Genomic DNA, 50,701 nt, shown 5'->3' on the forward strand with positions numbered 1-50,701 from the left:
AATTCAGCATTACCAATTTCTTCTAAAGCAAGATCAAGAACTATAAAAAATCATAAAAAGTTTAAACAACTTCTATACCTACTTGAAAAGGTACAGTTCTGTATAAATAAAATGGAAAAAAAATATATATGAAGTCAGCATTTTTCTATGTGGTATAGAAAGTTAGAAAATAGAAACCATGAATCTATCTTCAGATCTTACCCGAATACCCCATGATGGCATGATATAACAAATTAAGCTCCAAACCAATGGATGACATGCCTAAAATTAAACTACTAGTTGCATTCAGTTATTCACAACCAACTGAACATTAGCAAATCAACATAGAAACTTCACAGAAAAAACCTGAAGACTTTGAAGGCTACAGAAATCCTGCTCAGAGGGGAATAAAGGACTGAACTACAATCAATAAAAGCAGAGAATTTTTTAGGCACAAACAGCAATCAAATGATATGACAGCAGAATCAATGTGCACAAACCTGAAGACTTTGAAGGCTACAGTCAACAGGTTTTAACAGGGAGAAAATTAAGTTTAATCTTCAATCCCTTATAGAATAAAAGATCATTAATTTATCAATGCAGCGTAGCAAAGCTTTTTTATTATAATGCCATTGCAGCATACCAGTATAAGTAAAGTGTACAGGATATACAAAGGTCATATTTCAGGTTCTAGGTAAATCTTTCAACAAAAAACAGCCTCAAAGAATGGAAAAGCAAGAAAATATATCTAATCCTGGATATACAAAGGTAACTTTTAAGTACTACTGTTTTACGTACATCTTCCGGGGAAAAAAAAAGAAAAAGAAAAAACAGTATCAAAGAATGGAAATGCAATAAAATAATATCTATTCCCAACAGTAAAACCTGTAAATTCCATGAAGCTGGAAACAGAATTCCTTTGGTGACCTCATCAATAACAAGCTACTCGCAATGCATATCCCAAATGATAGCTCGAGTACACAATAGTATGTTATGCCCCAGGCTATCTGCTCCTTTCAATAAAAATCAAATTAAGATTTCCGATCATACCAGCAATCAGTATACCAAGAATGTTGTGCACAAATCAAGGAATGTACGTTCAAGACCAGTGTGGCAAGACATTCAGCATGTGACATGATTGGAACCATAGCTAATAGCTTGAAGGCTTGTGTCTGACATATTTGTCAGCCACTTTCTTGGACCACCAAAGTCCCCCATTATATTGTAGGCATATGAAGGCCATCTTATGCTGTTATTACAAGAACTTGAAACTCCCATACGGATCATCTTCTGTGTCCTCTCAAGTGCTATGAGACTAGAGAAAGTAGAAAAGCTGTTCCCCACAAAAACATCTGCTCTTAAGCATACTTCATAGTCGATTGCTGACTTGATAAGATATGGGTATTTGTCATAAATCTGACTAACACCGAGCTTCTTTTTCTCGAAAGGAAGCAAGCCTTCTTGCCAGCCATTCAATATTGTCTTGTCTTCCAAAAGACTATCTGCAACAGCTAGGTAAACAACTGTTGGTGTGCTCAGCTCCTTAATGTTCCCTACTCGTTCAATAATTTCTTCCTTGCTGCTACAAATTTCATTGATATTGGCTCTTTGCTCTAGCTTCTTACAATGAATCATCCAGTCTTTCTCTATCCTCATATGAACAGCCATATAAGGCATAGGCTGCAACTTGGATCTGTCCCTATTAGCACCCTGACCTAGCTCAGGCGCCAATTGATTGCCTATTGCTTCTGCCCCTACAGCTCTAATCTTAGAAACAACTTGATCTGCTTCTTTTGCAAACTCGTCAACTAAAGCTAAGCACTCAAAAACCTTAGCATAGTCCTTCACAGACCAATGATCATGCCAGAGAAATGGGTTCTTCCCTATGATGCGTATGACTTCATACTGATCATACGGGTCTCTGCTGAATTCCTTTAATTGATCAAAGTCTCTCACCAATGTCCACTTTCTTCCACTCCCTTTCTGCAGCTCCAGAACTTCAGTTTGATTCAACAGCTCTGAGTACCGGCCCAACCGAACAAACCCATTGCAGAGAGAATTAAACTTCCTAAATTGGAACACCTTATCAAATGAAATGGGCTGCAACTGATCTATTTCCTTATAGAACAATGAAGCACTCAGACTCGGCATCAGAAGGGTCCGGTTTAGCATTCGGGCAGTGAGGCACGCCCTAGCAAATGCTATCTTCTGATTGTTTAACCCCCAAACAATCTGTGGAACCTCCACATACTTGCCTCGACGAATCCCATAATCCGAATCCTTTTCTAATGGCCGGGCATGAATATCACTCACAACCAGCTTCCCTCTCACATCAACCCCAGAAAAATTGGGGAACAGAACAGCTCTAAACACCAAAGCAGCAACAACCAAAGCAAGACACTTACAAATCAAGGAATTAAAAGGTGAATGAGATAATTTCCAAACCTTGAAATTCCACAAACTCATGAGGTCAGGCAAAAAATTCCAAATTTCTCCTCAAAAGCATCAACTAAAGACAAAACCCAGGTCTCAAAATAACCCAAACATCAAACATTATTGGGATTCTTCAAAACCCCCAAAACACATGCATATGATCTCCAAGTTTTTTTCATCTAAACCACAAAAACCCCAGAAAATTCTATAAACAACAATAACAAAAATCAACTTTCCAGCAAATAATAATCAAGAAACCCACTTCAATCTTGCTTTCAATTGACCAATTTAGCAACAATCAACCAATACCCAGATCTCAAAAGACCCCAAATTGAACTCAGATAGAAAGATTAACGAAGAAAATTGCCAAAAGATTGGGGCTTGGAATTAAAAAAAAGACTGACCTCAAATGGGAAAATATTAGTCAAGTGTATTAACCTTGAATTAGAAGTAAGATGGAGTGCAAATATTCTTTTTGAAAAAGCAAACCAAAATTCAGATCTCCGGCTTCTCGTGATGTTTCCTGGTCGTGGCCAGAAGAGCATTCACGTGCACTTTTCACTAATTTTAACGACACTTCCTTTTCCTGGCGTTCTGGTTGGGATGTTGGAATGTTTGAATTATGGGGTCCAGATTTATGGCCTTCTTAGTTTGTAAACCTAACTTCTGTTTAGACTGTGATTGTTATGGTTTATGAGCAAGTTAATTCGACTCGTAGAAAGGGTCATATGATCTATTCGTGGTTGATTATCATATGGCTCACTTGCTCTTAATGAATGACAATGTTGTACTCGAATGTGGGTCGATGGATGTTTAGAAATGAAGTAATGAACCTTGTATCAGATTTACATTTGGATTTCATTTCTATTGAGGAATTGATTGGCAGATATGTTACAGTGGCATTAGTTTGGTGGACAATGTAATTATTTTTTGAACAAATTCTTTTACCTTTGACAAAATTACTAATCGTTCAATTAGTTCATTGAGTTCATTCTATCAGACTCGATGTATTCAAAGAAAGTGGATATTGATAATCTAAACGCTCTCATCTTTACTCCTAATCAATGAGTATTTGCCACAAGAAACAACATACAAGAATAGTAAAAGTTGGGAGTCTGATTCTGTGTCGATTTTAGAAACAGAGTATTTTCATTACGGTAAATAGTCAGATTTTTCAATAAACAAGACATTCTTTTATAAGCACCAAAAGAATCTGTGATATGTATGATACTCGTATTATGTAAGAGCAGTAAACTCAACATTGGAAAAAAATATTCAATGTATCAATGCTTCGTGGTTCTTTTTTTATAACCTGCAAGAATAATGCACAGTATAAACATGAATAAAAGCCCTCGCCTGTCAAAACACATACTCTTGAGAGTGAGGGGAAGAAAAGGGATCCACCCCAAGAGCCACGGGTGGGAGTCAACCCCGTGACCTGGGTCACAAAGCCAATCTCTTACCACTAGACCGAACATACTTGATCAGTAAAAATTCTCATAGATGCAGGGTCTGAGGACATTAAAATGTTGAGATATATGTCAAGTTACCATTGTAAAAGATGAATTGGTTATAAAAGGTATAGCAGAAATGAATGATGCATTTCGTTGTACTGCCAATTTGCTTCAAATGTTTCCCCAAAACAATCAAAAATGACATTGGAAATTGCTGTGTAATTTTCCACCTAAGTATCTCAATGAGGCCTATTTCAAACTATAAATCATTCACACACCATAACTACCCCTCCTCTTTACCATGTTGCGGATTTACAGGAGTTGGGCAGCTCCATATTTGATTCCACAGTACATAACTACAAGTACATGCGATAACTGACAGACAGTACAGTTGCAGAATAGGCTCCGAGTACTGCCCAAAATTCACACGTAACCCAGGTAGACAGCTCAGCTCCTTCAAAAAGCCGAATCATTGTTTCATTCGCTTCGTATGTACCAGCTTCACAACCACAATTAAATAATCGCTGATTGACCAGAGTATACCATGACCTGCAACATCTTTAGAGAAAGTAATCCGGTGCAGGCTTTTTAGCAGGAGTTCCTCTAGCTTCCTGTATCAAAGCACAAAACAGTGAGATACACTTCATATCATTTCTTCAAAAGGATGTTAAAGATCGCATATTTTTAAAGCTTATTTTATTGGGACTAACAAGGCTACATTTATCAGGTATTCAGGCACTCCTAAACAGTACTACAAGGCACAGTAAGAGGGGCAATTTATTTTGTTACAGCAGTTTAAGTGAGAGATTACTTAGTACCAAAAGGTGTTGAGGCTTAGCACCCAAGGGAAGCTTGCTAAACTAGTCCTTGGTGAGCATACAAATGTAAAAAAGTACGTAAGACACTCACTTTGACTAGAAGATATTTAGTTTCCTGTTTCAATCAGAACAATTTACTCTATTTAATTTACAGAAGATCTTTTGGGTGAGATCACAAGTGTATCTCATTGACTCTTGCTTATCACAGTATGCACCCATTCATCATTTTGACCAACAACCCATATTCCCTATCGACTTTTTCTCATTTGGTGACTTCAGGTGTGATTGTTAAATGGCTTTTGCATCTAAAATATATTTAAATTACTGTCCAATACACCCAACATTTTCACTTGGCCAAAATCTTGTTAATGTCTAATCAATCCAGCCATCCATACAGGCTACACAGAGCCTAGAACTGTACCTAGCATCCTCATAATTTGAAGCATCCAAGTGTATAACTCTACTTTGATAAGGTCATGAGGAAGTAGTTTCAGAAACTAAAGGGCCAAGACATCATAACATGGTTGCAGCTTTCAAGGTTAAGTTTTCTAATAGCTTAAACCTTAACCAGCAAAGGTTCATCAAATTCATCAGTACGTCTTTCTGCTCAGCTGATTACCATATACGAAGTATTAAAGAACAAACTCCCAACAAGAAGCTCAGCAAGTTCTGCACTATGTTTGATACAAAAATTAAGCTAACATTTAACTTTTCTAGCATCGACATTAATGAAAATGAAACATGAGAAGTTAGCTTAAAGGTCTGCAAGCCATCTTCTCATGATTAGTTTCAACCGGTGCTCTTCCCCGTGAGAACCAGAATATATAGCTCTTTTGTGCTGAAGCTAAAGTTCAAAACACGGCCTAAAAGTCAAACACAAGTCACTGGCTTCCGGCCAGGAGTGAACAGTAGCAACTACCGTCACCAAACAGCCTACAGTATACACTGAACAAGAAACAGCAGGATCAGATATTCAGATGTACAAACCTGTGGAGCAGCTTGAAAAACTCGGAATTCTTTATTAAGATTCTCATCAAGCTCAAGTATTGCAGCAACATTACCACATCTAGAATGTCCCCGCCAAAGAACAAAGTGTTAGTTATCTATATCATGGCCTGAATGGCAATTAATGAATGGGAACATGATTATAAATCTCAAAATTACCTATAACAATAATTTGGAGCAGACCAAACTGTAACAATCTGATGGTTAAACATCCATTTGAAACCTTCCATTACCAATTGATGGGCACGACATATATAATCAATGTTATTAGTGTGGTTGAATGAGGTAACCACACTGCCACCAAAAAGGTAACCAGCCCCACGAGGACTCATTCCCCAACCATCAACTGCATCTTCAGGGTCAGACCACAGGAGGTCGCACATGGCACCATCATGTGGTACCTCTTGCTTTCTGTCAATTGTCCGTATCTGAACAATACATCAATGAGAAGATCCAGCAGGAGCCAAAATAAATGAAAAATAATATGAATATATTTTCTAACCTGGTCTAACGTTGTTATGGATGGAGATAGACCACCATGAACACCAAAGATCTTATTCTCAATGAGAGCTGATAGACTGTCATAGAATAAAGTTACTCAGAAGTCAGAAGTACAAGTGGATGCCAAAACCACGGCTACAAGAAAGACAGGCGGAAATAAAATAATAAACAACACTTTGACTCTTGACAATAACATCAATACATCATTGCACATTCTCAATTGACTCAGAAATCATTGTGCAATCTTAATTTACATATAAATTTAACAAAGAAGTCAAACCTTAAATAATCGAATATATCAGTGCAATATCTCCAAACGTTCACAGAGCCATATTTACGGAGGCACTCATCGTAGAAACCATAAACCTGGGAAGCAAAGGATAATCAGTCACCAAACAGCACTTCTGAAATGAGCCAGAAATAAGGTGTGACACAAAAAACAACCTGAGTAATTTGACGACTTTCATGGTTCCCTCTAATAAGAGTGATCCGATCTGGATATCTCACCTATAATTACACAAACGATTAGTTTCCAAACTAATCAGTAAGAAAATGATAGAAGAAACCTTACTTCATAAACAATTAATTTTATATGATGAAATTTAGACACACAATAGAAATATAAGCACATTCCTGTTTTCCTGGCTTCCACTAAATAACTATAATCCTCCAAACAAGTTTATAATGATTGACATTAAAAGATAAGAGGATCCTATACTCTTCAGTGAAGAAGCCTTATTTCTCCCCTAAAAGCACATCTTTATTGAGTCTCCTTTGGTGTTTATATTCCACGTTCTATTCAATATACTTTCGTCATTAGACAATTATTTTGATTCAAGTCAAAGTCCTGCTTCTAGCAATCTCAAGTTTCAAACGAAGAAAGAAATTGCCGTATTGGCCAAATATTAGTTAACATAACTATTACTCTGTGGCCTCTAAAGGTAGGGAAAGGACCCTTATCTGATGCAGAATACATAACAGCTGTGTTGCTATTTTATAACAAGAAGCTTAAGCATTTTTTAATAACCTGTTTTAATTTAGTACACTGAACCAGAGATGGTGAATCTTTGGTTCCCCTGAATATAGACGCTGACATAGTATCAACAATTTTTTCCAAGTCCTTGTTTCTATGGGCCAAATCACTCGCCTATGAGGGCTATGACTATGAAGTCATATTCTTGACTGAAGAATTTAATTATTGAGCAAAACAAAACATCATTTTCTGTTACATCATAATAAAATAATCTAAAAAAAAAGATGGGAATAGGATTTTGATATAACAGTCAGGAATGAAGTTGAAAGAAACTTCCATTAAGAAGATGTTACAGTTGCATGAAAGACACATAGTCAACTCAAACTCAGGTTGCAGGTCTAGGCAGGAGAAGAGGTTTGTATTTTGGGACATAACACAGTTCAGAGGTATGATCTAATAGGATTCTGAAGCCTAAGACAACAATCTTAACATGAACCCCTAAAATCATTTGATCGATAATTATTTTTTGTAGCAGACAGCTTCATCTAATCCTACAGGACATTTTTCCAAGGCTTTTCAATTACAACATACAAAGTGCTTCATATCTAGCTTGGTTTGGTCAAGGATGGATAACAGGCTATCACGACACCATAGAAAATTCTGAATCTTTAAAAGAATCTCACAATCTGACTTGAATCTCAACCAAGACATTAGTTTCTTGCTCATCAAACAAATGCATAGAAAGCAGCTTCTTCTTGGATGCTTGTGCTTCCTTATATGGATTTTTCTCAGCCACATGACCCATAAAGAAAACACTCATTCATTTTCATCATGTATTGCATTGAGCAGTTCTTCAAAGGCTTTATATATAAATGATGCTAACTACATACAAATAAAGAGAACCCAGAGCATGGCTATAAAATCAAGCCAGTTATCACACAAAAATAGATGACATACTGCAGAAGTAGTTTGTTTTTAATTGTTCCTGCAGACCTATCACTCGTATTAGTGGCCATGTAGCTTTTTCTTGAGGAGACGTAAGAACAATGAGTGAAAAGAAAGTATCCAGCATCACACCCTGTTCCCTTTGCTTTCTAGGAGTGCAAATCATCCAGAAGAACTGACCAATGGCTTACATTGGAGAATAACCATTTTTACTCACAACATCAATGCTAACATAAAAAGGGTCACACCTAAGGCCAGGTCTCAACAGATTCAAGAATTACCACCTCCGCAATCGCATATACAGATGAGATATACATGGTTGTACCTTTGATCATTGTTGGAAGAGCATCAGAATATCAGATTGGTCAGCACTGTAATTTTAGTCTTAGTACATAATTAAACAGGAGTGCCAAAACTCCCTATGGCAGGTGGGGGACCAAGGTGACCAGCCTGGATTTATTTTAATATATTATGAATAAAATATTACCCTATAAAACATAAGAGAAAACAAGTAATCATGGTAAATCTAACTTTTTCAAAATCAAGAGGTCATGCGCTCAAAATCACACTCACACACACCCCAAAATAAAATTAATAATTTATTTTCCCCAGTTCTGCCATTGCATAGGAGGGATCAAATCCTGTCTAACTGTTTTCTAATAACATTTAAGTAATTTGTAAAATCACAGCACCTGTTGTTGCTGGGTTATAACCATCTTGAATTGGCTCACTAACAGCAAGAAACTAAACTTACATCATGATGTAAGAAGCAACTGAAGTATGTGTACTTTTCCCCGGGGCATTTGTTAAACTGGACTATTTGGAATGTTGATTTGCAATATACTATGAAAAAAAAAAATCAATGGGTATCAGCTCATCATCACCATCATGTACATTCACAAAAAGAGCTAGCATCTCGCACATTTTAGCTAAGCAATAATACTCATCTGACTACTAAGCTAGCAAAAAAAACTAAGGCCAAAAAAACAAGGTTATAACATACCTTAAGGGCAAGAAGGAGTAGAAAAGTCTCCACGGAGTAAAATCCTCTGTCCACAAAATCTCCAAGAAATAAGTAGTTTGTCTTTGGACAATCACCACCCACCTTGAACAGTTCTTTCATATCATAAAACTGTCCATGAATGTCACCACATATCTGTGAAAGCATTGAAAGAGACATCACCAATTATTCTAAAGTACATCCCATGCTAACAAATCATATAAAAAATGAAGAACCATTATAACAGATGCAAGAAAGAACAAATATTGAATGCAAAATTAACAAGAAAAACAGACACATTTTACGTGGTTCACCAACAATGCATTGGCTACGTCCATAGGCAGGCGAGAGCAATAGTTTTATTGATTTAGGAGTTACAGATTCAGAACAGATTTGAGACCAATCACCAAAAGCAGATTGATTGTCTCTCGGATTTCTAATGTTATCTCTCTCGAATTTCACAGATGAGAAATACACAAAAGACTCTCACATCATGCGACTACGAATAACCCTAGGGAAGTATATATATAGGCTAGCACTCCGGAATAAGATAGATAGACGAGCAGAAAAACGCTGACCGCCTCAGCATTAAATTGTCGCACGCAACTCTGAGAGTTGCATTGACCCTCGTTGCGCAACTTCCAGACTTCTTGTGTTGTGCGCGACCGAGCTTTCGCTAGCTGTTGAGTGAGCTCTCGCTAGTCCCAGCCATACCTAAATAGCTCCGCAAGCTATAGCTCGCTCGCCTAGGAGCTATAGCTTCACTTTCGTCGCAACTTCACAATTGCCTACGAACTACTAAGCTACCTTGCGAGCTATCGCTGACGCTCACCACTCCAAGACCCGAAATCATATTCAAGGCATATTTCTTACACAAATACAGGCTGCTAACCAATGAATGAGAAGAATATATATACTAGAAAACTTATTTCAAACAACACACCCCTACAAATTACTTGGTATAGAACAACAGCATAGACACTTTTTGTAGTCCAAAAAAAGCCTCATTAACCTCAGTTAGCTCATTTGAGCTCTTCTCATAAATTAAGATGAGAACAAGCTACACTAATCAAATATTAGGACATTACAGCTTTGATTCTAATTCCTATAGAGCTACTCAATTGATATCAAGTCAAAGAATATTTTCCAGGTTGATGAAGTGTCCAACACACCAACTAATGGATTTTCCAGAATTCCAGGTAGCACTGACCTAGAGCTGAATAAATCAGCCTCCAGCCTCCCAATTATGCTGCCCTTAGCAAATTGGACGATGGGTGACTAGTTTCTATCACTGGACAGCTTGTTTGCCAGTTGTTCACAAAATGCATTCTTGACAGAAGAGCTATATCGTTGGTATTTAGGCTTTGGATTTGAGCACAAGATCTATGCAAGCTTTATTTGCACAAACAATGGCTTGTACTTGAAGTAACGAAGCATAGATGCCAGAAAGGCATAACTTTAATCTTCTTGTAGCAAAGCATCACACGCATCAGACTTTGCATACAGCATACATGTGTGAGCTTGTCAGCGAGAACACTAAATAGCCTCGCCATCGTGAGCTTGACATGAATCAATGCCCCTACTCAGCTTAGCTTGTTTTGACACTAGCCATGAACTACACTAATGATGGTATTGGCCAATATGGCCATAGGGCCATCCAAAGTTTGTTACTACATTCTAGGCATGCTACACAATGTTGACCTCAATGCTAACCATAGACTAACTACTTAATGTTTGCAAGCGACCTGCACTAAATGCTGACTTGCTTTGGGCCACTTCATGATTTTTGGGCGCCGGGTTCAACGTCCCAATTCCAAATTTTCAACCAGTTGGGCTACCTCCAAATGTTATGGAGGAAATTCAGATTCTTTGAATAAAAGGATTTTTTCAAGTAATTGACCCCTAAGATGGTATCTACAAAACATCATCTTCCTAATTAGGGCTTATATGCAGGACTTGTGAATTTTTGTTACAAACATCAACTGAAGTTTCATTTATCTTGTCACAAAGCTATTAAGAAAAAAGATAGAAGCTTTTGTAGATGTCTATACATACTTCTCTACCCTAAAGCTATAGGATGTGTGCCGCCAATCTATCATAGACACAAATAACATTTGACAAACAAAAAAAAACTATCATCATCCCGAGAGCTTAATGTACCCAAACCTCATCTAAATTACCAAGCCAAGATCTTATTGGACCAAAATCCATCCTACTAAGATCCCTGAGAGATACTTATAGGAACATTAACTACTCCAAATCAACTTCTCAACTTCTAACAAAATCCAGCTCAAACTTCTATACAATTAAAGAGCATCAGGATTTGTTTATTTTTCTTCTTTCTGCCTTTCCCATCATGTTCAAGTACTAAACCTCAGCTTCGAATTCAATATACTATTACTCTCTATCTCCTACATACCCCTAACTCTAACTTTTGCTGTAGAAAGCAAATGACACTATATACATTAGCTTTGTATGATCTTTATCACAACCCCGCAATCCAAGCTGGAAGAGGGAAACAAAAAACAGGCCAAGAGTCAAACCAAAATATTCAGTCCCCAATCAACTATTAATACTTCACTATGTTATCAGTCGCAAGACTCTCAACCATCAAAATTTGTCACTTTAAATTTGCCCATCATGAACATATCAACTCAAACAAGAAACTAAGCTTAACCCCAATGAAAACCATTAATATAGACTGCAAAATCAGCTTTTTTCTCTCATATTTCCCCTAATTAATCATTAAATAAGGTTTCCACTTAAAATTGCAACCATGCTTGTACAATTCCAATCATATAAAAATTCACCCAATATGAGCTAAAATAAACAAATCCCAGAAAAATTTAGTGGCAAAACAACTAGAATTACAACAATAAATATACAAATCCAATAATCAAACAAAAAACACCAGAAATCCACCCCAGAAAAGATGAGCAAAAAACAAACAAAACCCAGAAAAATTGAAGCTTTAAAATAGAAATTGAAAAGAGGAGAGAGACTAACAGTGACAGGAGCATCAACCCTTTGAACATTACTTTCTTCGACTAAAATTTCCATGGCTTTAAGGCAAAGTGCTTTCACTTCAGATTCTTTCAAGGGTTCGCACCTTTTTAGCTGCTCAATTTGCCTGTCAAGGTCTGACATCTTCCCATCCACCTCTTCACTTTCTCTCTCTAAATACGCTCTATTTTCTCTCTCCTCTGTGTAACAATGGAGGAGAGGAGGAGCAGATTTGGGAAGAGTAGAAGGAGGAGAGAGAAAATACGCTCTTTTTTAGTGAAACAAGCACTCTCTTTTTTTATTTTTATTTTTCTTGATTCTTTTATTATGTTTTTTGTTTTCTTTTTCTTGGATTTGTTTCTTCTTCTTCTTCCTTTTTATATTTTCAAGGGATTTAATTTAGATCTCTTTAGCATCACTAATTCAATTGATCATCATTCTCACTCATCACTTTTTGACATTTCATTATTTTTTTGACATGAGCTTAATCAAAGTAAATTACAAGACGACATTATTATTAAATTAGGTCAAATTATTAAATAACTACTCCATATAAAAAAATTAATAATTAAGGTATTTTGTAATTAAGGGCATGTTCATATTTACTTAACTGAACTGAACTGAACTAAATTGAATTGAGCTGAAATGAATATTTTATGAGAGGGGGAAAGTAGGAGCTAAACTGAACTGATTAAAGCTGAATTGAATTGAACTAATTGGAGCTGAACTGAACTGAACTGAAATTAAGTAAATGTAAACAGGTCATAAGTTGTCTACGAAAAAATATAATACTCCGTATGTAGTATAAGATGTGGATCAAACAAATTGTATGATTTATGTTCAATAAAAAGAGAATTAAACAATTAGAAAAAAAAAATTAAGAAAAAAAATCCAACCAAATCTTCTATGCCTGTCCAATTTCACAAAATTAATGTGCTTTGTTGTTTTCAAGTTAGGACATGTCATCCGGTGTGTGGTTTAATCTAGGGGTGAGCGTAGCAGGGTACCCTGTAAAAATATCGATACCCGGAACCGGAACCTGTTGCAACAGGTTCTTAAAAATAGGAACCGGAACCGGAACCTGTTGCAACAGGTTCCTAAGAATTGGGAACCGGAACCGGAACCTGAAGGTTCCGGTTCCTAAACAGGGTACCCTGTCTTTCAAAGTAAGCTTAATAGTTACTTGATAAATTGTGACAAATCTATATTTTTAAAAATGGATGTTCACAATAAAAGTTTACAACTTTAGTAAACTACTTCAAATATAACAAACCAACACTAATTGTCTAGAATATTTAATATCATATAGGTTCCGGTTTCATATACCCTATAGGGAACATGTACTAACAGGGTACCCTACAGGTTCTAGGTCCAAAATTTTATTACCCGGAACCGGAACCTGTTGCAACAGGTTCCTAATTTTATTACCCGGAACCGGAACCTGATCAACAGGTTCCGGGTTTGGAACCTGCGGTTCCGAACAGGTTCCGGTTCCATATCAGGGTACCCTGAATTTTTGCTCACCCCTAGTTTAATCGTGTTTCTTCCAATAAAGACACCCCATGACTTAGCAAGCATAGTAACATAACTTCTTGTGTTTTTTCATGCTGGGTTATGTTGTGTCTTGTTACACTTCTTGATATAGTATAAAATCTACTTAACATTTGGGTTGAATTGGTCCTTTCATTTGATATCAAACTAACGCCAGCGTGATAAAAAGACCTCTCCTTTCAATGTGGCATCTTACTCGTTTGATAAGGTGGAACCCTGTCATATGAGGATGTGTGAATAAAACCTATTATCGAGTCTCAACATACGTTACTTTTAAACTTTTGATTAAGATGGTCTATTATTTCTTGTCCAAATTAAGTCAATGCACAGCTCATCACGCATAATAATAACATTTTATACCATGCTTTTTCGTCCAAGCTTGGTTATGTTTTGCCTAGTGCCATCTTTACTGAGATTGATATTTAAGGTCATGATTTTATCAGGTAAAACTACTACATTAAGTAGCATTATCACCTAAAATTCAATCATTTCTAATTAAATTAATATATTAAACGGTTGTTTCTTTACTTAAACCATTGAAGTATTGAGTATTGACCAAATGGAGAATAAAACTTGGAAACACATATATAAGAGACCTGTTAGACTGTTATGTTTTAATTCCAATTAAAATTGCTACTTTGAAATACAAGTTTTACTTGCATTAACCAATACTTAAGATTGATAGAATTGCTATCTATCTTAAGTAGCAATTTTCCCAAGCAAAAAAGATGTAGTATATTGTTTGAAAAGCATTTCTTAATAAGCTTATATACTCTTTATTTGAAACATGTTATTTTATATTGAATTGAACATAATTATTGATCCATGTTATATTGTATTGAATTGAACATTTTTTTAGATTAAATTGTATCATTGGTATGTCATATGAATTGTATATTATGCAATATGCATCATACTCTTAAATTTCCGGCCTCTTGGTGGAAATATTTCTTGGGGTTGTCTCTTCTGCTAACACTCCAGTGTTTTTATTGGGAATTACTTCACAATGTTCTGCCTCTCTTTAGGAATATGCAGCTTCGGGGGATTCGATAGTTCAACAACTTATATGTATAGTTACCAGGAACGTGAAACGTCAGACCACTTCCATGATTTTTCTTTCTCTTCTCAGCTTTGGGCTTGTGCTCCGGTTGCATTCTCTTCTCTTCATTTGCAAGAAAAACCTTTTGCTGATTGGTTCGCAGACAAATTCTCTATCTCTTTAAGTTTCGTTCCTCTTGGAATTGGGACGGTTTGGTCTCCTTCTGTTAGGCAGTCGCGTAACCACAAGTTTTTTAGACCGGTAGTGTTGTCTCATTATCTTGGTTATCTATTTAGTGTAGGAATGGATCTCTAGAAGTGTTTCGGCGCAATCCCTCGTCCGCTCGTTAGGGAAACCTTCTCCCCATATTTCGACAGCTTCTGATTTTTGCTATTTGCAGGGTGACTCCTCCTCTGCTTTTGACATCTGCCTTCTTTTTTATGAGGCTTGGAGTGGTCAGGATCTTAGCGCAGGAGCATGTTGGATTTTTAGGGAATTTTTTTTCCAGATTCTGTGTTGGGTGGTTGCTCGAGAGCATGTCACTCCTCTTTGGCCCTTCAGTCTGAGTTGAGTTACAGGCGTGTTGTTGGGCTTTTCGGGTTGCTGGTCATCAAGGCTTTCGTCGTCTTCTTATCTACTCTAACCATTCGAATCTTTTTTCTTTTATGAGGGATGGTGGCAACGACGATATTTCTTGCCTCTGGTTGCTTCATGATATTGGCTTTTTCTCTTGCAAATCTTTGTCTACAAACTTCACAAGGTTCGTTGTTAGTGGGTTGCCCCGGGTCACTGATTGGCTGTTTAGGCTCGTCGTTGACAATTGCTTTGTTGGTTTTTTAGTTTTTGTGTGTGTTTGCTTCTTGTCAACAAAAACAAATCTAAGCTTTGACAACATCCGTTGACCTTATGTGACTATTTTCCAATTTTTTTTATAAATAATTTGAAAAAAAAACCCATAAAACGACGTCGTTTAAGGCAGCGAAGAGCCACTAAACTCGTATGATTAGACTAAATTAAAGAAAACTGTGCTCAAAGCGGTGGCGAGTCACGACGTGCCTCGCTTTCCCCTTCACCCCACCATCCCTTCTCTCTCCTCCAAACTTCTTTCATCATCATTTTCATCTTCTTCTTCGAAGACGCTGTCTCCACTTTTTCTCTCTTCAATTAATCACTCAATTTCCCAAATTCAATCTATAAGAAGGTAAACCCCTTTTTAAAAATTCCAACTTTTTAATTTTTGTTAATTCTGTTGTTACTCTGTTGTTGTTTGATCCCAGTTCATTTTTACATTTGATTGTTGTAATTTGATTGTTTTGTATCAATTTAGCTTCTATAAGTTCGATTTTGTTAGCTCAATTCAACTTGCATTGTTCAAGATTTCATTTTTATTTTATTATGATCATTTTATTTTTTCTGGGTTGATTTGAATTATTGATTAGTACTGCTGGAAAACTCTTTTTGGATTATGGATATGATTGTAAAGTTGAATTCATGATGATTTGATTTTTTTTTTTAAAAAATTATTTTATTTGTCATAATATTGCATAAATAAAACTGTCTAAGTTGGTGGACATTCTGAAATATATCAAGATTTCACGATTGTATACTTAACTACAACTGTACAAATATAACATGAACTTTATGTAGACGGTATGATAAATTATCCCCTTTATATTAAGGAGATCAACCGGGAGTTTCTTGTCGATGTTAACCGACTCCAAACCAATTTGGGACTAAGACTTTGTTGTTGTTGTTTAGATTAGTTTTATCTATAGGTTGATAACATTTTTCTTGAGGTAATTTCGGCAAAATTTGATGTTGTTTTGTTAAGAATATTAATTCACTTTGTTGGTCATGACATGATTTTGTTTATGAATGCATATATGATATATCCTTGTCTTGGAGTAGGACACAATTTTTAACTTGTATTTTATTTTTTGAGGAAATTTTTATTAATTACTCGAAATGTTTAAGTTGGTTTTCATGTTTTCGTATCTTGTGTTTTGTGTGTGTGTGGGGGTGGGGGGGTGTTGAGGCTGTTTTGTTGGAAGAGTAGTTAATGCCATTCTTATTACAATATACTCAATAAAATTTTGTTTTCTTATAAGGTTTGATGGCTTCGACATCCGGGGACTCTTGGATGAAGGAGTACAATGAAGCGACCAAATTAGCTGATGATATTAATGGCATGATATCAGAGAAAACAGCAATGTCAGGTTCAGGACCAGATTCACAGCGTCATTTTTCATCTTTACGGCGAAAGATCACAATCCTTGGGACTAGACTTGATAGTTTAGAATCCCTGTTATCTAAGCTTCCTAGTAAGAAGACTATGTGAGTCTTTATCTCAGGATCTTTATCATCAACTTATTTTAAAGCTTAAATTAGTGCTTTAGCTTAAATTAATACGTCTAACATCTGTGGCATGTGGCTCATTTAATGTCCTTTTTATTTTCTCTGTATCTGATCTGTTTCGGTTCATCTAGAGTCTCTGTCATTTTCAAGTTGATAAGTTATGGATTTATTGTCATTTTTTGCTGTAGGAGATAGAGATTAGCTTTTGTTATGGAATATTTCGTCTTAACTTTTAGGTTTTATCTGAAGGGATGAAAATATACCGTTTTGGTGAAGGCCTTCCCCCACCCCCCCCCCCCCCCCCGGTGGGCGGTGTATGTGTTAATATATGATGATGTTTTTTTGCCCTTACCTTCTATCAATCTCTGTTACCACTTATTAGCTATCAACTTGTATTTTATTGTATCCTTTTGTGTTGTTAACTATCATTGAGCTCGAACTTAAGCTGACATCTCTCCTTTTAAGATATTGGCTTCTTCAAATGTCATACAATGATACAATATAGTGTTATTGGTGGAGGGAGAATGGCACTCTGGCTCCTGTAAGTCTTGTGGCTATGTTTTAATAGGGAGTAGGGTCTGACAGGAAGTGTGATTTAACCGATATAAACAACAGTTGAGAGAGTTTGCGAGGAACAAAATTAATACCATGCAGATCTTCAGTCAATACATGTGGACATATGGCTTAGGACCTTGTAAATTTGAGTCACGAATAAGGTTTGTTGGTGCCTTGGTGCATTCCTCCTATAATGTGCTGTTTTTCCCTGTGACAGACCTGACAGTGAGAGGCATTATGATATAAATGCTGGAATTATTTGATTCGTGCCTCTCAGCGCTTATGGTCCCTGTAGGCTGTAGGTGGAGCTGTTGTATTTTAAAATATGACAAATTGCATGGTGGGTGACTGGGTTCTGCTTTACACATTGATATTCAAGAGATTTTCTCATGGAGATTGTGCTTTCTTGTGACATTGCAGAACAGAGAAAGAGTTGAATCGCCGCAAGGACATGCTTTCAAACTTGAGAACGAAGACGAATCAAATGGCAACCACTTTGAACATGTCAAATTTTGCCAACAGAGACAGCTTACTTGGGCCGGAGACAAAGTCTGTTGATGCCGTGACTAGAGCTTCTGAGATGGATAATCAAGGCATTGTTAGTCTTCAAAGGCAAATCATGAAGGGTGAGTTGCTTAATCTTGTTCAACTGGGAACTTGTTTTAGTTATTATTTTTTTTCCTGCTTCCATTGGTTCCAGGGACACGTTTTGTTACTGTGTGTTATTTATTTATTTTAATTTTTATGTTGAATTTGCATTTGGACAGAGCAAGATGAAGGGCTTGAACAGTTGGAGGAGACTGTTATGAGTACAAAACATATTGCACTCGCTGTGAATGAAGAACTTGAGCTACACACAAGACTCATTGTACAGTTTCTACCTTTGAGTTAGATTGTTGTAGAACTCCTATTTAATGTTTCTTGAACTCCAAGTGTTCAACTATGGACTATGGAGTAATTACTAATGCTAGCATAATTTGATTATTTATGTGATTGTCATCCTGGCAGGATAACCTGGATCAACATGTTGAATTTACAGGCTCTCGAATGCAGGTAGTGATCTCCCCTTAATTTAAATTCCTGTTCCCTTTTCTGATTTGAACGATGTTTAGCATCAAATTAATGTGGTGCTACCGAGTTGTGTTTAAGGATTCAGGCAGTGTTGTCCTTGGTCATTCATTGACACATTTTTGATATCTTCTGCCCCCATGTAGGACATCCATAATATGCTTGTTCTGAACATTGTAAACTTAGAATTGTTTCTCCTAACCAATTGTTGTAAAGCTTTCGGTTCTCTTTCCAGCTTAGCTATTGTGATTTTCTATAGATTAGATCCATTCCATGTGCCCTAGTGCATAGGTATAATTATTTATGTGTCTGAACTCTCAGTACAGTTTTACCTTGTCTTACATACAGATTAATAATATATGGTGGAAACTTTCTTATATTTAGATAATGTCTGTTTTTTATTCATTTGTTTTGACAAAATTTTTCAAGTGTGAAATTAATTCTTGTGGAGAGGACTTACAACTCATTAGGTTACTTGTAGTTTTCTGGGTCACCATTGTGTGTTAACTGAGACTACATTAGTATTCCCTTTATAGCATTTTTCTTGCCCAATCCATTTTATTCACGGAGACACAAGAGTTTGTATCTGTATCTTATAGCAATGTTGGGAAAACCCATGTTACATCTCACTGTCTCGGGCTCGTTCTGCCAATTTTTTTATGGCAAATTGGATTACTTAATGCTCCTTTGGTTTGGAAGGTTGTAACATTATCTCAATACCTTGTAAATAAACCTGCCTCAAATTTTCTAAAGACCCTTTATCATAGGTATATAATCGGCAGATTTAATCTTAAGATATTTGTGAAAGCCAATGACAAACTATTACTACACTAAAAACACTTACAATTTGCTCTAGGCATCCAAAAATAGTAAATGTGACTATTATTTTGGATGAATGGAGTAATTAGATTTAAGTGTTTGGATAAGAAAGGAAGAGGTGTTAGTTTTCATGACTATATCTCTTTAATTTTGCAATGAACATGATGGCAGTCTTCTATGAATGTTTTAAATTATTTGGTTTCATTGCTAGCTACTAACTCCAGTGAACCTCTGTATTGTTGTGATGGTTTGTTATCACGGAAACAGCGTATATCGAGGAGTCTTGCAATTCTGAGCAAGAAAACCAAGGGTAGTTGTTCCTGCTTGTGCCTACTGCTGTCAGTTGCTGGGATTATAGTTTTAATCCTTGCTATCTTTGTGTTGATAAAGTATTTATGATAGTATGTATTAAGTGTGTGTGTGTGTGTATAATGTAATGTTGTGAGAATTCTTCTATTTTCTTCTTTTTGTTTTTCCTTTTTGTTGCCTGCTTCTTGTGAAGTCAAGTCATGGATTGGTTTGCCCTGCTGTATGCGATGCTTAAACTGCACGATTAAAGCAATATGAGTGTTCGAAAAGCTTACAAGAATGCAAGGGATTTTTGATCAAAACAAGATATGTGGGGAGAAAATATTACATTCAAGTTCCCATTAATAGTGGACTAAGGTGATTCAGTTTCTGGGTAAGAAAATGTCAATAATCTATTTTTAGTCATACAATTTGACACGAGAGGCTACAGCAGAGAGCCAACATAAGTGTTGCCTTTCCTTGGTCATGTAATGATAACATGAATTAGGATCACTACATTCTTATGGTCTTTACCTATTGGAAGAAAGATCGAAGGCAGGACATGAAATCAGTAGAGAGCCAACGTTACTCATACTATTGAAGGGCTAGTACACGAAAGATACCAATTTTGTAGTCTACAAGCGTGCCATTTAATAGTGAACGTTGTTCGTAATGTGGATTCAAAGTGACTAAGTGAGATGATTTCATGCCATTGTGTGTAGTGAGGTTTGTTGTGAATGCAATGTATACACCATACCGCTGCCTAGCAAGCACTCGTAACAAAAGAGGTGCTTGTTACTTGAGTAGTTAGTTTTAGGTCTTATATTTTGGCTTGGTGTGATACTATGGTCTTTGAGGACAAGGCTACATAAGATGTAGTTATACTTAATAGGGAAACATGTTTAACACCATTGTACAAGGACAATAATTGGGGATTTACAGACTCGTGGCATTGCTACTTGCTAGGTCAGAAGGAGCCGGAGGCTCCCAATATTTATTAGGCAAGGGAAAGACTAACAATTGAAGTACATGTACTTCATAACAAATCACATATATTAGTAATTAGTAAATTTATACTTAATGACATGAATTATGACCCAACTACAACCATTGACATGAACTTGTCTTTACAATCAAATTAACATTAAATAACCTAATTATAACCGTTGACAAAACTTAACTATACAATCAAATTACGAAGTAACATTAAAGACTAAGACGCACAATAACATGAGCTAATGAGCTACAATGTGTCATGAAAAGTGTAAACCATTATGATGATGTTTTTAGCTTTACTTAATAAGTTCATGTCAATTTACTTAACAGCAAGAGCAAGAGCAAGTATAACATTTCAAGATTTACAACACTTTAAAAGTTCAAAGAGTTCAATCCTTGGTAGGTTGGTATAAATTACTCCGTATAACTTCTTCGTCTTCTCTAACACCCAAAATCTTGTTAATTCCCGCTAACAAGTCAAGCTTCAATCTTTAGTTCTTTCATTCTTTACTTATGCTGACGAACTTAAATTCAAAAAATCCTGCATAATTAATTTCCATCTTTCTCTTTCCTCAATTGCTGAAACACCCACCCAAAAATTAGAGAAAATTGAGGTTTTTGGGGCAAATTTGAAGTGGGGTTTTGTGATACAAGTAAATTAATCCTAAATTGATTATACCCATTATTTTTTTTTCCCTTTAATTTCTGTACAATCACCCAAAAATTCTTTCTTTCGATTGATTCAAATAAGGGATGAGCATAATTCAAAAGGAGACGATTGAGGTGATAGCTCAAAGCATTGGCATCAATAATTTATCCCCAGATGTTGCTCTTGCTCTTGCCCCTGATGTTGAATATCGCGTTCGAGAAATTATGCAGGTAATTGTTAATTAAACCCTTTAATTATTTTTGTTTGTGTTTTATTTTATTATTAAATTGTATGCAAAGTAAACCCTATTGGGAATTTTGGAGTACTGTTGATTTTGAAGAAAAATTAGGAAGTTCTTTGGATAGTTTGTGAGCAATGTTTATTTTTTAGGCACGAGATTCGATCCGAGGTCTTGGATTTTACACCAAGATTTTAAAGAACTAAGCTAGTTGGCCTCCAATGTCAGCAATGTTTAGCTTGTCAGGGTGTATTGTGGGTTATACTGTGTGAATGAGTTGAATTTGAGGAGCTTTTATTTGGGGTTTTGTTGTTGGTTCAGTCAGTGGTTCAAATTGAGGTCTCATTTGAGATTAGGATGTTGAATCAGATAGATGGGCTGAGATATGACTGTATACTACAATGTAATTGAGATTGATTTGAGTCTTGTTTGGTATTTTCGGTTGGATTGGAGTGATGGGTGGTGGAGTATGTCAAAGAGATGATCAAGAAGCATAAAGTATTGGCTTGTCTGTTCATTTGATCGGTTCGGTGTTGTTGATGCTCTATTTGGCTTGTGTTTAGCTATTGAGCCACGAAGTTTATGTATTTATTTAATTGCAGCATAATAAGAAAGTCTGAATTTTTATCAACTATATGTGTAATAATAATAGGAAGTTCTATATTTACTCGCTCCATTCTTTGAATTATATTTGGATAATTTTTATATAATACCAAAATTTTGGGTGATTAATGCTAATTTAGTCAATTTAAGTAACTAGATGCCCTGTGAATTATGATCTTGCTGAAAATGACTCATTGGATAGCTTCACGTCTTCTTATTTAAAACTTAAGATTTTTTTTTTCTCATATCACAATGCGGTGGAATGTATGTTTCGAAGAAACTGAATTGAGATTTCTAATTTTATAGGAGGCAATCAAATGCATGCGACACTCTAAGCGCACAATTTTAACAGCAGATGATGTTGATGCTGCTCTCAACTTGAGAAATGTAGAGGTAAGAGTAAGACTACACTTCTTAGTTCTATTGAGCTAAAAGGTACTTTGATGGCATAATGAAGCTTGTTTCTTTCAAACAAATGTGTGGTTTGGCTTTTGGATAATTATTTGCACTTCATTCAAATGGAGCCAACGATAACTCTTTTGTTTTGGGTTACCATGGGCATAGCTTATCAAACTATTTGTGCTTATTATTATGAAGTAGCAAACATTTATAGCATTTTGAATTAATGGGCTTTTGGAAACAACCCATATAGCCTTTTTTGATTAGGTATGGCTGTGTATACATGGTCTCCTCTATTCTACCCGTAGCCAAAGTGGGAGCCTGTTTACAATCATTGTTGTTGATGTTTTCGGTTATTCTGGTTTTTGTGTGCTTAAGCTAATTCATGGACTTATATTGATTCTTGTTGTCTGTGCATCAGCCGATCTATGGTTTTGCCTCCAATGATCCTTTGCGTTTCAAGAGAGCTGCTGGACAGAAGGATTTGTTTTATGTTAATGACGTCGATCTAGATTTGAAAAATGTAAGATCTATCTAATTCTAATTTTAATCAATATCAGTTGTCATCCTATCTATACCATAATCTTCTTAATCGACATAGGTAACTGAAGTACCCGTGCCAAGAGCACCCCTTGATACCTCTCTTTCGGTGCACTGGCTGGCTATTGAAGGCGTACAGCCTGCCATTCCTGAGAATCCTCCAGTTGAAGGTATCAAACCTTGACATTGCATGGTGTTTAGTGATTTGATTTTGCAACATATGCCTATAAATTAATATATGAGTCACTGATGCAAAATTCTGATGCTGATCTATGTTTACAGCTCTTGCAGCTTCATCTGATGGAAATAAATTAGAGTTCAAAGAAGAAGGAATCCCTATTGACATTAAATTACCGGTCAAACATGTCTTATCTAGAGAGCTTCAGGTTTATAAATTCATCGTTTTTTGCCCTAAACTTTCACTGATTTATGATTGCCTAACATTGACCCAAGCCTTTCTTCCATTCTGAATGTAGCTTTATTTTGACAAAGTTATTGAGCTTACTACATGCAAGTCTGATACAGTTCTCTTCAAAGAAGCTTTGCGGAGCTTGGCAACTGATTCTGGACTTCATCCTTTGGTACCTTACTTCGCATGCTTCATTGGTGATGAGGTAATTTGTGATGCTCTTTTGTCTTCAATCCTTGATTTTAATTTGTATCAAACATTTTCTATTTTTTTAGGTAATTGACGATCTGAATTGAGTCAAATGACTACAGGTTTCTCGGAATCTAAACAAATTAAGTCTCTTAACTGGATTGATGCGTCTTGTTTGGAGCCTTCTCCAGAACCCACATATACATGTAGAGCCTTATGTAAGTCCAACTCTACTTTACACTGGTATGGTTGGGCATCAGCTTACTTGTCCCTTTCATTTGCTAAATTGTTCCATTTGCTGAGTCTATTGGCTTTGATAAGTTTTTTTAAGTTTCTAACTAAGGTGCTATGACTAGCATTTGTTTACTTTAATATATATTATGATTGATTGTCATAGCTTCATTAGCGCAAAGGCTTTTTTTTTTTTTTTTTGCCCTAAGAGAGAACCACGAAGAGAAATGAAGTTGACAATATTCAATTCTAGGCCTTAGGCAACGGTAGTACCACCCCCAAGACTTTAATTAACATAGCTAGTTGTAATTACTTATTTTCGGTACATGTTCTTGGCCTGAAATGAATTGTTATGGCATTTTTTCGACTTTAATATTATCCTATCTTGTATTCTGTTTTTCAGTGTAAATCCCATCTGTGTACTTTGTATACCAATTATAAAGATCCGGTTTGCTCAACGTACTTGTTGCCTAAGACCTGCTGACTTTATAATCATCTGAATGTTTTCTTCTCATTACACCTGAACTTGTAATCATGGCCTTTTTGTAGGTGCACCAGCTTATGCCTTCTGTCATGACCTGTTTGGTAGCGAAGAGGCTAGGGAACAGATATTCTGACAATCATTGGGAGCTGAGAAACCTTAGCGCAAACCTGGTTGCCCGAGTATGTCAAAGGTATGGTCTGCATTACAGGATGAATGATCCTAGAGAAAAATAATGTAGAAACTATGCTATTTTTGTTGTGGTTATGCAGTTATGGTGTATAACTATATATTTACTAAGGTGAACAAACAATGCAATCTGCAGTAGGTTGTCATATCACATACTATTATCTTGCTCTGCTCTTGGCTGCCCTTTTGTTAACCAGATCTTTGTCTCTCTTCATGGCTGTTTGTCTAATTGGTTAAAAAACCTTCGACAGATTTGGGCATATTTATCACAACCTCCAGCCTCGAGTCACCAGGACACTGCTCCATGCTTTTTTGGACCCAAAAAAGGCACTGCCTCAACATTATGGTGCTATTCAAGGGCTTGCTGCCCTTGGACCTAGTGTGGTATGTTTCATAAGCAAAGAGTTAAAAGATATTAAAAGTAACATTAATACTTTTATCTATCTATGCTGCTATACATTTTTAATTTTGTATACCAATTATCAATTATAGTGGTAATTCTATAAAACAGAGGCAAAAGAGAGGATATATTTTTTTTTCCACTAAGAGCTTGATCAATGTCTTATGACTTTAGGTTCGTCTGCTGATACTTCCAAATCTAGAGCCATATATGCAGCTTCTGGGGCCAGAGATGCAACTAGAAGGGCAGAAGAATGAGATTAGAAGGCAAGAAGCTTGGCGGGTCTATGGGGCCTTATTGGTGAGCTTTTAGTACCAAATATCTAGTATTACTATGTTCTTCAATTTGTTTTGAACTGACACAATATTACATGTTCTAGTTTGCGTCTGGCAAATGCATGCATGATCAGCTGAAGAAATTTCCAAGCTTACCACTTCCATTGGCAAGACCTATCTTGAAGTCCAATAAGAAGATTGTGACCATGCTACCTAGTAAGTATTTAATCTCTTTTGCGTTCTTTCCTAGTTTTTTTAGAACAGGGTGAGGGGTTGGTTTGGTGGTTAGGCGTATGCTTTATATAGTGAAGTGACTTGCAGCAAGCCAGCTCTTATCTTGTGTACACAGTATAGATGCTCGCTTGGTTAAGTTTGTAGTTCTAGGGGGGCACATTTTTGGGTTCCCCTTGGTTCTGTGAGAGATAGGCAACCTCACCCCACATATTCATTATAAAGGAAAAAAAAGTAATCATCCTATGTGACACAATATGCTAACATGTAAGCTGCCATCGGCAAGGTCTGGGATACTAAGGAGTGGGGAGGTTCTGCAGTCTAATTTCTATTTTATGCAATGAACGCATCTAGAGTATTGCACTTTGATGAAATGTGAATATGAGGTTGATACTAAAATGACTTTTTTTTTTCGAACCATTGCAACAAACTGACAATAATGAATTTTAATCCTGCTATCAAAGCAGGCAATATAAGTATGTAACTTTCAAAGCCAAATATGGGTTCCCTTGGACCTTTGACTTTTACTATGTCATCTTTTATTCTCAACGGGGAGAATTACTTGTAAAAAGAAAATTATTACAGATCGTAGTCCTTAAAAGTTTTTAAATTGTTCCCGTATACCCTGTTGGGCTAAGTTTTATTATTCAGTCGAACAAGGCAGTACAAACACCAGGTGGGCGGTCCCATGAGAGACATGAATATGGGTTTTTATTTGACCATGGCTTCCCCACCCCCCTCGATAGAATGTATGAAGTCTTAAAATCCTTGTGAGAAGATTGCACCTCATCCTTTGGATTTGTGTCAATCCCTGGGTTCTGCCTTTATCTTTTTGTTACTTTTCCAGGCAAGCGAAAAGCTAGCGCGGACAACCTGCTACAACAGCCGCCACTGAAGAAATTATCAACCAATGGTGCAGTGGGAGTGATGCCAGTGAACTCCATGCAAGCCAACATACAAGGGATTGCTGGAGGATTTGCTGCAGCCGTTGGGGGGTCTGATGCTGGCCTTTCAGCAATTAGCCAGCAATTGCAAAATGAAAATGTCTCAGGAAGCAGTGGTAGAAGAGATAAAACAGACGTTCACGCTAAAAAGGCATCAGCCCTTGCTCTGGCCTGGAAGGAAGAGACAGACGGTGGTCGTTTGTTATCCTCCCTCTTTGAACATTTTGGCATTAGCATGTTTTCTTTCACTCCATCCCCTGAACTATCCTTATTTTTGTAGTTGCTCAACACGATACTTCGAAGATTCTATTCTAATAGTGTAAATTAATTGATATTAGTCATTCAATGCATATTATTTCAAATGTCCACAATCACAAAAACAATCCTAGATTGTATTCTAATAGTGTAAATTAATTGATATTAGTCATTCAATGCATATTATTTCAAATGTCCAAATTCACAAAAACAATCCTAGATTGTATTCTAATAGTGTAAATTAATTGATATTAGCATAATCTTGTTTCTAATAAACACTAAGGTAACTGAAAGTGGCATTCAATATGATATGAGACTCCGTATTTTTTGATTGTTTGCTGGTGGGATTTGGCAACTTATCAGGATCATATGTGCTAGCTTTAGTTGCTTGCAGCATAGATATGTCTACTTCCGGGAATGGCGACAAGGCTCTCTACGCATACATGAGCTTGTGACAACAACTTAGGAGTGCCTCCATGAAGTTGAACCTCGGAATAGGATTCATCTCTAATGTTGTACCAATATAACCTTGAGTGAGTTTTGGAGAAAAACATCAATTTTAGATTACAAATAGCAATAGGAGTAATCAAATCAGTTACCCAATGATAACGAAAGCTCGAAATGCAACATAATTTCACCCAAGAATGTTTCACTCCGTATTCTTTCATGATCCATATATCGTAAAACTGACCCCCCCATTCAACCAACAAACACAAACACCCGTCAAGAATCTCCAAATCTAGACAGGCAGCCCTAGTACCGTACTTCCTAGGCAATGGCACTCGAGTCCATTGCTCCGTCCAGAGATCAAAGCAGTCAATCCGATAACAAGGATCCAAAGAAAGGTCTTGGGAGATCCAATGCAGTAAATGGTTGTTTACGACGACACACCTAGTTCCCATCCTCTCCCTCGATATAGAGGGACTATATACATTACTTTCGACATGTTTCCATGTATTGCCCTTCACACTATAAACCATAACATTGTTTTTTGGTACACCATCGACGATAGATGATCTCATAACACTAATGATCTTATAATCTCGACAAACTTCATCAAACCCAAACCCTAAACACAAATTATCATCTCTATTTTTCTTGATACGACGAGAGGGTATTTCTTTGAGAAATCTAGTAAACGGGTTGAGCAATATGACGTGTTTAAAGTCTCCCAATATAAGACATACCAAACCATTGCATGATCCAACCACGAAAATATTGCCCTTCCTCCAGTTAATAACCCGGGAAAGCGAAAACTTCACTTGGGGGAGTTCAGGGGCATTAAGGTTTAAGGATCTAAGGAAACAATCAGTCCCGGACATAAAGAGGTAGCGTTTGCCTTCATCGAAAGCTAGAGAATGTCGAAGATGGAGATCGACAAATTCTGGGGAGGAAATTAGAGCTAAAAAAGATTTGGAAACGCATTTGAAACGAAATAGAGACTTAACGGGTAATCTAGGGAGTATATTTGTTTCTATAATATCCATAGGAAGTGTACAAGTTTTTCTCATCTTCATGATACAACAAAGTCTGAATTTTGAGCAGCCGAATAAAACTATATATAAAATTATGCGCATATAGTAGTAAGAGTAACAATTAACAAAACCCTAATAACAATTAACAAAGAATTTTAAATAATATCTAAACTATTTATAGGAATCTAATATATATCTAACGAAGATGTGCTATTGTATGGACTTGATCTAGTAAAATTACTAGAATCCAAATTCAAGCTAAATTCACACAAATAAAAACCTAATAACAATAAAGAAAAATAATACTGTAATAATTTCTAAAAATAAACAATAATGAACCACCTTCCTTAATTAAAAGGTTTCATATCAAAACTACCAATTTATCTCCAGCAACCCTTTCTAGGGTGGGAAAAAAGGATGGAACAAATCTCAGGCCGAGACGACAGCGTGTTCCTCCTGATCTCCTCCGGCCGTTCTTTCTCTATCCCTCTCCACTCTTTAAGCTCTACTAGAGTTTACCATCAAAAATAATTGAATCAGGTCAAATTTAAGCTCTACTAGAGTTTACCATAAAAAATAATTGATAAACATTGTAACAAATTAAAAATAATTGAATCAGGTCAAATTAAAGAAGATTTACATTAGCATGTTTCATACTGAAGCATTTGTGTCGGAAATATCAAAGAATCAAGCAAATCCTAGTTTAAAAAAAAAAAAAAAAAAAAAAAAAAAAGACGTGAGGGAGATACGAGGTAGGAATAAGCAAGATGTAACATTGATTTTTTTTTTCCAAGATCATAATAAACCCATGACCAAGAGATCAAACAATGGCATGGCGGAAAGAGTTATGTTTCAGACTCTAGAAGAACAGCTTTCTTGGAGGTTGTCGTGGTGGTACGGAGTTTGGAGAGAGCGGGGATGAGTTCGGAAGACCAGTAGATCCTTTGCTTTCCTGGGTTACTTTATCGAAAAGCCTTGAAGCTTTGGGATCTGTTAGTAGTGTCTTTTGAAATGATTGGGAGAAGCCTGTGGCAATGATGGTCACATGAATCTCTCCATTGTAGCGATCATCCACAACAGCCCCAAATATTATGTTCGCTGATGGATCTGCTAAACTTGTTACTACCTGAAAAATGTCGAATTTAAAATATTAGTACAGTAAGCCAGTCAAGCTTGCTGAAAAATTTACTAACTGAACTCGGAATTCAACTAGTTCAACTGTACCTGTGATACTCTATTAACTTCCTGTAATGTTATATCCTTTCCACCGGTTATATTGTATACAACACCAGTTGCAGATTGTATGGATGACCCAATAAGAGGTGCCAAAGTTGCTTGCTCAGCTGCTTCTTCAGCACGGTTTTTACTAGAGGAAACACCCACCCCAAGCATCGCCGTTCCAGAATCCTTCATGACTGCCTTGACGTCAGCAAAGTCCACGTTTACAAGTCCTGGAATCTAAGGAGCAAAAAAGAAGAATTTCAAATTCTACAAGATAAGAAAGAGCTTATACTCAGGAAATTGCCTAAAACTAAACTCTCCTTTCTGCTAGTTTGTACATGTCCCTCAAATATCTAGGCTCTAAACCACCACCAATATGTTATTTGTGGCCATTAAAAGCTTACCATCTGCCACACTAATTGAAATAAAATGTCCTTGAAAAAACATAATGGTCTCATATAGTCATACATGTTATAACATCCTAGAAAGAGACTAATTGAATAAACATTTTCAATATTTCACAATTCACATTTACTTTTACTCAAGTCCAGCCTCTCAACAGAGAGGCTTCAGTCAATGCAACAGAGTCACAAGATTATATATCAATTGACATACCGTAATTATGTCTGAAATTCCTTGAACACCCTGGCGAAGAACATCGTCAGCCAGCTGAAAAGCATCCTGAAGAGGAGTTTGTTCATCGGCAATGTCCAAGAGACGGTCATTTGGTATCACAATTAGGGTATCAACATTATTTTGCAGCTTTTCAATAGCTTCCAGTGCCTGATGAGATTAGAAACGAAAAGATGAAGTAATGCCAATAACCTGAATTTCACATTTTAAAAAACTACTCAATATGAGCTTCATTATAAAGATCATTAAAGAATCTTTTAAATAGGCACTCATAAGGAAAAAAGAAATTATAATCATGATTGGAAAACAAGAAATACAAGGTGAACAAGTTTCATTTATCAAATGGAACCAACAAACAGCATATTTTATCAAGGCACAAACTTTTTCAAACATTATTTAATGAAAGCTACAGGGGCACCTGCCTGCAATGACCTTTTGCGACCCTCAAAGCTGAAAGGATATGTCACCACACCCACAGTGAGGTAACCTGCATCCTTGGCTATTTGAGCGATGACCGGAGCAGCACCTGATCCAGTGCCCCCACCCATTCCTGCTGTTACAAACACGAGGTCTGATCCTGCAAGTGCAGTTGCAATAGCTTCTTTTGATTCTTGAGCAGCCTGCTCCCCAAGTGATGGATTCCCACCAGTACCTACATCACTACTACTTATTACTCCACACAATCAATACAGAAGACATAATAAATTGAGAATAATAATTAAGGTGGGCAAAAACTGGTCGTGATATGAATATTAAAAAAGATGCTCAATTAGGGACAGGGCAAACTAATACGTAATTAAATTATGAACATCAAAATTAATAAACAAGAAATAAGGTCTATTATTCTGAACAATGTAAAAAATGCCAGACCTAATCCACGTGTCAAAAGCTCTCCAATTTGAATTGGGTGCTCAGCAGCTGATTGCAATAACGCCTGAGCATCTGTGTTTATGGCATAGAAATCAACACCCTGACAGCAAAGGCATACATATATCAAATTGTGTGCAGGGAGTCTCATGACTCTCATCATTTGGCAATTTCTGATACAGCAATATATCTGTAATAAATCTAGAGTAGTTTTCCCACGGCCTAGCACAAAAGTTCTGCAAATGGCCACATGTGGTAATTTAGGCGTGGGTAGAATAACCAATTGTGGCCAAATGTTGATTAACAAAATTTTTTACAAAAAGCCAACTAGGACTTATAGTCTTATATTACTAACATCCAATTAGGCAAGTATTGAGCGCTAAGAACAAATATGAAAAATAAGCTTCCTTCCAGAACACGTTCCAAAAAGCCAAACATCTAACAGGATCAAATGAGTAGGTGAAGTGAAAATTTAGGGAGGTTCTACACAAACCACTAAATCATCATATCATCAAGCAACCACAAAGAACAAAGTGAGGAAGTACAAATAGTATGACAATATTTACAACACCAAGAGTGGCCATGGTTGAAAAGCGAAGATAAAAAAGCTGAGAAGTTACAACAGCTAAGAACCCATAAGAAGCAAGAAGTGACAGCAAACATAAAGTTTTACTAAGAAACTCTCCAAGATCAATTACCACGGTGTGTATGTGTGTGTTTTTTTTTTTTTACTTTTTGGGACCTCATTACGATTTCAACTTCAGTGAATTCCAAATTATGCTACTTATCGATTTCTATCACAAATTATTCGAATATCATACAACATAATTCATCAGCAAACCAAAACACCAAAAAAAAAAGGTGTATCGCAGAGATACAAAATTAACCTTCATCAATATAAATCCAAATCAATTTATACTACAAGGGCCTGAAACTCGCCTACAAACACATTGGCGGACCTTAGAAAACAGCAGTTTGGCAAAATTAGACACTAAAGAGCAAAAATGCAACAATATTTTCCAGCCCAAAACCATTCAACAAGCAAAGGGCATCACATTACTAACGAAAAATGCAACAAATCGAAGCTCCAAAACAGTAACTTTTATTACTTTAAATGTGGAATATTCAAATGCTCAATTCAACAGTGAAATTGAAGGGTTCAATCACAAATTACAGAAAATGTAAACTCAACTAAGTATAATTGAGGCTAACATAAGAATTCAGCATAGAAATTAACCAAAATTTTCATTTACAAATACCCAAAAATCAAATTTGACAATGGAATTATATAAATGTGCCCCAATTTCATTAAAAAAATACCCAAAACACAATAAAAATTGGATTTTAATAAATAAAAACTGAAACTTGGAAGAAAATATACCTGCAAACCACTACCAATCATGCGATTAACAGCATTATTGCCACCCCCACCAACACCCACAACCTTAATCTTAGCAGTTTCCATTGGAGTAAATGAACAAGAAGTAGAAAAACCTGCATAATTTCGCCCATTATTTCTTCTTGATTTTGAATTCTTGGGAAAGAAGAAATTTTTGGAGTTAAAATTGAAACTTTTTTTGGTATGAGAAAATTGGGTTGAAATTGGATGAGAGTACATTAATTCATTGGCATTTGTAAATCCAAGAGTTCCCATTTTTTTTTCCTTTAATTTGATGCAAAATTTGAGAGTGAAGAAAGAGGAGTGAGAAAAAAACAAAAATAAAGGGCTTTTATAGGAATTATTATCCTGGAATGGAAGGAAGTGAGTGATGGGGGAAATTGGGGAAGAGTGTGAAGGAGACAAATGTTTTAGGGTTTTAGAGTTTTTTTATTTTTATTTTTTTCCCATTTCCATTTCCTTTTCCACTTTTTTCTATTTAATCTTTGTTACAGTATTTTCTCCCTTTTTTATCTCATTGGCATTTGAGTTGGAAATGATATCAAATTCAATTTTTTTTTATTTTTTTTTAATTTAAATGTGTTATTATTTTTTTTGAAACAAAATTGAATTGGTTTTATTTTGGAGCAAAATACATTTTCGGAGATTTGACTTTGATAATTATCATTATTTACTATTTACGACGCATCTTTCATCGTAAAAGAATTGTCGGTGATATTCAAAGAATTTTGGTGAAGTAATTATTATTATTATTATTATTATTATTATTATTATTATTATTATTATTATTATTATTATTATTATTATATCTCAAAAACAAAAGTCATACAACCTACAATAAATTAGTGGGAAGCCGAGATACAATCTGGGCCCCCACTCCTCTAGCTATTGCAAATCCTACCCTAGTGAAGATATGAGCTACAGCACGAGCCCCAATGTCTTGCGTCGTTGAGAACCTCTGAATCCGCTTCAGAAACGCAACAACCTCTTTCTCTAATTCCCCAAGCGAAGAAAAGGAGAAGGGAATGAAACCATATCCAATCGCCTGACATCGAGCCTCATACTTAACCCGCTTATTATTATTATTTTTTTTTTAGCTGGAGTGTCGTTAGTTTTGATCTCATTTACATAATTACACATATTTGATCTCTGCCTGACTTATACCATTTTCCTATATAATTTTAAAATTTGCATATATAAAATTAAAAAGTGTCTTCCTAATTTAATGATATAAGATTCTATAAGTATAATTGGATTATTTCATAAGTTTTGCTTCTTTTTTATCATTGGCCAAAAAAAAGGTGACAACGCATATTTCTAAATCAGAGATAGAGCAAATTTTGGAGAAGTAGAAATGGCTGTTAATGTATGTTATGTCATTAACAACTATAGAGTTTTAATAAACTCTAGTCACTTACCAATTATATGCACGATGACATTCTGAGAAGCAATTAGAAATTTTGTGTTAAGAATTAGGACTAATTTTAGTACGAATATTTCTGAGAAGCAATTAGAAATTGTTTATAATTGTAAAACACCGCTTTGCTCTTTTCAATTTTTGGAGTGTCAACTGACTAAGTATGAGTGTGTATTAGCGTAATCTTTTGACTAAAGTAAAGTAATTAATATGTAATACTTGTGATAGGATGATTTTTTTTTTAACGGATAATCGTGATAGGATGTTAATAGAGTAGTTGGCTAGCTCTTCAACTTATCTTCACATTGCTAGGAAGATATATAGGCTTAAAACTTTGTTTATGGGAGTGAAAAATTGAAAATTCTATGGTTTATTATGTATTGTGCTATTTGAATTCTGACTTGATAGCACAAGCAATTAGTAATACTAGTATACGAAGTAATTGAAATACATAAATATCGGCTAAATTAACATTCTCACCCAAATTAACCGTTTTTTTTTTTTTTTTTTTTAAATTTATTTAATTTTTTTTTTTTTTTTTTTTTTACAGTCAAATAAATAATGAATCAAGAACATTTGAGCCAAACAATATCTAACGAGGTACATCAACAACTATTTTTCGTGCCTATAGTTGTGTTCCACCAACTGATTTTATTTCATCCACAAAGAAGATTCATCAATTCAAACAAATAGATTGCTTAAAAATACAAGGGGATATTCAAAGCCAAAAAAGAAGGAATATTTTTATTCTCTGCAATAATAGAATTACATACAAATCCACATGAGAAATCGCTGCCATGGCATCGCTCTCAGTTCCTCTGAAAATCTGCAAAATGGTAACATTTGGTATCTAGAGAAGCACTCTTTCTAATTTTCACCACACACCCGATTTACTCTGCTTCATTCAGTATAGGGTTAATGAGGGGCTTCATCTGCGCAAGATATACAATAGCCCACCTACACAAATAGAAATTGATATGAACAACAAATATTTAGCATGGTTGAAATTAACAGAGTAGAAAAATAGTGAGAAAGGCAGAGATAAAAATGAAACCACAAGCACAGTCAACAGTCATTCCAAGCTTTCAATACACAATAGAGCTAATACATTGTCGTGCACGGTATGCAGATTACAATAGAGATCAACAGAAATGATTATGAAGCAAGATCAACCATTATTCCTGCCTAATTCCCATGACACTAATTTGTTCGAACTGCATTCTAGCCAGTAAAGACAGTAATCATAATCAATCATTCTCTCTAGTAGTAGAATTGGTTTATTCAATAGAGCTCACAATGCCTAACAATTAATAAATAATTGTTACAACTAGCAACAAGTGCAACACAATTTAATGAGAATCTGATCCAAGGACGGGCCTGCAAAGGAAAATACCCGGTAGCAGAGACACCTCTCAGACTATTGGATAAGATTACTCAGCAAACTAGACTAATCATCTTTCTCAATGTAAGTGGAGATAGTTGAACATGCATTTCGCAGCATGCACTTCATCAGAAAAGTATTACCTCTTCCCACGGAAGTAAAGATTTTTGCGAGAAGTCAGCAATTGAACATGCATTTCGCAGCATGCACTTCATCAGAAAAGTATTACCTCTTCCCACGGAAGTAAAGATTTTTGCGAGAAGTCAGCAATTGACTATAAATATAATAGTAGTCACCCATTATCAACGAAGCTATGCACCAAACCTGGAAATCTGGCATCACTCCATAGTGCTTACACCAGGAAGGAGGAAACATATTTGTCATGAAATTTTGAATCACTATTTTACCTTTCAGTGTTTTTTTCCTTCTCTACTTCCCCAGAAACCAAAATATTGCCATACAAAACCCCACTACTGCAGATAATCCCATTGAGTTAAAGCCTTTCCAGGCATAGTCCTGGCTTTGTCTATCCCAACCATTCAATAAAGAAACAAAGCAGCTATAGTCGTTCTCCAACGGAAAATAAAGAGACTTGAAGTAGTGACATGAGAAGACAGTTGATGGTCCTTCTATCTTTAAGTCTAGAGAACAACTACCCAACTCTCCTAAAATGAAAATTTCATCTCCAAATGACATGAGAAAGATGGTGGTCTACAAGTGATTTACAGTCTCTAATGCATTTGTTTCAAATTTCCAACCAAATTATAGGATTGAATAAAAGTACTTTGCATAAGATAGAGCAAAAGGCAAATGTATTATTACATGCACGGCACAACATGTTATGCTTTTACATAGGTTACTTAGCTATTACACTATTTTTGTTTCACTTAATCAATAAAGATTTAAGGAAGGTAATAATAGACTTACATCATCCAGCAGCAAACTGTTGCTGTAATAACCAAAGTTAAGTGGAACCTGCAATTAAGAAAATACTTTAGTCACTAAATTATTAACATTAACAAGTAAAATAATTGGGCACATTGAGATATATATATATATAAAAATTAAAATTAAAATTAAAATAAAAATAAAACACTAAGGGATATCTTCAACAATTAGGTAGATACCACATAGGCACCCATTAGAATCGTAATCAATTTTACACACAGATCCTTGCCCTTGAAATGGAGAACAATTGAACAAATTAATACACTTTCTTTAATTTTGGGAAGGATGCATACTAGCATCTTTGGTCACAAAAAAAAGTGAATATGAATTGGCATAATATCCCTCAATTGGCACGGTATTTCTCAAAAGGAAATACTAGTGCACTGACCAATATCATAATATTTCTCAATTGGCATGGCGATGGGCTAGGAAAGTAGGAATTAACGGTCAAAAGTTCGTCTTAAAAAAAGGAAGAAAAAAAATCACATGATACATAAAGAGTGTTTGGCACCTGTTTAACTACAAGTTGTGACAAAACATGGCAATGACAGGAAAGTCAATTGCAATATGTAAGCTCTCCATCATAATTCCAACAAGGACTCTCAGCTTTCAAAAAATAAATCTCTAACCTATTGACTCACTAGCTCTATCATTTTATTTTGATCATGGTACCAAAACAAGTCCGGAATTTATGAAATGTTAGAAGAGATTGGCACGACTGCTAGTAAAAATTGATGCAGATAAAGTTTTGTACTCGTAGACCAATTTGGCCAATTCACACATTAGACGAACCAAATAAACTTACCGGCTTTTCTTGTATACCAGTTTTCCTCTTTATTTTCCTAAGAAATTAACTTTTACAAGTTTGGATAGTAACAACTCTAAGGAAATATTTATGTATTAGGGGACTATAGACCCTGCCAATCATAGCAGATTGTAGCATAGCATTGCTCTTCGCCTTGAATATTGTAGTACACTCCAACACAAGGTAGACTTTCCACTGGTAGAAAGTGGAGAACTGGAGATTCCTTTCTCATATTTCCTTTTCATTTACAAAGACTTTTATGTTTTTCTCACCTTACAAGGCAGTACCTTGAACAGAATCCTCTCAACCCCGCCTATCCTAAGAAGTGGGTACATAATCCTTGATTCCTTGTGCTTAAACTACGCACATAATGTGGCACGTTATCTGGCCTTGTGCTACAATCACAACTTTAATCAAGGCTTACACTATCTTCTACGATTATACACCGGCTGAAGATCAGTCCCTTTCGTTTACAGTCTACAACCTTAACACCAACCAAGGCTTGCAATATCTTACACGATTATACACCGGCTGAAGATCACTCCCTTTCGTTTACTCCATCAACTCAAACCCTCCAGCAAACACAATCCATTTCAACAACATATTAACCATTTATTTCTTTTCATATAAATCAAAGTTTTCAAACAATAATTTCAACACAAAACTCTTCGATGTATCCAATCATTTGAACACTCAAATAAGCATAAAATTAAGTTCTCATCAACCCCAAATTACTTAAAATTAAGCCCAAATCCTAATTTCAACAAGTCAATCACCAAAACATAAAAACATCAACAACATATAATCATAAACAACAATGTAGAGTTAAAATTGAGCAAATTCAGATTCAAAGATCCAAATATAGGAGAGAGAAAGAGGAATTACAGATTAGTAGAAGGACCACGATTGAAGCAAATTCTGGTACAAAGAGAAGCAATAACTCCAATCACCAAGAAAATTAGGGATGTAACAAGGAACCCCATTTCTTTTCTGCACTAAAAAACCCTCTCTTTCGCTCTGATTTCGATCAAATAGAGAGGATACAATCAAATTAAACCCCAGAAAAATACTCGAAAACCCCAAATCGATTTGAAGCTAGATTTTGATTCCTGCAAAATTAGCGAATTGGGAGTCAGAATTAATCGATGCTACAATTGATTGAAGATAGGATTAAGCAGGAAAGCGTTGAGGAATTGAGGAGGAGAGAGAAAGTGCTAACCTGGTGATCTACGATCAATGTCCTCTAGTTCGAAGCTTCGTCGTATTGATCACAAAATCATTATTTGATTTTTGGGCTAATTTTGGATCTTTAAATTATATTTTGGGCTGGCTTTTATGTAAATATATATGGGTTGAGCTTAAATTGGAATAGGCCAAAGTTTTTTCTTGGAAACTAAAAGTCTTAAACAACGTCAAAAATTCAATAGTTTTTTGTTATTTTGAATGGGTTACATAATCTATCTTGATTTAATTTGTAGGAAGACTACGTGTTCGATCCCCCGTAAGAATAAGGGTACTGGACTTCAATCATTTAGGACTGAGCTCCGAAATCGGATTAGGCCTAAAGGGTGAATCAAAGAGAACACTAAAAAAAAAAAAATCTTGATTTGATTTAACTTAAATCTCGCATATATTTTTCGTACGATAATAATTGATACGTTTAACTTATTTTACTATTTAAGTATTTATAAATTATTATTGGCTATAAATATTTAAATTATGTATTAGAAATATTTTATCGTGAAATTTGTTGTTTAAAAGATGTAATAAGAAAATTTCATAATATTTGTTTTTAATAATTTTTCAAAATGTTTAATTATTATATGTATTTAAAGTCAAAACTAGTGTGTAGTCCGGGCGATGCCCCGGTTTGCTAGTTTGTAATTGTTTAATTTGCTAATCAAATTCGAGTGTTTAGATAATAAGACTTGTTGGTTTCGAATTTAAGTCTTGCTATAAACATTTTTTTAGTTGTTAAACTCAATCATTACATAATGGAAACCAAATTAACTTATCTAAGTTAACTATAAGTTAACTATTATTTTGTTAGATAAATAAACACAACTAATAAATGACTAAGATGGTAAGACTCTTAACTTAAGACTTGTTGGTCTTGAGTTCAAGTCATATTTATAATGACATGTGGCGCTTATTGTTGATATGTCGAACTTAAAAAAGGTGACACGTGCAACGCTTTTTAATAATATATAAGTATAGATAGAAATAGATAATACATTAGAATTATGCTACCAAATTTGACATGTTTGAATCCGAATAACCCTAATTAACCATTATCAAAACTTCTTTTAGCTTTATTTATGAACTTATTTTGTTTGAACTTATCTGATTGTAATATTTTGTTTGAACTTATCCGATTGTAATGTTATACAAACGATAAATCTACTTTGAGTCAAATGAAACAAAGTTTACATGCCTACAATTTCTTCTTAAACTCAACAGCTATAAAAACTAATTTGATCCAAAAAATAATCCAACAAAAATATAATCAAAGTGACACGAGCACGTACACTTTCTTGTATGCATTCAATCCGACGACCCCCACACTATCAATTTGAAACCATCAAACAACCCCATGCATATTACATTATTATCATTGATAGCTTGCTTGAACTTCGAAGCTTATGGAGACTCGAAAGTGTACAAAGGGAGTGCAAGATCTGTTAAATACGGGTCTGGGCCGCACCCGTCACGGGAGAGTGCAAGTCTACCACTTTTACAAGACCAAGGAGGTTCCACCTCAAAACCATATGACAATGAGGGGAGTAGCCCCTTAGCCTTATATAGTGGTGGTAACTCTTGAATTCTTTTAATGTGGGATTTCATTACCACTACACTCCCCTTTTAGTGTTTAGCGTTTTAGTGTGGGACAAGAGAATGCTCACATGTGGGTTGTTCATGAGCTCAACAAGATCATATAAGAGAAAGAGAATAGTTATGAAAAGTTTACTAATATTGACCGGTAGAGTCCTTCATTAAAAAAAAAAAAAAAAAAAAAAAAAAAAAAAAAAGGATGATAAAAACATAGCCACATTTCTCATCAATCGGTGCAAAGTAAATGTACAACAAGGGTTGCTCGAGGTTGATAATTTAATTTAGACAAATTAGCCGTCAATTTTTACTATTTTATTTAACAATTGCTTTTTATTTAGTTTGCAATAGGTGCAAATAAGCTAATAATTAACCGACGTACATCAATTTTATGTCTGCAAACTTTATCATATTATAGTTTGGCAAAAATTGATACCATTATATACTTTTTATTTTACAAAAATATTAATTTTTAAAATGGCATTTTTGGCCTATAAATAAGTGATCTTTGGCTCCAAGGAATTGAATTCAGTAGCTAAATAACCATAAAATGGCATACTCAAATCCCTTTCCCTTGCTTAGCCTACTCTTTGCCACTTTTTTACTTTGTTCTTTTGTTGCCTCGGCTCGTGACATATCCAATGGAAAAACACGTAATTTTCTTTTTCCTATGTACTTATTAATTGGTACACGTGGTCATATAGTGTAGTGTGTTTTTATAGTAATTATATATACTTTGTTTTTATTTTATTGCATCATTAGAACTTTTACACTATTTACTTAATCTTCTTTAATCATCATTTGTGATTTTTACATTATAAAAAATGTAGTCATGTGGGATCTAGTTAGATTCGTATCGAACTCTACTTTTCAAATATCAAATTTTTATAATTTTACAAAAGTATAATTGAAGATATTAATAGATAGAGTAATGCATTGACAAGCGTGAAGTCCCTTATGGTGCAATAAAAAAAGAACGGAAGAAGCATATACTATGTTCTTTTTTTTCAATATTATTTTAAGCTCTTGTCAAAATAGTCAATAGGGTTAATAACGTTAAAGCTGTAGCTAGGGTTTTTTTTTTTTTTTTTTTTTTTTTTTTTTTTTTTTTTTTTGCTGTTAATTAGTTATACACATTATTTTCGTTCATATATGCCCTTTGACTAATTATTGTTTTTATACTTTCTTGGGTTGTTTATGTAGAAGCAGGAAATGTTGTTGACCTCAATGGACGTGGTGGATATAACAAGCCTCATCCACCTCTCGAAGAAAGTCGTACTGTAAGTCTTGATGGACGAGGAGGATACAACAAGCCTCACCCACCAGCACAAGAAAGACTCGTAAGTGTTAATGGGCGTGGAGGATATAACAAGCCTCATCCACCGGTAGAAGAAAGTGATGTAAGCTTAGATGGGCGGCGTGGAGGGTAAAACAAGCCTCGTCCTCTAGCTAAAGAGGTTGTCGAGGTAGAGGAAAACGCATAATAACTACAAGTGAATCCAAGGCCACTAGAATATATGTCCAACATGCAATGTTATCGTTGTAATTTCTACGTAATAGTTTCGACTTGTATCCTAAGCAAGTAGAAAGTAGCCTAGAATAAGGTAAACAGAATGTGAAATTCTAGCTGGTAGCTAAGATAGAGTAAGTGAAGTATGTATGTCTATGGTTTTCTTTATGTCGTTGCATCATGTAACATATAATAAGATGTCAAGTAATATATGAAGTATAATATATGTTGGATAAATTTGAGCACCAGTATCTTAATTAGACTTTATTCTTAAAAAGAATTAAGCAAATGAAAAAAAAGTAGGTCGTTCAAAGTGATTGAAAAAAGTTTTAATAATTAATTGTTCTTCGTAAGTAAATTCTAATTAGATACTTAAAATAAGCTTCGTTAAATTCAACTCATAACTAAACAAATTATAAAGGTTCAATAAATTTTGTTGGGGTACAAAGTACAATCTATTAATACTTCAATATATAATTGTTTGATTTATTGGTTCATATAAAACTCTTTATTTTCAATTGAGTACGTTGTTTTTTTTAAATGATACTCCTATTGTAGAACTTATTCATATTGACGGATTTTATCTTATTTTTATGATTTTTTTTTTAATTTTTATTTTTATTATTATTTTTTTATTTTTTTTATCTTATTATGATTTTTTTTATATGATTTGAATATACAAGTGTATATTAAAAATTATTTTAAATAATATTTCATCTTCTTTTTAACATCAAGTCCTACGTGCGAATTGAAAGCTAGTGTGTCATATACAAAAAATAAAGGGATTTATTGTTCTTCCTTTTTTTTTTTTTACCTTCATGAGGGGTATGTAGAAAATTTTAGTTGTCCAAGGTGAGTATTATATATTACTTGCAACAAAGAAATATTTTATATCTCACAAATAATGCCCCTTTGTTATGAGTAATGAGTAATGGAGGAAGTATTTTGAAAAGACCGAAAGAGAGAAGTGTATGTGGCTAACTGGCAATATTCTGATATATATTGAGGGAATGTAATACTTTACAGAGTAGAACTTGTACGGAATATAACTATCTATCCTAGTTAGGTTGTAAATAAATCATTCAACGAGCTGATTCATGAGTTGTAAATAGATCAGTTGAAACAGGTCATCGGTCACGGGTTGTACATAATTTAGGTTAAACTGATATGATCACTTATTGCAAGCAATTTAGGCATAACGGGTCACTAGCTGAAATGGTTTTGGTCAAACGGGCCACGGATTGTTAATTGCTTGGGTACAATGAGTCGTGGGTTGAAACACTCCAAGACTCCAAGTTAAATGGATTTTCCTGGGATTGAAACGGGTCGGGTCATCAATAGGTTAGACTATAATCGACTTGTTTAGTTTTGGGTTGAGTTGTAATTAAGGTTCAGTTTAAAGTTAAATATACAAAATTATATCGATTAAAATAGTAATAGGTTGTTATCAAATCGTTTAACGAGTCACTAGTTGTAAATATATTAGTTGAAACAAGTCACGGGTTATAATTAATTCAATTACACTGATCACATGCATGTGGCAAAAAATATTGACCTAACATGTCTAGCTTAAATGGTTCGGGTCAAATGGGTAACAAATTGTTAGTTGCTCAGGTAAAATGGTTCGTGAGTTAAAACGGTTCAGGTTAAATGGATTTTTCTTTGAATAAAACGAGTTGGGTCACCAATAGGTAGGTTAGACTATAATCAACTTTATAAGTTTGGGTCTGGTTGTTGCATTGTTAAGGTTCACATCGAAATTAGATATCGATCATAAAAAGTTTAATAAATATGTTATCAGTTTGACTTTTGGGCCGAGTTGGTTTTTTGATGACGTTAGATTTTAATCAATTTGGCTTTTGTTGTATCAATTTAGTAGCGAATAGTTTCAGGATGATTCTGAGTTAAAAATGATCATTCTGGAAACTATTCTTTTGATGCAAATAATAAGAAACGAAGATAATTCAATGATAGAAAGTGAGACTCGTATGTTGGCTGCTAGATCACTCGAAAGTCGAAACAACATACTGCTTCAAGGCGGCACATTTCAACAAAATTTGACTTCGTTGAACTTAAAATCGTCGGAGATCGAGAGTAGTATCTAGTATGCATGTGTCAAACAAACATGCAAAGAATGACACAAAGATAACATTAGGGAATGACACACACACACATTCTCATCAATCTATGCGAGGAGTAAAACAAGGGTTGCTCGAGCCGAATAGAATTCGACAAATTAGCCGTCCACTATTACTTCCTTTAATATTTTGGTCCGTACTTCTATAAATAATTGTTGCTTTATAAAAAGAGGAGTGAGGGGATGGAGGGATGGTTGGTCCCTCCATCTCCCCCCCATGTGATGGGGGTTCGACTCCTCACAGCCCCACTCCTGAGATAGGATGGGGCCCCTTCCCGTAGTTTACCGGTAAATAAAATAAAATAAAATTGTTGCTTTATAATATTACTTCCTTTAATAACAACAAGAAGATATCAACCGACGTTCCATCAATTTTGTATCTTCCAACTAGGGATGCTAATTGAGTTGAGCAGCTCACGAGCAACTCGTACTCGACTCGGTCAATGCTCGGTCAAAACTCGACTCGAGTTAGCTCGACTCGAATTCGACTCGACTCGAGATGTTAACGAGCACGAGTTGAGCAAGCTCTAACTCGACTCGATAAGCTCGTGAGCAACTCGATAAAATATTATTAATATAAAATTTGCAAACAAAGTTACTATCTTTAAACAAATTTGACACTAATTAAGCCTTAATTTATATCATAAAAAAAAGAAAGAGTAAATTTTTATTAATATCTATATATAATAAGGATTATAATATAAATTGAACAAAAAATAAATAAAGACATAATAATAGAAGTACCAATATTTTAACGATCAGATTGTGAGCTACTCGACTCGAAACTTTAACGAGCACGAGCTGAGCATGTTTTATTTGCTCGAACTTTTAGCGAGCACGAGTTGAGCACATGTAAAAAGTTTTCGAGTTGAGTCGAGCACCCCTCAGCTCGTGATCGACTCGCTCGATAAGCACCCCCACTTCCAACCTTATCCAAACCCTTATGACAACAATCCAACATCATGAATATTTCCATATTAATATTTGAATATTTTGCTAAGGCAAAAGATAACGAAAGTCCCGGGACGTTGGATAAGTTAACTAATAATAAAAAGATTAAATTAAAATAAACATTAATTACACGGATCGACGCGTGATTTTGTCATATTTTCCCAAATTAATACCATTTTAGGTAATATATTAAATGCTTATCCAACGTTACGGGGAAGTTCATTAATAAGATCCTTTTGCTAAATAAGGTTTAATAAACTTTTAACGAGCTCCTCCCTTCTAAATACTCCCTTAAATTTTAAAATAAATACTTCTTATTTTATTTATCAATATGAATTTTTAATCAATAATATTTTTAATTATAAATAAGTATAAATATTAAAGACTTGATATTTGGAAACACATTAACAACAAATAACCCACATGATTGTGCCATTTATTTTGTCTTTTGTAAGGAGTATTATATATATATACATGCATCACTTAGACTAAGGCTTTCGCACGATTAATTAGAAGTACATAGCATCAAATTAAATATAGTACTTGATATGAGACTGAGGGATAACTCTAGTGATAAAAGCTTCCATATCGATTTCAGGAGATTCTGGGATCGATTCTCACCCCACCTTTGTAGCTCTCTAACCAACAAAAAAAAAAATTATAAGTAAACTTGATAAAAGCTTCACAGTATATAGTTTCAAAAAACAATTTTTCATAGTTTATACTTATTAATATATAATAATTAATTATATTATTGGTCAAAGTTCCACATGGACAGATATACCGAACAAATTGGACCACTTTAAAAAAAAATGGAATATCTTCTTTTTCTCTCAAAATATGACCTATAAATAAGTGATCCTTGGCTCAACAAGAATAGGCAGGACTCATCAGTAGCTAGTTACATAATCTTACAATATATAATAATGGCGTACTCTAAACAACACTTATGCATGTTTGGCCTACTCTTGGCCACCTTTGTTCTTGTTGTCTCGGCTCGTGACATAGCAAGTGACCAAACACGTAAGTTTCTTAATCTATATACAAAGTACTTCATAGTATTCACCATCAATACATACACTACCAATTTCCATTTTTTATAAAAGCTAGTGTGTATTTTTGGAGCTTTTAACAATATATTTAAATATCATTATAAAAATTCAAAAGCGTCAACTACTTTTTCTCACATAATTTTGTTGTTTACCATGAACATGCATAAAAAACAAGAGGAAAACAATTTATTTATACTTTCAATTTGATTTGTATAATGTGATCTAAATGTTTTTCCTCATTTGACGGTAAAACGGTAAACAAATGAATCAAACAAATTAATGTAAGTATAGCTAGAAAATATTTCTAGGGTAGAAAATATAATACGGAGTAGTATCTATTATAAGTACTTGTATTAATTTAGCTATCGTCTAGCCAAACACACTTTATGGATTATTAAATTAATTTTTTAGCAATAATTTTATATTATCGTGCATAAATGTCATTTAATATGTACTTTCTCCGTTCTTTATTACTTAACCCGCTTTGACTTTTACGCTATTCACCACTCTTTTTTTTGACCGTCTTTTGTGAATAATATGTAAGGAAAAATATATTCATGTATAATGTTTTTGTATTCGTCTCAATAAGTAGTATCATAATATATCATTTTTATAATTTTTACTTATGGAGAATTTGAGTTGTTGATCGTTAAAGTTTTGCATTGGCAAGCGTGATAAAAGAAATAAGTTAAGTAAAAAAAGAGAGGAATTACAAGTTATGTGTTTTTGTTTTGTTTTTTTTTTTTTTTTTTTTAAATAATAATATTTACATATTATGTTAATTCTCTATATTTTGATGTTGGATCGATTTTGTAGAGGCAGAAAAGGTTGTCGTTAGCCTTGATGGACGTGGAGGATATAACAAGCCTCCACAAGAAGAATCACTTTACAAGACTGATGGTTATGGACATGGTGGAGGAGGCGGTTGGGGAGGCAAAGGTGGTGGACATGGTGGCCATTGGCCACCGGTAGAAGAATCTCTTCATAAGACTGATGGTTATGGTGGTGGTTGGGGTGGCAAAGGTGGAGGTCGCGGTCATTGGCCACCAAAAGAAGAATCTCTTCAGAAGACCGATGGCTATGGTGGTGGTTGGGGTGGCCATGGAGGATATGGCGGTGGTGGTTGGGGTGGCAAAGGTGGTGGTCATGGCCATTGGCCACCAAATGAAGAATCTCTTCATAAAACCGACGGTTATGGTGGTGGTTGGGGTGGCCATGGAGGATACGGTGGTGGTGGTTGGGGTGGCAAAGGTGGTGGTCATGGCCATTGGCCACCAAATGAAGAATCTCTTCATAAAACCGATGGTTATGGTGGTGGTTGGGGTGGCCATGGAGGATACGGCGGTGGTGGTTGGGGTGGCAAAGGTGGAGGTCACGGCCATTGGCCACCAAATGAAGAATCTCTTCACAAGACCGACGGTTATGGTGGTGGTTGGGGTGGCCATGGTGGATATGGCGGTGGTGGTTGGGGTGGCAAAGGTGGAGGTCATGGCCATTGGCCACCAAAAGAAGATTCTCTTCATCAGACCGATGGTTATGGTGGTGGTTGGGGTGGCAAAGGTGGAGGAGGTTGGGGTGGCAAAGGTGGAGGTGGCGGCCATTGGCCACCAATAGAAGAATCACTCCAGAAGACTGATGGTAGTGGTGGAGGTTGTTGTGGACGTGGTGGAGAGCACCGGCCACCTCACGACACGGAGGGTGATGTAAGTGTCAACGGTCGTGGTGGATATAACAACCCTCACCCTCCGATTAAGAATAATGCTGCCGAGGCAAAGAAGAATGATGTGAATGTAAATAATCATGGTGGACAACATGGTCCAAAAAACCCACCAAAAACTGAAAATAATGCACAAGGAACCACTACGTCCACTAGTAAATCTAATGGCCACTAAGATTATAATATGTTTTAGATGGCTACCAATGGTGTGTACTGTGTAGTAACTAGTATATCTTATTTCTTCTAGTACTTAAGTTTTATCCTGTGCAAGTAACTAAGAATAAAACAATCAAATGGATGTAAATTGTACTTTGTATCAAGTAATGAAGCAAACTATTTACATGTATAATTATATACTAATGTGTACTTATATGTTATATGTATCTCTAATGTTTTTTTAATAACACTCATGGGTCAAGTAATGATTTTTTAGCTGATTTGTTGAAATATTTAAAAGAATCCGTTAATCCGGAGTCAAAGAACCTTCAACAAACAATAATCTCCCTTGCTTCAAATCGATTGTAACAAACTTTAATTTGTTTAGAATTTTAGATACACCAACAAGAAAAACACGTAATTAAATGACTACATATTTTTGAAAATAAAATGACTACATTAGCTGATTTGGCTTAATTAATGTTTGCATATCTTCGATTCAATCCCAAAGTGGAAGGTCGAGCAAAGAATTATCCATATATTCCATATCAAAATAATCATCCACAATCATCACATTGTAGTCATCTATGGCCTCCAAATTCGAACTAGCCAAGTAATTTGGGTTCATGAATACTCTTGGTGAACACAACACCTCGTCTTGAAGGTTCAAAGAGGCAATTTCATTAGCTAGTGATGATGCCTTCACCGTCGTTAAATCAAGGGATGTCGTAGGATGATAAACCGCCGTTGTAGACAATGAAGGACTAGTATTACAACCTTCATGTGTTGATAAAGGATCTAGGACAAGATTATTGGAAAAAGACGACGAATTAAGGATAACAAGATTATTAAGGTCTTGTTTAGGGAGAGGGGCGGGTTTTTTAAACTCAAAGCATATGTTATTGGTTAAATCTTGTTCAACAGAATCCAACATATGATATTTAGTGATGATATAGTTGTTATTGAGAAGAGGTTGGCATGTATGGTGAGAAAAGTAAATGATCTGAAATTTCGATGGAATATTTGATATCATTTGGACTTGTTTGGTTGCCTGGCAATCCTGCTCTTCTCTGTATGCACACCTATAATATTCCCTATGAACGATCATTAGCCAAAAAAAAAAACCATTATTAGTGATTGATTAATATGATTAGTTGTGTAATACGAAGTAAAATATTATAGGGAAATTATCTTTGATAACACTCTATTTTTCCTTTTTCTCTTTAGTAAAATGGAAAAAAAATAAAAAAAATACGAGTATTATCATTGGTAATCAATACTTATAATTACTAAGCAAATGGTGACATTAATTAATGATAATATAACACAATTATAAGACTAACCATATTTAATCATGGTTAATCAGAGGTAGATTTACATTAATACTCTTAAAAATCATTCCCTAAAGCTTTTGTAGTTTTCCTGCTATTTTCCCTCCTTATTCGATTTTCCCCACATATAACATATAAGCAGATTGTAAGGGACAGAGGATGAAGTTTTTGTCAATGACTATATGAAATAATCACTTTTGGTTTATATCACAGATTCAACTTATGGGATCAAAGCTTTAATTGATTGATTGATAAACCAACACCCCGGCCCACCCACCCCCTTATTAGAGAAAGAGATCAAAGCCTTAATAAGTTTATAATAAGTAATTTCCATTTCTAAACAAAGCAATCAAATCCTTTCCTTCAATTCCTAATTTTCTTCTCTCATAACAATTCATCATTTCAGCTCTATTCACTTCTGTTCGGTTCAATTTAGCCCCAATAACTTCAATTAAGTTGTTTTCAGTAAATCGAAACAGGTCTTTAGTAACAATAATTGTTGATTACTAGAAAACATTTTATTTTCTACTTTTTTGTGTGTGTGTGTGTGTTAATGGTTTACCAAAGAGAAACAGAAAAAAAAAATCACATATTATTACTAAAACGAATTATCCTAATTAAAACATACATACCTAGGGTGCTTATTATTGCTAATCAACTTCTGCCCATATTTTCTCCATGTGTGGCCATCCGGTGTTAGAGTAGAGGCTTCTATCACCTTCCGTTGCCTGTAAAATCAAGAATGAATATTTTGGTGGTTTAATTACACCCAAAAAAAACTAATCACAAATGAATAATTTTGGGTGTTTACACCCAAAAAGTCTAATGAGTTATATATATATATTGAAAAAAAAATGAAAATACACACTTTAATAATTTCAACTTTACAAAATACGTAGTATAGTTTAAATAATTTCAACTTTCACAATAACCCTACCTTTCACCTGTCTTTTCTTTTCTTTAATTCTAAATCGGTCAACAAAAGTCAACAACCTCTTATTTTGAAGTTACTTAACACGTAAACCCCGCCCTTGAAACCATCGCCTTCCCCACCCCCACCCTCGAAATCACCCTTATCTCACGCCCCAGCTACCGAATTGTAAACAGGTTAATGCATTAAATTGTTAGACAACTGATTAGAAACTTATAGAGTAAATAAATATGGATTATTGGAGTATATAATTCAACCTAATTACTTCAGAAAATTAAGTTAACATGTTAGATGTTACCCATATATATTATGTTTCTACTGATATTTTTTTTATCAATAGATTAACGAGTACAAAAATACAACGACGTACTCCCTAACAGGGCCGGCCCGGAGGGGTAGGCCTCAAGTGCGACCGCCTAGGGCCCACGTCAGAAAGGGGCCCAAAAATTCAAAAAAAAAAAAAAAATTCAATTTGCATAGCTGTAGAATTTAAACTGTCTAAACTGTAGTTTTTACTCGTTAAAAAATAAGCTACTTTTAAAAAAGATAATAAATGCATTTAGTTAGCAATTAATATTAAATTACTTAGATGTCAATTAGGTGGAGATAATTATGCAATATAACCTCCTCTTCTTCTTCTAATCTTTCGATTTTATGAGTATCTGTTTCAAAATATTAATCTTTTCAATTACACCGTTTCATATTTATTCAATTACCGAAATATTATGCAAAGTTATTACTCCAGTATTGTGTATGGAGACTTATTATTCAAATAATTTAAGTTATTTTCATTGTCTTATATTTAAAGCTATTGCGTGTAAAAAAATTTGTTTACGTAAGGGGCCCTTTTCTTACATTATGCCTAGGGCCCATAAAATTCAATGATTAAAGTAATATACAAAGAATGAAGTAGTAATTAGATACAACGAGTCTATCTTACCTGGCCTGTATATATTTGGTTGTTAAATTAATTATTTTTGACAGACATTAAAAATGATAATAGTAGTCCTAGTAGTGCATAAAGAAGATTAAATTAAATAAATACTTCAAATAAAGAATAGGGGTAACACTAGTGTTATATTGCATGCTCGATACACATGCTATACAACTAGAAAAGTCAAAGAAA

The 50,701-nt window shown here is 35.0% G+C and overlaps 7 protein-coding genes across 7 annotated transcripts; 3 read left to right on the forward strand and 4 right to left on the reverse strand.

Moving 5' to 3' along the window:
* Positions 1-829: 829 nt before the first annotated feature.
* LOC145627417 (O-fucosyltransferase 23-like) lies at positions 830-3,165 on the reverse strand. Its single transcript, XM_081679810.1, has one exon. The coding sequence runs from the start codon at positions 2,443-2,445 to the stop codon at positions 1,102-1,104; it is 1,344 nt and encodes a 447-aa protein (XP_081535936.1). The 5' UTR covers positions 2,446-3,165; the 3' UTR covers positions 830-1,101.
* Positions 3,166-3,994: 829 nt separating this feature from the next.
* On the reverse strand, positions 3,995-12,425 carry LOC145629430 (serine/threonine-protein phosphatase PP-X isozyme 2). The gene is made up of 8 exons (XM_081682028.1): positions 12,115-12,425; positions 9,112-9,264; positions 6,635-6,697; positions 6,471-6,556; positions 6,192-6,267; positions 5,849-6,117; positions 5,672-5,750; positions 3,995-4,477 (listed from the first exon to the last, which is right to left on the reverse strand). The coding sequence occupies exons 1-8, from the start codon at positions 12,253-12,255 to the stop codon at positions 4,427-4,429; spliced, it is 918 nt and encodes a 305-aa protein (XP_081538154.1). The 5' UTR covers positions 12,256-12,425; the 3' UTR covers positions 3,995-4,426.
* Positions 12,426-15,721: 3,296 nt separating this feature from the next.
* On the forward strand, positions 15,722-19,946 carry LOC145627418 (syntaxin-52-like). Its single transcript, XM_081679812.1, has 6 exons — positions 15,722-15,902; positions 16,810-17,035; positions 18,032-18,237; positions 18,379-18,479; positions 18,620-18,664; positions 19,766-19,946. The coding sequence occupies exons 2-6, from the start codon at positions 16,815-16,817 to the stop codon at positions 19,895-19,897; spliced, it is 705 nt and encodes a 234-aa protein (XP_081535938.1). The 5' UTR covers positions 15,722-15,902; positions 16,810-16,814; the 3' UTR covers positions 19,898-19,946.
* A 1,200-nt stretch (positions 19,947-21,146) lies between these two features.
* LOC145627419 (transcription initiation factor TFIID subunit 6-like) lies at positions 21,147-27,013 on the forward strand. Its single transcript, XM_081679813.1, has 12 exons — positions 21,147-21,661; positions 22,579-22,665; positions 23,093-23,194; positions 23,273-23,381; positions 23,494-23,597; positions 23,688-23,825; positions 23,932-24,027; positions 24,590-24,714; positions 24,962-25,094; positions 25,285-25,410; positions 25,490-25,601; positions 26,464-27,013. The coding sequence occupies exons 1-12, from the start codon at positions 21,536-21,538 to the stop codon at positions 26,838-26,840; spliced, it is 1,635 nt and encodes a 544-aa protein (XP_081535939.1). The 5' UTR covers positions 21,147-21,535; the 3' UTR covers positions 26,841-27,013.
* A 182-nt stretch (positions 27,014-27,195) lies between these two features.
* On the reverse strand, positions 27,196-28,332 carry LOC145628269 (F-box/kelch-repeat protein At3g23880-like). The gene has a single exon (XM_081680567.1). It carries the CDS (start codon positions 28,330-28,332, stop codon positions 27,196-27,198), a length of 1,137 nt encoding a protein of 378 aa, XP_081536693.1.
* A 558-nt stretch (positions 28,333-28,890) lies between these two features.
* Positions 28,891-32,749, reverse strand: LOC145627420 (cell division protein FtsZ homolog 1, chloroplastic-like). Its single transcript, XM_081679814.1, has 6 exons — positions 32,393-32,749; positions 31,015-31,114; positions 30,567-30,796; positions 30,127-30,294; positions 29,515-29,748; positions 28,891-29,416 (listed from the first exon to the last, which is right to left on the reverse strand). The coding sequence occupies exons 1-6, from the start codon at positions 32,663-32,665 to the stop codon at positions 29,150-29,152; spliced, it is 1,272 nt and encodes a 423-aa protein (XP_081535940.1). The 5' UTR covers positions 32,666-32,749; the 3' UTR covers positions 28,891-29,149.
* Positions 32,750-45,272: 12,523 nt separating this feature from the next.
* On the forward strand, positions 45,273-47,332 carry LOC145628270 (uncharacterized). Its single transcript, XM_081680568.1, has 2 exons — positions 45,273-45,411; positions 46,257-47,332. Exons 1-2 carry the CDS (start codon positions 45,315-45,317, stop codon positions 47,330-47,332), a joined length of 1,173 nt encoding a protein of 390 aa, XP_081536694.1. The 5' UTR covers positions 45,273-45,314.
* The last annotated feature ends 3,369 nt before the right edge of the window (positions 47,333-50,701 follow it).

The sequence above is a fragment of the Chenopodium album genome, chromosome 4 (genome assembly GCF_948465745.1).
Source record: "Chenopodium album chromosome 4, dcCheAlbu1.1, whole genome shotgun sequence".
NCBI lineage: Eukaryota > Viridiplantae > Streptophyta > Magnoliopsida > Caryophyllales > Amaranthaceae > Chenopodium > Chenopodium album.

What these genes read in the sequence shown, in the direction of transcription:
- LOC145628269 (XM_081680567.1), bottom strand. Translation starts at nt 28,332, where the DNA reads ATGAAGATGAGAAAAACTTGTACACTTCCTATGGATATTATAGAAACA.
- LOC145628270 (XM_081680568.1), top strand. Translation starts at nt 45,315, where the DNA reads ATGGCGTACTCTAAACAACACTTATGCATGTTTGGCCTACTCTTGGCC. An exon ending in CATAGCAAGTGACCAAACAC is followed by an intron (nt 45,412 to 46,256) that starts GTAAGTTTCTTA and finishes TCGATTTTGTAG; the next exon opens with AGGCAGAAAAGGTTGTCGTT.
- LOC145627417 (XM_081679810.1), bottom strand. Translation starts at nt 2,445, where the DNA reads ATGAGTTTGTGGAATTTCAAGGTTTGGAAATTATCTCATTCACCTTTT.
- LOC145627418 (XM_081679812.1), top strand. Translation starts at nt 16,815, where the DNA reads ATGGCTTCGACATCCGGGGACTCTTGGATGAAGGAGTACAATGAAGCG. An exon ending in CTTCCTAGTAAGAAGACTAT is followed by an intron (nt 17,036 to 18,031) that starts GTGAGTCTTTAT and finishes GTGACATTGCAG; the next exon opens with AACAGAGAAAGAGTTGAATC. An exon ending in AGCTACACACAAGACTCATT is followed by an intron (nt 18,480 to 18,619) that starts GTACAGTTTCTA and finishes TCATCCTGGCAG; the next exon opens with GATAACCTGGATCAACATGT.
- LOC145627420 (XM_081679814.1), bottom strand. Translation starts at nt 32,665, where the DNA reads ATGGGAACTCTTGGATTTACAAATGCCAATGAATTAATGTACTCTCAT. An exon ending in TGATTGGTAGTGGTTTGCAG is followed by an intron (nt 31,115 to 32,392) that starts GTATATTTTCTT and finishes CTTTGCTGTCAG; the next exon opens with GGTGTTGATTTCTATGCCAT. An exon ending in AAGTTAATAGAGTATCACAG is followed by an intron (nt 29,417 to 29,514) that starts GTACAGTTGAAC and finishes GACATTTTTCAG; the next exon opens with GTAGTAACAAGTTTAGCAGA.
- LOC145627419 (XM_081679813.1), top strand. Translation starts at nt 21,536, where the DNA reads ATGAGCATAATTCAAAAGGAGACGATTGAGGTGATAGCTCAAAGCATT. An exon ending in TGAGAATCCTCCAGTTGAAG is followed by an intron (nt 23,382 to 23,493) that starts GTATCAAACCTT and finishes CTATGTTTACAG; the next exon opens with CTCTTGCAGCTTCATCTGAT. An exon ending in GTTGCCCGAGTATGTCAAAG is followed by an intron (nt 24,715 to 24,961) that starts GTATGGTCTGCA and finishes AACCTTCGACAG; the next exon opens with ATTTGGGCATATTTATCACA.
- LOC145629430 (XM_081682028.1), bottom strand. Translation starts at nt 12,255, where the DNA reads ATGTCAGACCTTGACAGGCAAATTGAGCAGCTAAAAAGGTGCGAACCC. An exon ending in CCATAACAACGTTAGACCAG is followed by an intron (nt 6,118 to 6,191) that starts GTTAGAAAATAT and finishes TGTATTGTTCAG; the next exon opens with ATACGGACAATTGACAGAAA. An exon ending in TTTTTCAAGCTGCTCCACAG is followed by an intron (nt 4,478 to 5,671) that starts GTTTGTACATCT and finishes GCTTTGATACAG; the next exon opens with GAAGCTAGAGGAACTCCTGC.